Raw genomic sequence first — 72,089 nt, forward strand, 5'->3', positions numbered from 1 at the left:
AGCAGAACAGAAAAAGAGCTGTTAGTTGTGATCCTAGTCAAAAAAATGAGATGAAGAAAAATAGAATGACAAACACAATGAAACAATGTTCTTGGACAATATTTGGCTAAAAAGGAGAACTGATCCAATGCCCCTTACCACTAACACGTGGACTCTACAACATGTCTCCATGTTGCAGTGTGGATATGCTGTGGTATGCTGTGTACATGTTCATAATGCTCCAGTCAGCATGGTTTCTGCACAGCTTTTGCAGGTGCATTTCCAGCATGACAATTTGGTATTTGTTTTGGGAGAAGCTTTTTGATGCTTTGTGTGATGCTCTTTTCATTCTGGAGGTGTCAACAACAGTATGGAGTGCACGACTGTGTTTCCCAGATGTCAAATCAAGATTCAAGAGAAATAGCACACTATAAAATTGTGAACACTGTTACTACCTTTGAAAAAAGAAGACTTGTATCTTCAGAAGCAGGCAGATATTTAGGATCACAGATTGGTTTGGGTTTTTTTGACCTTTAAAGATCATCTACCCAACCCTCCTGTCATGGGCAGGGATATCTTTCACCCCATCAGATTGTTCAAAGACCCTTCAACCAGATTGTGAAGATTTGCAGTGATGAGACATCCACAGCTTCTCTAGACAACTTGTTCCAGTGCCTCATCACTCTCACAGTAAAGAATTTCTTTCTTATGTCCAACCTCAGCCTTGCTTCTTTCAGCTTAAAACTGTTATTCCTTGTCCTATCACTAAAGGGCCTAGCAACAAGTCTTTCCCTGTACTTCTTGCAAGAAATAATTCCATAAGATACATATGAGAAAGAAGGCTCCCTTGGAGCCTTCTCTTTTCCAGGCTGAACAACCCCAGCTGTCTCAGCCTTTTTTCACAGGAGAGGTGTTCCAGCCCTCTGATCACTCCTGTAGGCCTCCTCTCAATGTGCTCTAACAGGTCCATGTCTTCTTGTGCTGGGGATGCCAGAACTGGATGCAGTACTCCATATGGGGTCTCACCAGAGCAGAGCAGAGGTGGAGAATCACCTCTCTTGACCTGCTAGCCCAACTTCTTCTATGGAACCCAGGATACAACTGGTTTTCAGGGCTGCAAGTATGCATTCCTGATTCATATCACCTTGTGTATGGCCTTGTTGAACTTCATGAGGTTCACATTGGTTCAGTCCTCAAATCAGTTAAGGTCCCTTCCCTCAAGCATATCTGCTGTACCACTCAGTTTGGTGTTATCTGCAGACTTCCTAAGGGTGCACTCAATTTGACTGTCTATGTCATTGATGAAGATAGTGAGCAGCACTGGTGCCAGTACAGACCCCTGAAGGACACCACTTGTTACTGACCTCTGTTTGGACACTGAGGCATTGATTGCAACTTTTTGGATACAGTCATCCAGCCAGTTCCTTACCCATCCAATAGTCCATCCATAAAACATATATCTGACTAATTTAGTGACAAGAATGTTGTGTGGGATGATGTCCTTAATGGCTTAAGAATCCCACCTTACTGGTGTGATTCAAAGGGATAGAGGTTTGATTTGATGCTATCTGATGTGGTTCTAGGATCATAAACAGAAGTTGTGTTTATGAGCAACAGAGTTCATCCTAGTTGCTGGTCTTTAGTATGTCCCGTGTGTCCACACCTAGTAAGTGATTGCCAGATGGATATGTTTGTAGCTGATAAGTGAAACCAGATTTCTGTAGAAACATCCTGGACTGCCTAGTTTTTATTGACAGAAAGCTGTGCATGTGAAAAAAGCAAACTACTGAAGGAGCTTACAGAAACTTTGCAGGCAAAGACCTCTATGTGGCTTCCTACATGCAATGTCATCATGGGTTTCCTTCGACCAAGAGAGAAACCATGCCAAGCACACAAGTGGTGCAAACAAGTGGACAGTGCATAACTCTAAATGTAGACACAAGGCAATTTTGCACCAAAAAACCATTAAAAATCCTGTCTAGGAAATTTGCATGTCGAGCAAAGTAAATTGGTATCATAAATATATTTACTGGGTGTCAATATGGCATGCACATGTAATACTTTGAAATTATAACACTGAGTGCTTCAAAGTCAGCAAACAAGATAAAATAGTAATTTATGACGAAGACTCATACTGTTGAAAACCCTCTGGAAAACACAAACAAAATGTAGACAAAAACTAGGACTAAGAAAATGGATATAGGAAAAGTTATGGCCCATCAATATCTGTTCTTTTGCAGCCCAAGGAAATCATATTTTTTGACATGTCCCATGGTCCCTACAGAGGATATTGACAAGTACTTCAGGTTATAGGGCTTCTTAGCCAGCAGGCAGCATCCCATAAAAGCCCATAATGGAAAGGGGTGAGGTTGGGAAGCGTTTGTGAAACAATGAATATTTTGATCAACCTAAACATTCCCTTTTTCCCACTTGTCTTTGCCTTTTTGGCAGATAAGGGGGCTTTTATCAAATTCTCAGATTGAACCTGGGTAAATAATACTGACATACACATCTATGTAATATTTATTGATAACTTCCTTCCTTTCTCCCCCTCCTTCCTCCTTCCCTCTCTTCCCTCCCCCTCTTCTTCTCTAAGAGGAATTATTGGGAAGCTGAAAATGCTGTATGCTCCAAATAGGACACTGCCACTTTTAGAAGGCTTAGAAATCCTGGTTTGGATAGAAAGAGGAAACTTCTTGTCAACAGATCTTAGAAATAAATTCCTTTTCAATTCCAGATCTGGTAATCCATAAAAATATGTAACTGTGAATAAATAAGCTAGTTAATTAATTTAATGCACACCAGTATTAATCTTGTTTGATTTTGGCTTTTTTTTTTTTTAATTCTCATGGTATATACATGTTTATGTTTTAGTGTCTTCTGGAACAAAGTGAGGAAATAATAATATTGTGATATTATTTTTGTATTTCTAGTAGAGTTCCTCCAACCTGATGACAAAACCTTTCACAATGATTTTACTATTTAACTGGACACTAGCACACATGAATAGGTCCTGCATACAGCTTAGAAATGCTACTGCTTGTTAATACATTGCAATTAGTAAGCTATTTTAATGTAGTAGGTTTGGATACACGCATTATTAATTATGTTTGTAAGTGAGATTACTCATCATGGTTCAGAGTTGACAAATCACTCAAGAACAAAATGAATTCCAGTTTAAGTGGAAGCACATTGGACAACTGAGCTCACCAGGACCATCCATCACCACCATCAGGCAAGGCTAAAGGAGGAAAAAGGACCCATTTTTTCCTCTTTAAAGCAGTAAAGGTCTTCATGTGTGTACAGTTTTAAAGAGGAAATCAATAGCAACTGCTCACTTCAACGCCTTATGACAGTTTATTTTTGTCTGCATGTCTTGAGGGTTTTATCTTCTGCTAGCAATGCAAAATTAGATAAATGTCTAGTCATTGATAATATACAGGTTTTAGGAATGAAAAAAAGATTAGCAAGACAATTTTTAAAAATGGTTATGTACAGTGTTTTATGATGACATCATGACTAGAAATGCTGTTTTATTACTAGGATAGAATAGACTATTTCAGTTGGAAGGGACCTACAGTGATCATCTGATCCAACTGACTGAGCAATTCAGGGTAGATTAAAAATTAAAACAAATTGTTAAAGACAATGTCCAAATGCCTCTTAAAAAACTGAAAAAGTTGGGGCAACAACCACCTCTTTAGGAAGCCTGTTCTAGTGTTTGACTATACTCTCAGTAAAGAAATGCTTCCTAATGTCCAGTGTGAATCTTCCCCAATGCAGCTTTGAATCATTCCCATGTGTCCTATCACTGGATCCTGGGGAGAAGAGCTCAGAATCTCCCTTTCCACTTCCCCTCAGGAAGCTGTAGAGAGCCATGAGGTCACCCCTCAGCCTCCTTCTCTCCAAACTAGAAAAATCCAGAGTCCACAGCTACTCCTCATAGGACATTCCTTTCAGCCCCTTCACCAGCTTCGTTGCTCTCCTCTGGAGACATTCAAGGACCTGAACATCCTTCTTGAACTGTGGGGCCCAGAGCTGCACACAGTACTCAAGATGAGGCCATAGAAATGCTGAACACAGTGGAATAATCCCCTCTTTTGACCGGCTGGTTGTGCTGTGTTAGATGTACCCCAGGATGTGGTTTCCTCTCTTGGCTGCCAGGGCACACTGCTGACTCTCATTGAGCTTAACGGCAACCAGCACCCCCAGATCCCTTTCTGCAGCCCTTTCTCCCTTTCTCCAGCCATTCCTTTCCCAATTTAGACTTCTGCCCAGCATTACTCTGTCCTAGGTGGAGAATCCAACATCTGGACCCCCATTTATCACAGCCCAGTGCACCAACCTGTCTAGATCCCTCTGCAAGGCCTCTTGTACCTCAAAAGCCTTGGGAATCAAAGGCTGCAAGCTCTGTCCAAGACCTGCAGAGTGAATGCCCATGGCAGTAAATGAAATAGACCTTGTATGTACGGTCATTGCTTCTTCCCCTTTTCGGGCGCAGTAATTTTCAGTTTGAGATGAAGTTTAAACAATAAAGTCGATGTTGATTATACAAAGGTTTCAGGGAAAATTAGGTGGTTGAAGTAGCCTGTGCTGAATTAACCCTAGCTCCCAACTTAATTTCACACTTAAGAATAAATATGCTTCACTTTCTTTCTTTTTCTGTATAATCCCAAGTGTTTGCTGCATTCTCATCTCTTTCTTTTAGAGACAAAAATCACTCAATAGTAGATAAATCAATTATATTTTGTTTCTCCATTAACTTAGTTGCTATGTTACAAATTACATACAGGGTACATTTTGACCATAAAATGCAATAAGAACATTCACTTCTATAGCAGATAATTATCGTACTCTGATGCTCAGGCTCCACAGACAGTTACCTCAGCACAACCCTGATGATGGGAGCTTCTGTTCGGCAGCATGCACCCCATCAACTATTTTTTGAAAGCAGGGAGAGGCACAAGTTCCTTTTTCTGATACTTCTCAGGTGTTGCGGGATCAGCTTAGGTGTTCTGAAACTTTGAAACAAGGCCCCGAATTCTTGCTTTGTATAGAGTGCTAAGTGAAACAAAAGATCAGAAAGCAGAAGTGTTAATGAGGATGAAGACAATCTAATCCTGCTAAAATCTGTCCCTGTACGTTGACAGATTTTTCTTCTAGTTCTGAAGTTGTTTGGCTTCAGGACTCAGCCTAAAGACTCATTATTATAATTGACCAGAAGACAATTATTTAGAAGACAAAGAGAGTCTGAAAAGCTGCTGAATGGTGAGACAGACTTTTTTTTTAACAGCAGTAGATCAAAGTACAGTAATTATGCGATTTAATGCAAATGTGTTAATACAGGTATGAAGATTTCAAGGAGTTTCTAAAGCTGAGATTTATTTTAAAATGTGTTTCAAACAAAATCTTGTGTAATTTGTAAGAAGCTAAATCTCTCTCCTCAAACATTTTGCAAAAAAGAGCAAGTTAGTTCAATTACTTTTAAAGTACATTAGTATATAACAGTCACAACAGAGCATTACATTTCTATCCAACGAGCTAAAGTGCCTAGCCCACGGCATACCTGCAAAATTAAACGTAGATCAGGACAATCCTCTTGTAATGTCTTGGAAGAATGACTCATTTTTTCACAGCTGGCCAAGGTCTCATCTTGAGCCATATCAATATCTGGGGCATGCATGTGTAACTTGCAAACTAGTAACAAGAAAAAGTCTGGGAAGAGGGAAGGGTGCTAACAATTCTTCAACCAGCCCTCATCAGGGGCTTCCATGCTCTCCCACATGGCAGCTGGAAAAAGCAGAAGAGATCCCTAGTTCTTTTAAAAGTGAAGTCATAAAACTTCGGAGTGCTTGGATCCCAGTTATGGCAATAGTGCTTGCTATTGACGTTTCTCCCTAAAAGTGCCTTTAGCAGAAACTGTCAGTGTTTTTGGTTTTCTTCTCAGGCGTAAATCCTGGCTGGATTAAATCTCGCTGAAACCAGTGAACTACATACCATTCTTTATGTAAGGTAGCTGGAGGAAATCCCTGAGATTTTTCACGAAACACGGGGCTGAAGCAGTCTCAGATTCTCGGGAGCAGCCCACATGCCCACCAAATGCAACCGAAGCGTTTCTCAGGAACAGTGAGCTCTACTGTGTGTAGCTTTGGACAGCAGTGTACGTGTGTCTGGGTAGCAGCCAGCATAAGAGCTCAGGATTGGAAGCCAAAGGCTGCGTGTAGCCTGATGAGAGTTAAGTGAAGTGCCCATAGGTACCCAGGGCAGCAGACTGGAGGGCAGCACGCCAGCTAGCTGCTGCCACAGGGGCAGAGGTGAGTTGTATGGAGCAGTAGCTACTGCTGGGAAAAGCTGTTTTCACTCTTCTGTTCAAAGGAGGAGCAAGTGAGCTGACCTCTGCAGGGCTGGGTCTAAGTTCACCCTCAGCTCTACTCCCTCTTTTGTTATTCAGCGGCAAAACCAGCCTCTCTCACTCCTTATCCCTCATAGAGCCAAAGACAATTTTCTTTGCTTGGGGTCACAGCTTGGAATACAGCTCATTCCAGCTGCAGCTCTAATAAGCACAGCAGCATCACCCTCAGAAACATCTTTGTAAGAGGGCTTTGGCAAGTGCTAATTTAAAAGACTTTTGGTGCTGGTTTTCTAAATTTATTACTCTGCTGTTCAAGGAAGCAGGAAGTACTACAGTGTTGTAAGCCAACTGAATTGTCTGAGAGATTCTCATGCCAGTTTCTTCTCCAAACTAGATTAACCTGCAAGACCAATTTGTGTTTTGTTTTGTTTGCTAGCTTCTCATATCAAAGAGATTAGAAATACAATAAAAACCCATGTCATCTCATTGGGAGTCACCTTAAACGACAAGACCTCTCACAAGAAATTACCAATATCCGCTTGTAAGAGTCACTTTCACATGTCCATTTTATTTTGGATGCTCTTTATGGCCTGACAAAGCTGATAGGAAAGTCAAGGTAAGATGGAGTCAGTAAGTTCACTATTTTTTTAAACTTGCTTCACAGTAACCTAAAGCATTTGTATGCAAAGAAGGCAAGAAAAAGGCTGGTGACGTGCCCATCGCAGACCAAAATTAAATCCACTCTCTGCTTTCCCACTGTGTTTTTCTCTCCTCCCACCATTTATCTGGAGAGTTTGTAGGAAAGATAATCTGCTATGCATTTGTATAGTGTCAGCACAGTGGGAAGTGCAAAGGTCTTTTAATGATCAACTGTGTAACGACAAACTTTGCAATCCAGCTTTGAGAATGGCAATGTCAGTGCCCTTGGTGCCAAATTCATTCATCGCTTAACAACCTGATGAAGACAGGTGTCTTCAAGCGGGAATTCAGAGGACACTCATTGTGTTATCCTTGGTTTTATACAGCCCCATGAAGTCTTATCCCAATATTCTCAACAGCAATCCTCTTAGCATGTGTTTTCTTGACATACTTTGACTTAGGTTGTTGGAGCAGAATATGTTTCTGGAAGTGCAGCTCTTTGGGTTAAAAAATTTAATTTTTCTCCACCTTTCATCTTCCTAAGGCTCTTTTCTTTCTTTTTTTTTTTTTTTTGGTAAACATTCCTATCTCAAAATAGCTAGTATGAGATTTTAATTACACTTTTGAAAGAGTCCTATTTTCTCCTCTGCCTCTAGAACGACAGCGCGGTAAAGAGAGCACAGGGAGTTGGGATTTTTTTTTTTTTTTGGTAGACCATCTCCACTGAACAAGGCATTTGGCTGCCTACTTCTGGTATTTCTGGAACCTCAGCTGGCTTCTGTTTTCTACTCCTATACCCTACAAACATGCGGTACAGTGGCCAAGGACCGAGGAGACAGTCTGAGGGATTAATATTGGAGCACTGAGTACAACAAGAGTAGGTGAAACAAAGCAGTAACTGCCGCCTCAAAATAGATGCTTAAAGTTTGTAATATTTTAAAATTTGGTCTGTTCTTTTTGAAAACGTCGAATAAACTTCCCAGCGCTCCAGGCACAGAGCAACAAGTTACGAGATGCTGCAGCTTGTGGCAGAGGAAGCTTACAGAATCACAGAATCACAGAATCTTCTAGGTTGGAAGGGACCTTAAAGATCATTTTGTCCAACTGTCAACCTAACTGACAGAAATAGACACCCACACAACAAACAAGGAGCATCATCACTAAACCATACCTCCCAGCACTACATCAACCCGTCTTTTGAACACCTCCAGGGATGGTGCCTCAACCACCTCCCTGGGCAGCCCATTCCAATGGCTGATAACCCTTTCAGTGAAAAAATTTTTCCTAATATCCAGCCTGAACCTCCCCTGGCGCAACTTGAGGCTGTTTCCTCTCGTCCTGTCACCTGTGACTTGAGAGAAGAGGCCAACACCCACCTCTCTACACCCTCCTTTCAGGGAGTTGTAGAGAGCAATAAGGTCTCCCCTCAGCCTCCTCTTCTCCAGGCTGAATAACCCCAGTTCCCTCAGCCTCTCCTCATAAGACTTATTCTCCGGACTCAACCTTTTGAAGGGGAAGCTTTCGAAAGTGGTTACAGCCTTCAGGTTGGTTCCAAAAGTTGATCGCTGGACACTAGTGACGAGGGACGCCTTGTCCGAAGTGACTGGGACCCCCAAAACCCACCGGGCGTTGCTCCAAGCACACGGCGGAGCACCCATCCCCGCCGAGGGTCGGGGGGGCGTCCGGGTTTGAGGTGGAAGAGGGGGTGTCAACCCCCGCACCCCCCGCCACCTCCCGCCCGGCAGCGCCCGGGGAAGGGGAAGGCGAACGGGGCGGCCCGGCCTGCCGCCCTCCCTCCGCCGAAACCACTCCCCGAAGAGAAAGTCACCAGGGGGTGGGGAAATGGTGACAGCTCTCCAGGAAGCCGCCGCCGGCACCGGGAGACACCGAGGGGCGGCAGCCTGCTGGGTGGCAGCTTCCAGCCGCCTCCGCCACGGCGAAGCCAGCCCCGTCGGAGGCCTCCATGGGCTCCCCGCAGCGCCCGCCGCTCGCCCACGTCTTCAGGGGGACCTTCGTGCACTCCAGCGCCTCTGCGCCCATGGAGATCCTCCACGGACACCTGCTGGGGGTGGACGAGAGCGGGACGGTGAGCGCGGGGGGTGAGGGAAGGGGCGTTGCGGGGGCGGCCGGTGTGGGCGGCCGGGGGAGGCGCGGGACCCCGCCCCGCCGGGGCGGTGGTTCTCCAGAGGTGTCCCGCTCTCACCTGGCCTCCCCCTCTCACCTGGCCTCCCCCTGCCTTGGGGTGAGAATGCCCCTTTTTGGGTCCCGAGTGCCTTTCCGGGGGTGGTGAGGGTGAGGGCCGTCTCCGCCCGTCGGTGGGGAGAAAGTGGAAAATTTTGGCGCTGGGAGTCGTCGGGCGTCTGTCGGAGGGAGCCGCGGAGAAGGGGTTTCGTGCCCGCGGGAGCTGGAGATCACCGGGGTGGTGGGTGACCTCCTCGGCAGGGGTCTGCAGGTAGACGAAATCTGTCCCTGAAGTGTGCTCAGTGTCTCCACAGCAGCAGTGCGCCCGGACCAGGCTTTCTGCCAGATTATCGCGGTTTTCTTTCAGTTTCGCAAGCCGGTTTGTCATTCTCTCAGTAGCAAATAACGATCGTGAGTAATTTCACTGTACCCCCGGTACTCATGCACAGCCTCCTAAGTGAGGCTTATTTTTTTTTTTCTTCTTTTTCTTTTTCTTTTTTCTTTTTTCTTTTTCTTTTTCTTTTTCTTTTTCTTTTTCTTTTTCTTTTTCTTTTTCTTTTTTCTTTTTTCTTTTTTCTTTTTTCTTTTTCTTCTTTTTCTTTTTTTTTCTTGTCACAAGAGAAAAACACGGCATATACCCACAAAGAGTTAGGAAGATATTGACGTTGGGCATGTCAGTGGTACAAGCCAAGTTTCAAACAAGCGTTACACTTACTGATAATGCGAGATCGATTCTGGCAGGAAAGCTGTATCATCCTCTTAACAATATCACAGGTGACACTCATCTGCACAGTGCGTGTTGTGTAGATACAGTGCTATTTTCTTATAAACTCCATAATATATTTAGGTACTTTATCTATCATTAAAAAAAAAAAAAGTCATTTTCTTTTTGCTGCTACATAACAGACTTCAGTGTGTCAGGCTTCAGTAGCCTTTAAAATCTGTGCAAAACACACTTTGAGCCCTTATAGTGTTTATTTTTTCTGTTCATACAGGTCCATGAGGGCCTATTTAAAGACAGCCCTCTTACACTCTTGAGGAGTGTCCTGCAAGGCATAGCAGAGTCTATGAGAGGTACAGGAGGAAAATAAAAATTTGTATAACTATGTATTGGCTGGTGTCAACTAAAAACAATAGAGATGAATAAAAAAAAGTCTTGGTTTGTGTAACTCAGGTGCAGGAGGGAGAAACTCATACCCCATCCTGCTCTCTCTGCTGGTGGTTTCTGGGAAAGGGTCCCTGCTCACCATCCTTAGGAAATCAAGACCTCTAAGTGATTTTCTTGAAAAACAGATGCATTAGTAAGCTATACCTAGGGATCTATGCTCCTCCCTTCTCCTAGTGGACAAGAATTCACTGAATGTTGTTTTCCTTGCATAAACTGGCACATTCCCATGCAGTTGTTCTAAAAAAAAAAAATTTCCAGTAAAACACTGTTGTCCAAAAATAAAATACCCATCAGAATACAGTAACAAGGACTTCAATTTTCTTATCTTTTAAATACAAATTCTTGGCATTTTATTATTCTAGGATCCGATACAAAGAGTTTTAGTACCCTTTAGCCTATTACTCATAATTTAACCTCCTGCAGAACTTCCGCTGGAATCATGGAAGAGTTGGCTTTTCAAGGACATGGTGGTTAAAACATTGCTTACCTTTGTTGTCCAATTTACACCAAAACTGTTTCATTATTACTCCCAAAGAAGTAAGTTTAACTAAATAGGCGTCATTCTTCTGCCTCATGTTGCTGACTCTGTTGTGGAAGGATCTTGCATGGTCTCTGATGGGGTGAACAGATCAGCTTTTGTGAACAGCAGGTCCTGTTCTCCAGAATGAGTCCTTGCCTGTCTCCTGAGGGACAGGAGCATACAACCAGTGTGACAGAAGCACTGTCCAAACCCCCCCACTGCATGTGGAGTTATTTGGCTGCTAAAGCCCACAGATGAAATGTCAGTTCTGTGTGCTTTGCCTGTAGAGGAAAAGGGAGCTTTAGCAAGGAAAATGCTGTTAGGTTTGATGTCCCAAGTTATCTTTAAGTTAGCAAAATAAGGTCTGTGTTTAACTGACTGCTTTGCAGAGCAGTGTGGTGCCAGTCTTGAGGAATGGCAAATAGAAAGAGTAGTATTCCTCAGGGTAAAGAAAATAGTGGTACAAAATGTGACTTAAAATGTTGGTGTAATTAGCTTAGCTGAGTAGAATATTAAGTAAATAGAACAAGTATTAAGCTAAAAGCTCCTGTTGAAGGCATGAAAAGAGCAAGAGTTGTGAAATAAGAATTAATATTATTAAGTGCTGCCAAACATAAATGTTTGATTTTAGCCAGCTGGGATAGGAATTGACATGTGTTAAGCTGTACAAGGAGGAAGGTACCAAGGCACCAACATCCATCTAGAATTCGTTGCTTAGACTTTCTCAGTAGGCTGGGCAGTTAGTTCAGGACCTGTCTGGTAAGTGCTCCTGCCTCTCATCTAGAGGCTCACATTCCGGTTTTGGCAACTAGGCAAACAATTGGCATCATGCCTTTTAACTGCAAAAGTCAGATAATCATTGTGGGAACAAGGAGGGGAGAGAAGCATTTGGGAGGAGAAAGAAGGATGGACTGCTTAATCATGTTCATCTATGAATGTCATAGTCAGAAAAGAAGTAACACAGGCGTTGTTGGATCAAAAAAAGCCCTGAGTTTCTTCAGCCAGTGCCGCTCACTTTCCATTCTTTTGGTAGCAAAGTTATTTGTGCTGTAGCGCTTGGAGGCAGTCAGGGTTTACTGTGTCTGGGTTGATGCATAGTGTAGTGGACCAACTATGCATTGATGGAGGAGCTTTGGGCATCTCTCAGAATAACAAAAGGCCTCAGCCAGGCATTAGAGTAGGGAGGTGTCAGTTTCTCATCTTTGGATCCTTTAGCCTCATCATACGGGTGACACATCAGAACTGATCAAAGTGTCTGGGCACTGGTGTTCACAACCTTTGATCTGCCCTTTTGTGGTACATGTCTCCCAAACTCCTGGTTATCTTCCTTGACTTCTTTCTTTACAAGCTGAAGGTCTTTGTCTTGCCTGTGCACTTCTTTTGACTCTGTAGTGACTCTTCCATAGAGTTTTTTCTTGCTTTTACAGTGTTAAGGTCCAGAACTAATTTAATGGACCAGTGCAGGTGAATGTCCAAGCTTGGGACCTCAAAAACCTTAAACATTCAGTGTTAGAAAGGTGGCCAGAGCAAATGCATCCTGAAGCAACAGGAAACATCTCTTAGGTTACCAAGGAGTTCTGCTGGGAAGTTTGAAAAGAGTATAGATGTCTTGCTGATTCATCCATAGCTGCATTCAAAAATAATTAGAGTCATAGAATCATAGAGTCACAGAATGTGTTTGGTTGGAAGGGACTTTTAAAGGTCATCTAGTCCAACCCCCTTGCGGGTAAGCAGGGACATCTTTAACTAGATCAGATTGACCAGGTAAGATATGAGGTATAGGGTTGATTTCATGTGTCCAGTTCCCTTGAAATATATTTTCTTCATTCTTCCATGATTTAAGTGTTTTATTTATCTACACCCTAACAGTATATAATAGCCACTCCTTTTCCATGGCAACGCCTGTTTCCAGAATTTGCCATCTGGTATTTCATGTTTTTCTCTCTTCCCTTTCCTTTTTTTTTTTTTTTTTCCAGCAGCTCTAACATTACTCATTCTGCACCATTTTGACTTCAGCATCTGAGTGACATTTTCTTTATTGCTCATCAGAAATTTCAGTAGGTCTGTACTCTAAGCCTTCTGCAGATATACAGCTAATTAAGCTGGCTATATTCCTCTTTAGAAGGAGAGAGATGCTGCTTCATGTGCAGTATTAATGGACTGCAATATTCTTGCAGCTTTTGCTAGAGTGGTATTTATTTAGATGGTATGATTTTAATAGATTTTTTTTCTGACTAAAACTTTTAAACATCTGCTCTTTAGACAAAGTAAATGCCGTATGTGCATTTGAAAGACTAGGGAGCCAAAAACTTTTTCTGTAATTTAGCAGCCTTTGCTTATTTTCTCTATAGAAAAACCAGAAAATGCAAAAGTAATGTCATACACATAAAAAAAGGAGTGTGCAAGTGATTGCTAAACAGCGCTCTTTTGGTCCTCTTAATCTTTCTCTTAAGTTCCTTCCTATTGTCTTTTTACAGCTATTTGATCTTGCCTTTGCGTGTTTTTTTAATTGCTACCTGGGAAACTGCTGTCATGAGGGTGATACAGGCCCTCAGTGTGCAGAAGGATGCCGCTAGCAGTAAGATTGCTCCCTTGAACTTAGAGGAACAAGCTCTTATGCCAAGGAAGTTAGAATACCATGAGATGATTTCTGGCAGAACCTGTGTTTCGGCAAGAATTCCTGAAAGCCCTGGATGGCCAGTCTTTGGCCAGTGAAGGCAGCAGTGTCCTCTGCTCTGTCAAGTGTTGCGGAAACCCAGATCCCGTCTGGAGGCTGTAGTGGGCACTGCAGTTCCTGGACTTCCCCACTTTTTGTTTCATAGGGAGTTGTCATGCCTATTATTGTCAGACCAGAGAATTAAAGACCTAAACATTCAGCTGCCAAGAGTCATGTTGTAGATTAAAATACCATACAATTCAAAGATGAACAGAAAGCGTGCTGAAATTCTGACTTGGCAACAGTCACTCAGCAGCAGTAGAATTGATGTCCTCTAGGAGTCAAGTGGGTCTGAGTTAGGGTCCAGATTGTAGTTTTTTTTAAATAAGCAAAGATCTTAGACATGCTTTTAGTCTGTTCTGGAAAATGAAAACATTATCCACATTTTCCCCTCAATTTCTTTCTCTTCCTCAGCACTTAAAAAAAATTTAAAAAAACCAACATTAATGACAAGAGCAGAAAATTAGAAAATGCTTAGCTCAGTGCCAGTCAGTCCTAGGCAAAGCAATTAATTTGACCCCTCTGGTTTTGAACACTGTAATTACATTCCCATCAGGCTCTCACACACCTCCACAATGAACGAAATGACTAACTGTATTGCTAGCATGCTGGTACATTACAGGAATGCCAGTGGACACTGAAGTCTCTGCAGCTCTGCCTGTGTGTTACTTGAGTAAGAATTAATTATTTTCTTACAACTTACAAAAAGGGTGTGGTTATTCACTGGATTGTGAGTAGGTATTTCAAAATCACACTTGATAGTCAGGAAGAGCAAGTATTTCAATGCAAACCTATCACCTTTGCAGTAAGTGTGTAAAATCCGTTTTAAGGTATGCCTCATATTGCCTTCATGTAAAGCATGTAAAAATTACAGGTTTAAAGTATCTAACTATGTTTTCTTTCTTTTAGATTGTGTTTTTGGAAAAAACTGATCAGCAAGAGCAGCTGGCTAAGAAGTGGGGTTTCAAAGCGTCTGACATAAGAGAACTGAGTAACCAGTATGTGCTTTGTTTAGATTAATTTCAGCAAATACAGTTTATGCTCTGAACAAAGTAATGTGATCTCTGTGAATACGTTTTGGCAGGGAACACATTAAACCCAACCTCATGGGCAAAAGTCCCTTTTAGCTCTGTGAGAGCTCTTAACCCAAGAGCTGTCTGCATCCTGGATGGGACTTCGAGGGTTGGAAGGTCTATGTGCTTTTTGCATCCTTGGTTTGGGACTGAAGCCATGGCTGAATTGTGCTGGCAGATTTACATTGTACAGAACAAAATGCCATATTTAGCTTTCATACATGACCTCTTCTGGGTTTACAGAAGTAAATGGCATTCTTTCTTGAGATTACATTTTCTATTCATTTTGTTAGCAGTAGGCTATGCCTAACTAGCTCGAAAATCTACACTTAGTAAATGTAAGTAACACTAACACTGCAGATGAAAAGCTCAGTTGTTTGGGCTTTGACACTCTCCTTAATAAAACATAATAAAATTAGAAGATTTAAATCTTCTAAACACAGGGCCTTGGATTTCTAACCGTATGGCATTTCTTTTTTCTTCAGCCAATGAAATCTTCCACCTTTCTGGTGAAGAGAAATAGTTTTTGGATTTCACCTACTATTCTTTGCATGTAGCAGCACAACTATAAATGACTTTTGGCTTAGAATCTAGAGCTGGAGTGTCATTTTAGTGTTTAGTTGTTAAAAAAATCTGTATGGTTTGTTGGATGGATAATCATACAGAATATATGAGTCATCAGATGTTTTCTTCACTTGAAATAGCCTGAGGAAAATGGAAGGTGCTGGGAATATGGATCAGATTGAGAAAGATCTTTCAGCGTTTCTAGCATGCAAGAAAACAGGAAGAAGGGGAGCTACAAAGAGATGAAATCACTGTTCATTCAGTAGTCAGGGAGAAGGGCAGAGGAGTGAGAGAAATTTTAAACTGTATGGAGTTCCAGCACAAAATAAAATAATTATAGCAACTTCCTGGTAATGTTGATACAGTCATCCCTGTTATTGCAGAAACACGACATGACAAGAAACAGTATTACAGTTCCATTGTAAATATGCCTTTCCTGTGAATATATTGAGCAGAGATTTTCTTCAGCAGTATTTGTGTCTGCATTTGTAGACACAGTTCTTCCATTAAACCTTGAAATTCATTGATCGAATATATACATATAGACACATATACAATGTAGAGGAAAACTGGAATATAGAAAGTTAGAGTCTTCTGACTATAATGTCCTGGCAGCTAGAGGCATTCCAAATATATCCATACTAGGAAGCAAGACTGTGCTTAACCCTTCCCTTTTTCAGGTAGATTCTACAGTCGAATTGTTTTAGTTATTGTTAAGTCAGTTTGGCTTTATTTGTTGGTATTTAGCCTGGGTAAATATTACAGATAACTGGATTCATCATGCTCTTTTTCTCTCAGTTAGCTATGTATAAGGCCGTGTAAAAGTTATTGTTCAACTGCTTCATACCATAACAGGAGTATGGATAGAAGTACAGTAGGAGTTCATAGGCTGATCCTGAAAGGGGAAGGTTAATCTGTAATTGCCATTTGCTCTGGTGGATTTTGCTCAAATATACTGTTTAAAGCAAAACTACTTACTGTAGAAAATTTTTGACATTTTGGACTATTATAATTATCTTTTCTTTCCCTAGTGAATTCTTCATGCCAGGAATGGTTGATACACACATTCATGCCCCTCAGTATTCATTTACTGGCACAAGAGTAGATCTACCTCTTATGCAGTGGTTGACTACCTACACATTCCCAACAGAAGCCAAATACAAAGACAGCGATTTTGCAGAGGAAGTGTACACCAGGGTTGTTGTAAGTACTGCAAATGTCATTTTATTACTGTGAAATATATGCACGTTTTCAGAAGGTCAGCAGAAATAGTGGAGCTTGTTTCAATGTTGTGAAAACCAGATAAAACCAGCAGCATAACCACAGTTCTAATTGCCATCCAAGATTGTCCCCTACCAGTTCCAGTCTTATTCTGGACTTCTGGACTTATCAGTTTTTGCTGATAAGACAGGTCATTTAATCATATGGTTAACAATGAACTTGTTTATCGTCTTTTCTGGTATCTGAGTACAATGGCCAACATTTAAGAGTACTCTCAGAGCCAGGATAGCCAGCAGAAGCTGACAACCTCAATGCAGAAATAACCAAATATGGTAAAAAAAATTCAGAGGATGTTTCCTTTTTCTTCTGCAAATACTGTGAAAGAGAAGAATGCTTCTCAGTGACAACAAGTCTGGGGTGTTTTGGACTAATTAAGGATGATGTTTCTACAGCTGAGGTCCTTGTAGCAGGAATATCTTTCACTGCAGGGGCCTTAGATGAAGTCTGTCAATGGTATTGTGGCACAAAGAGGGAGACTGTGTTTGAGCTAGACTGGTTCTGAGCAATATAAAGGCTTTTGGGTCAAATTCCACTTGATAAGCAATAAGCAGCTAGGTCACATTGCAGAATACTGATTCTGTCCTATAACTGAAATGTATCAATGAAAGGAAAATATGTGGACTTCAGTGTCTTCAACAGATTAAATGATTTGGACAGCGTAAGTTGCCTTGCATTTGTCTAATACTGTGACAACCTGTTGTGAAAATAATAGCATAGTGAATCTGAAATAAATAGTTATACTGTCCTTGCCACTCAAATTTAACAAAAAAAAAAAAACCAAACAAAACTTTCTTCCAACCGCCATAATAAAAATATATAGGAACAGCTTGGTCATAAACTCTAATGACTTACATGCGCCTTCAGCTACTTAAAACATAGAGATGATCTCACCTTCCAGCTGTGTACCTTGACGTACTGTTACTGTCTTCACGAGTTCAGACAGGGTGACTTCTGCACAGCTACAGCACTCACGATGCAGGGTGTTTGGGAAAGAACTGCCAGTGAGAGGTGGAAGTTAGTTGTAGGAGCTCCAGCACAATGGCTAGGCTCTCCCCATGTGTATCAGAGAGGACAAGGTCAGGAAAATGTCTTCACCCCCAAACGCTGCAGAATACCAGTTGCTCTGCAAAGTTTGATGGGGCTGATAATAACCTTCAACTGTTAGAACAGGACTAAACCTACAGGGAGCAGATACTGTTTCATAGGTATCTTCGAACTTTTGGAGTTGTAATGAAAGTATAGTGAATTTTTTCAAATCAGAATTATGTTTCCAACAATCACTTTCTAGACCTGGTAAAAGAAACAAATTAGGTGTAATTTATCAGATTTTAGCTGGAACCTTCTCTGGCCCCTCAAATTTTAGGAAAGTCAATTCTTCATGGTGATGTTTTGGAAACTGAATGTTTTTAGATTTCATTAAACAATGATGTTAAGAAACCACAAGTAGAGAATTCTGGGGTTTAGAAGCTAAGAAAGACAAAGCTAGTTTGTCTCAGTAATGACATTGTTATTTGTGAGACTCATTTTAGGAATCCTTAAAGACATATTTTTAATTATTATCTTTGCTTTTAATATTGTATGGAAAAGACAGAGCTTGGTTTCATGTTTGTCAAATAATTAGCTCTAGCCATTCTCAAAAGTTCCATTGGATGTAGTGCCTTCTATCTCATTAAAAAAAAATAATAAAATTCTCAAATTATATTGTATCCAGAATCCAAAAATGTAATGTAAACTTGTATGTTGGATTGGTAGTCAATATAGTATGCATTAGTCCAAAGATCAAGTGAAGCTGTAAATTTCACTGTGACTTAATGCAACTTTAAATGATTCTTCATTTACTGTTATGTCCTCCAAATGTAGTATGAACAGGTATTAACCACTTTCTCTTTTCAAATGGTACAATTAAATAAATAATTAAATTATACTCTGAGCAGTTGGTCTTGGCTTACTTTTACCTTGAAGTTTGTTACTGTGTACTGAGGGATAACAAAGGGGGTTTTATACATTAAAGCCTGGCTATTTTTCCCAGCCACAACAGGTGGCCAAATGAAAACCACTACTTTTTCCCAAAAGCCTTGCTTTGCTAATGTTAGGTAAACAGTGCTTCACTGTGAAAATTGGAGAGCCTTTCAAAACTAGGAAATGACACATTGCTTGTATAAATTGGTTGCTTGTATTCTAAATACAGTCAGAATTTATTTCTAGTTTGAGTGAAGGAAATATAGACTAGTTTCTATGTGGTTATCCATTGTTAAAATCCTGTATGGATTTAGAAGGGATTTTTTTATGTATTAACACTCAGACTTAAAAAAGCTATTATGAAATTAAAAATCTATATTTTACCTTCCCACTTCACTGCACAATTTCACAATAACTAAATGTTCTCGCAGTTTGAAATCAGACTGCCTGTTCTACATTTTGGCAGCTTGACTATTTTTTTTTCCAGACAGTTGAAACTGATTTCTTTTTATAGAGACGAACTCTAAAGAATGGAACGACTACAGCTTGCTACTTTGCAACAATTTACACAGACACTTCTCTTCTTCTTGCTGAAATTATAGGTAAGATTAACTGAGTTTTGAAGGATGTTGTGCAGATGCTGTTAGTTGAAGGAAACAGAGCTTAGGAGGTTTAGGCTAGCTCGGGCTCTGTCTTTCTACTAATTTGTTTTTCATTCGTTGTATCTGTCATACTGTGTCCCCAAAATCCACCCTAGTTACCCATGTTCACTAACTGCCTCTCTTCTAGTGTTGTTTCTGCCAGTGTCTTCATTCCCAAATCAGCTGCCGGTTGAGCTTGAATTTGGTCTGCTGGAGGTGCTCTTCAGCTGCACTTCTCTGCTCTTTCTGTCCTTTTTCTATTTGAGGACTAAAGGGCTGAGTGACAAGAGGTGCAGTTAGTGCATTCATTTCCTGATACTCTGGAGTTTCAGTTAAGAATCAACATCAAAAATCTTCACACGCCCTCCAAAACCAGAACAGTGGGAGTTGTGTCAGGATCTCATCCCTCCCTTCTGTTCACCATTGCAAATGCCTGATGTTTGAAAGTGTTATGATTCTTGCAGGATTTCAAGGCTCAGCCAGCTCCCAAAGCAGAGAAATTTAATGAGAATCTCAGCTTCCATAAAAAAATTCCCTAGTCTTTCTGATTTTGTGGGAAAACCTGAAGCTTCGAAGCTGTTGTGTTCAACAACTCAGTAAAAGTGGGCAAAAGAGATCTAATTTAGAAACACATTTAAAAGCTTAGAAGCTTAGAATTTAATCTTATATGCTTTCAAGTCTTACAGGAGTTCTGAGTCCTAGCATGGATAAATCTCAAGAAAGAGGCTAGAAATAGCTCTGGTAATTTTCTTCTTCCAACTGCACTTGGGAAGTGTGTTAGGAACCCGATTCCTTTCTCTTAAGGAGTCAGCTTTGTGGCTTTTCTCCACTCAGGGTGATCATCCACTACAGCTACCATACTTTGAAGCTTATGTTTCTTAACCTCTACTTCACAGTGGTCTTCTACATATATTACCATTATAGATTCTGGTTGTGGCTAAACTATAGTAATCTAGTCCTCCATTACAGCATTTATAAAGTTGGCTACTAATGTGGAAGAGGACAACTCCTATTTAAATGAGTTTTTTTCTCTTTCATTTTTAGCCTTAAAAGTCACACGGATTGTCTCAAAGATAAGAGCATAGATTCTGTCCATCTTAAATGAAGCTGACTGGGGTGGAATTTGCTATTTTGATTTCAGTACAGGCTTTGGTAGCAGTTTTTGAGAACCAGTGATTCTGAGTTTTATACTCTTATGCATCTCAACAGATAAATTTGGTCAACGAGCATTTGTTGGAAAAGTCTGCATGGATATGAATGACAGCGTGCCACGATACAAAGAGATTACTGCTGACTCTGTCCAAGAGACAGAAAGGTAAGGTGATTAAACTGATGGCGCAACCTTTAGAAATAAGACTCTTTCATACATCTGAAAGGTGAATGTGAAGCTGACTAATAACTTACAAGTGTAAGTATATTAGGAACAGTTTTTTTCTTCTGACAGTATTGTTTCCTACAGTTCTGGCAATTCCTGCATACTCAGTTGCTGCACAGCCCAAGCGGTTTCTCTCTAGCTCTTCTAAAGAAAGGGAGAAGCTATGGCTCTAGGGTGTGGAGAGAATATGTGTGTGTTGTTTATTTTCTGCCTCCTCTTTTCCCTTCGCAGCTCTGTGGAGGGGATGTGACCTGACATGGGTTGGTGGGGTGGCAATCGGTTCCTTTGCCCTCATTAACTTCTGAGCTGTTTCGTTCCCCTGTTTAGGATAAAGCTTTATTCAAGTTTCAGGAGTCAGTTCATATGCCCCATTTTAAACATGCTGCGGTTCTCCTCTCCAGCACAGCACCAGTAAAAAATTACTCTAACTCGCAGTGGAGAGAATGAGGGGGAATCAAATCAGAGCAATGTACATGGCAGAGGGGACCCAAGACTGGAATCTTATGTTTACCTTGCCTTTTGCATCCATGCTCAGAAGGTACTTAAGCAGACATACAGCTTTTCTTATGGGACTATTTATTTACCTTCACAAATATTTCAAATATCATGCTGAAAGAAAAAATCCTAACCGTAATACAAACATCTTACAGCACTTGTGTGAAGTTGCTGTCTTATTTTTGCAAGTCATGCTAGAAGAATGCCAGTAAAAGTTAGAAATGGTCATGCCTTTCTAGTTGTGTTTGTATTTAAAGACATTTTTAAAACATGTAGCGCTGTACTAACAGCATGAGTCCTGCTGAATGGGACTGAAAGTGGCAGAACTTCCAGTTCTGATATTTTTTAAAGCTTCAGAATAATCTGAATAGCTTTCCTTTAAATACCTATCTTGTGCCTCTAACTCACTTCTCATGTGATTGTGCTAATAACAAGTGTTTCTCAGCCTCGGATGAGAGTGTGCCACAGGTACTCCAGAGCTGTCTAGAGAAGAGAGCTGTGTGCTTGTCAGCGTGAATCAGGAGTACTTGCCTCATCAGGTCTGAGCCACAGCAATACAATTGCAGAAGGGCAACCTTTTTTTTTTTTCTTTTTTTTTTTTTCTTGTTTTGTTGTTTTTTTTTAAACCTAAGAATGATCTGTCACACTGCCAGAAAATGTTTTACACTTATTTCAGTTCTTTACAGTTTACCTCCAGATGTATTTGTATTGTATGCATGGAAATAATATACAATTCCAACTGCTTCATACATTAAACCTGAATTCAAGCCAAGAATTTGAATCTACCTTCTCCTGTAAAGAGGGTTGAATAAAAAGTTAGGGAACTGAAATATAGAATATGTTATATGCTACTAATAGTAGTAGTCATCTGGAAAGAGGAGGCCACATTCAAATCTGTTCTGCTACAGAAGACAGTGGTTGGAACCTGAGCTTCTTTCCTCATAGAGAATTACATAACCCAACAAAGTATAGGGTATTTTAGTTTTGAAAAAATGCTGACACTCTTCAAAGAATGTGAAAAAGAATGAAAACAGCGACCCAGAGGGTTTGGATTATCACCCGAGCGTTATACTTGAGTTGCAGTTTCTACTCTAGTGAATATTTTCATTATTATATCAGGTGAATCAATAAGAGGAAAGTCAAACAGCCAACACCTAATTCACATTGCATTTTGGTTCTCAGAGTTAGACAATGGTGGTCTCAAACTCCTTTGGTCATTGCAGAAGTTTGGCTTAGATCTCTCACTTCCAGCAGGTGATCTAGCACCAGCTTCAGTGTTGTGAATCTAGCCTCCAGAGTTGTTTTCTTTTTCATCTGGAGATAATTGACAAATTTCATTCAGTTTTTGTTGTGACCAAAATTACATGTTTTTCTGAACATAAACCATGACATAAAAATTCAGAGAGATCCTGTCCAGAACCTATCTCAAACTGGCTTTGGAAATTATTTGCATACACTGTGCATATGAGTTCTCAAAGAATTGCTTTCCTGAAAAGTCAGAGGATGTTTTGTTTGCTGATCTGCATTATCCATATTGATTGCTTGGGGTTTTTTTTGTAGAAGTGCCTGAGGTGGCTTCTTTTATTTAACAAAGTAGGTAAATCTATACTGTGTTTTCCATAAGGTAGATAGTCTACACGCTAACATTAATATAAGCATTTTCCAGAAAATCAAGGGTCCTTTAAGTGAATGGGGACGTATGCGACTACTGTAAGTGAGGTATGAAATGTTGCAGCATCTTTTGAAAGCAGGATTTTAAATAATAGAATATATTTAATGCTGTAATTTAAATTAATGGAAAATTTAAGTGTTTTTTTTTTCTCTAGTGTTGCAGTTGTAGCTCATAATTATGTTTTCAATGAATTTAATGTAACATGTACTTGGTTTTCAGTGAGACCTCAGAGTAATTACCACATGTCTAATGTTAATTATTGCAGATGAAAAAAATTCTGCATATTCAGGGTCCAATTCACAACTAGCATAATTTGGTGTAGCTATCCTGACTTCATTGTGTACCTTCTTTTTATTTCATCTGAGAATCTGGCCCAACTTTCTTTCAAAAATTAATCCATGTCTGAAATACTTAATAGGTTATCTAAGTAAATATTTTCTATATTTTTCATAATTCATAACATAGATGATAGATTTATAACAGATTTTTTTTCCTACCCTTTTTCAGGTTTGTTAAAGAACTACTGGAAAGGAAAGTAAGTAGAGTTCTCCTTTGTATTCACTTCTGTATTCAGAAGATGCTGTGTGAATATATGAAATAGTTAATCCCGCTGACAAACTGCTGGCTTATTGACAAATCAATAAATACACATCTTTCTGTGCATTGTAAAGATATCGTCAGTCTAAAAAATGTTCTGCTAGTGATGTTGAGAAAGGGACTCAGTGTAATTTCAGTTTCACATGGTCAGAGCACAGCAGAGTAATGTTCTGTGCATGTTCTCTATTGACTTAAAAATACTTGGCTTCCTAGAAAGGACAATTTTATGTTAAAGAAGAGTGGAAGTCAGTTGATCACTCTGTAGTATATGAATAGACTAAAAAGAAGTTCTCACCAGCAGAACTCAGTGTTTTTACAATACATTTACTAATCCATTACCAAATTAGTATTTCGGGACAGCACATGTCTTCCAGTGTGTTTGTAAATAAATTAGGTTTATACTCCTGAGGTAAAGACAGAGGTTTACACTCCAGTATTACAAGCAGGTATACTTTTCTTATCAGCATTTTGTTTTCAATGGCTTAATTTGTTGACATTTGTATCTCAAAATACTCAAGAACAGATGCCTAGAGTTTAATGCCTGAATCATATGTAGTAGAGTAAGTTGGCTAATCTGCAGAAGTCCTGAGCTTTGTGTATCTGGGAGATGGTATAAGAAACTGCAAACCAAGTTAATCACATGCTGTCTTCCAATGATGCCCTATACACAACTATTGCCTGTGACGGAAGGCAGAGTTGTAATGCCATTGTCTTTTTTTAATGACAATTTTAATCGAGATGTGCAAGGTGTAAAGTAAACATCAATATCCCTAGTCTTGGTGTCTTCTCCACTGCTTCCTACCATGTAGTGTATCTGGTACTACCACTAATCTTCCTGTCTGGGGGGTGTATGGACCGTTCATTTCTGTCATGACTGGAGAAGACTGAACAAGAAAAAGGCTTTGGTTTTACAGAACTCTACAGTTTTGCATGGTTATGTCTTTGTCAGTCATAGAAGTGGTACTCAGAAAAACATCTGGTCATTCCTCTGACTTATTTCTCATAATGCATACTGGACTGTCAGCAAATAGGAAAAACAACCAGTGCTTCTCCTGAAGTCTGGTAAAATCTCAGTGACTTGATGAAGGACTTCTAATGAAAGTAACTTCTTTCCTAAGGTTCATTAAAACTGCTTTCAGAAGAAAAAAATGATTCTCTATTTTTGTGGTTAAATTTCTAATAAAAATTAGGAAATTACTATATAGTTTAATTTGAGTTGGCAAGGATGCAGTAAGCAGTAAGTGATGGAGACAAAATGTAATTGCTGTGTAAATGTTTGTCATAATTATGGTTAGTGATATATAGATGTAGAATCCCAAGCATGTCTTTTTAATATTTTCAGTATCCAAGGGTACAGCCTGTAATAACCCCCCGCTTTGGCCCTTCCTGCACAGAGGATTTGCTGTCTGCACTTGGAGATTTAGCACAGGCTCGTGATCTCCATGTACAGGTAAGGTCTGAGAGCTCTGCACAGAATTTAAATAGTCTGGATAGATAGCATACAGCCCAGGGATTTTTCATAATTTCAGCAAAGCACTTAAACCGCATTCTTACCTTGGAGCCTGTCTTTTAAATTCCTCTGAAATTATCAGTGGTACTCTGAAAGAACACTGTAACCTGCACAGGAAATGAGAAGGCTCGTAGCTGGAAGGATGCACAATTTAGCAAGTCCCAGCCCATGGTCAGTAGGAGAGCAGCAGCCAGTATGGTAGGTTAGAGCAACCCTTGGGTTGATAAAGGTTGCTTTCCCTGGTTCAAGGTTGTTACGTCAACAATTACTCATCATTGTATCTTATTTAACATTCTTAGCATAGCTGTAGGATTTCCAGTGTCATGAAGTTTCTGTATTTAAAAAAGACATATTTTAAAGCTTACAGGACTGTTGGAACTTTGAGGTGTTCTTTTTTTGGTTACACAGTTCTAAGCAAATACTGTTTTAAGGCTGTGCTACATTAGGATTTTTCTGCCATTGCAAAATAGGCATTTTGAAAATATGTGCTCCAGTGGGAATATTGGAGGATCAGATTTTTATCTGAGACTGGGAATTATTCAGCCTATCTGAAGATACAAGGAGCAGCTATATAGCTGTTGCCCTGATCCCAGGGTCCCCTGTGTGGTATCCTTGTTCTCTCTTCTACCTCCCAGTCATATGTATTATTTTGTTTATTATTTTAACATTTGCCAAATACCAAGTGTGCCATTGTCACCAAACTCCTGGGATGGACTGTCCAGGCATACCATCTCATATAACTTCTAAAGGAACAAATGGAACTCTTTTGAGTTCCAGGGACCTCTCCAATGAAAAGAGAATCCCAAGGACTAGATCTAACTGTAGGCTTTACAACACTAGTTCCTATCATTATATCTTTAGCAGCACTGGGTTGCTCAGAAAGTTGTAATGTCAGGTTTAATGCTGTTTAAAGCACTCATTGCTCTGTATTTTCTTATTGCAGAGTCACATAAGTGAGAATGAAGAAGAACTCAAACTTGTGGAAAACATGTTTCCTGCCTACCAGAATTACACTGAATTGTATGACAAAAACAAGCTGCTTACCAGCAAGGTAGCTGCATGAAAACTCCCACAGCATAGCCTAGATTTATCCCCATAGAGAATATGATGGTTAACTGTAGTTACCTGAAAAGTTTGTATGTTTTTGTCAAGGTTAGTGACATCTTGGGGAAAGTAAATTTGTTTTATGTTCTCTGTTACACAGGTGTTGGTCAAGATTCTGGAACTTTAGACAAGCCCACACTATTCCTAAGAATTTTAGGGGAAATGAGCAATAAAGGCATTTTGTGCTCCCTGATTGATTTTCCAAGGGCTCCAAAAAGAACTGGGGCAGTGGGATCAGAAGGAGATTGAGTAGAGCTGGCATTGTAGGAGGTGGTAGTTCTTGGGCAGTACCCAATCACCCTTATATTACAATGTTCTTGCACATTGCTTTTGCCTGAAGATTTATTCTATGATGTTATGGTAGGACCAACTTCATTTTTTTGGCAGTTTCCTACAGAAAATCAGCTTGTCCTGTTGTGTTCTGTGTGTGAACCTCACATACAGGCAGGTACACTCTACTGTTCCGACTGCCCAAAAGCACTCTCATCTCATTACCTGATTATAGCAAGTATTGAGAGGCACACCAGCTTTATGCTGGTGAGATAAGTGCAAGCAGATCAGATACCAGCCCACACCAATTACAGGTTGGAGTGCCACGGCTCATCTTATCAGACAGTGGAGAGCCCATGCAAGAGTGAATATGAACAGCAGGGCGCTTAAGCATCAGTCAAATCGATTTAAAATTTTAAGAGAGAATTTTCAGAGTTACAAAGGACAGCTGGGAACTTCTTGGGATTTGGCTACTGAACTCGCATTTCTGTCTTCAAAAACGTACCCTAGTAAATAATTTATTTATTTACAGTCCTTTTTACCTGAGAAATCAATATGGACTACTTAAGTATGTACACAGTATTAACTTTTGTTCTCTTGCATAGTCCTATGCACACTGATTTGTTGCTTCAGTGTACCAAAGAGGATATTGGTGCTGCAAAAACAGGTCTTAATTCTGTCAGACTTTGATATGCACAGCACTGAAAATGGGCACTGAAAATGCTTTCTGGTACCAGGCTTCTGATTGTTTGGGGAAGCATTCAATGAAACACAAACATAACAAAACCGCAGATCTTCGCCCCTCCCAAACCACCAAAAGTAAGACACCATATATTTTTTTTAATGTTTCAAAAATAAGTTTTTCAGAGCTGTGGCTGAAATATTTCCTTCTTTTTTAAAAAGAAGTGCAAATCAGCAGAGATATGGTCCAGCAGCTACCATATGTGTGTCCTTAACTTAAAACGTGTCTATTGTCATTACATTTTCAGTTACATTTGAGCTTGATGAGTAAAGACAGCAAGGGTACAGTGCTATTAGGAGATGCTCAGTGGAAGCAGTCCCTGTGCTGCTCTTATTTTTATCAACAGATGGCAAGGCCTAACAGAGGTCTTGCTCTTCTCTTTGACTGGGCATTTGGCATATAAGGTAATTCCAAGTAGATTTGTCTGGTAATAATTGGTTTATGTGCTATTAAATGATACTATCCTATACTTCTGTGTTTTGTGTATGCTGATTGTGAATTTATTTTTAAAATCAGGTTGGAAGGCCAAGAAAGACATGTCATTAATCAGTTCCATAACAAATTAGATTATTTTAATTAACAGATAATTCATATCTATGTCTCTACCTGGTCCAAACCTTTAAAGAGACAATGGGAAACATGCTAAGAGTACATACATCTTCCGTTTTATCTGACAGTATTTAATCTCTGTGTTCTTATTGTATCTCCCAGTACTTAATCTCTCTGTTAGCTACAAAATATAAGTCATGAGGTTACTATAGTGCTAGGGCAACTGGGGAATTCTTGCTTTTGTTCCTGGAAGCTCTTTGGTCACAGCTGTCACTGCAAGAGTCAACAGCACCCTATCTACTTACATTAATAAATGAAAAAGAGCTTAGAGAGTGATATGTCAGGCATACTGAAGTTAATGAGTTTCTTCCTTGTTGATTTCAAGGGTGTCATTCGAGAAGCGCTTTAATTTTCCTTGATGTAACAGTTGTCCTTTTGGCTATTAAAAGCAGTGCAGCAAAAATCACAGGCACTGAAATAAATGCAATGTTGAGTTAATTGCTGATTCTGTTTCTCTTTAGACAGTGATGGCTCATGCCTGTTATCTTTCCGAAGAAGAGCTGAAACTTTTTAGTCTTCGTGGAGCTGCAATTTCACATTGTCCCAATTCTAATTTTTCGTAAGTTAAAAAAAAAAAAAAAAAGGTGTACAATTTATTAAAGCTGTTGTAGCTGTTGTTCATATAGTACCCTGAGTCTAGCCATTACAAGGTTATGTATATGATACCCCGTTCCACAGAAGTGACATATTGGATTAAGAGTGACAACTATTGCTCCACTTCTGTGTGGTAAACTCTGGACTGACTTGTGATCGTCCAGTATAGTCATCTCTCTCTCATTCTCTCTCTCTCTCTCTAGATATATGTGTAAAATGTTCTTTTTTGTTAAACTTTATTTCTTCTGACTGCTTTACCAATGGCAGATTCAGGCCATCTCCCATCCCCTCAAAGTATACATATGTTTTGGGGAAATGGGAATGGCTATATAGTTATCTTTTTGTTAAGCAGAAATAAGATACTGTATGGTATCCAGACAAGATACTGTACTGAAAGTTTCCAGTCATTTTGCCTTTAACATAATCAATATCTTGTTTGTGGTGACTTACTGCTACTCATGAAATGACCTCCTGTCTTCTGCAATATACTTTATATCATATTTGGATTTTTTCACAGTTATATTGAGAGCTCATTTTCAGGACATAACTATACAACTATGGGAGTTTTTAACTGAGAAAAAAAGGCCTTAATTTTTAGCGATTAAACTGCATCTTTCATGTGTCTGAATGCAAATGTTCTATCCCAGTTTAATAAACCCAATCTATTGCATGTGTTCTGAGAGCCTTTGTCATGAAGCAGCTCTGAAGCCCCACTCTTCCTGTACTTTCTCTGCACGTCACACAGAACCCATTTCTTTTTCCACTCCAGGTTGCGCAGCGGTGTCTTGAACGTGCAAAAGGTTCTGAAACACAATGTAAAGCTTGGACTTGGCACAGGTTAGTAGTGTTCTGTAAAAACGGTTACTTCTGCAAACCATTGAGATACACAAAAGCATGCCTACTTGTTTGTATCAAAAGCCACCATGTCTTCAGCTCATGGACCTGCTTTTTTTCCTTACTGCTTCTAGAGTAATGAAGTCTACAGTACTGAAACCTAGAGCAGGCCCAAAACTATTTAAAAAGAAAGCTGAAAATGAATCAAGAGAATTTTGTTCCTGTCATGAGAGTGAACAGGGCTTGAATAACAGCTTTTAAGGTTTCTGTTATTCTGTGTTATGTTCTATTTACCTGACTTTGTACGTGAGAGCACCTTTATTAGTAATTATACATTCAGAGACAGTGTTTGGCAGTGAAACTTTTTGTGTTTATGACATCTGCCACATTGTAACATTTAATTAAAGCTCATAGAAACTTAACCTAGAGAATTGTTCCCAAATCTTGTTTCTAAGAGCCTCATCTCTTCTAGATGTTGCAGGTGGATATTCGGCTTCTATGCTTGATGCCATCAGGAAAACAATGATGGCATCCAATAGCCTCCAGATCAACAAAGTGAATGAAACAGGACTAACTCTTGAAGAAGCTTTTCAACTAGCCACTCTAGGAGGAAGCCAAGGTAAGAAGAAATTTCTTTAGGATGTACACAGAGAACTCCAACTCTTTTTGATGTTATCTCTCCCTGTCTTTAAATGGTGGCTGAATTCACAGATTTTCTGGTGCCAGAGTGAAGTCTGAAATGTCCGCTGGGCTAAGATATCCTTTGGTCTCTCATACCCATACCAGGCTCATTACAGAAGAGTATTCCTATTGATATTGAGAGTTTAATAATAGAATCTTAATGATTTTTCAGGGTTGTACATTTTCTTTGCAAAGTTCCTCAGACTTCTTAGTCATTAGTACTTGTATGTTTGTCATGCCAATTGGAAAGACTTTATTTTCTCAGCACCCAGCATTTAGAGAAAAAGCTGTGCAATTACTATAAAATCATGCATCCTGTTTGTCATCAGTTTCTAATTTGGTTCTGCTTTTTGAACTCTCAGTGAAGCAGTTTGTCACTACCTTTCTAGCAAATCAGAACATCATAAAAATCACTCCTCAGAGAAAAACAAAGCATTTAAACAGGTTATGCACCATGGTTGTTTAAGGCACAGTTACATCTGCAAAATATACTGATGTGGTATATTGGTTATTTTGGTTCACTAGCATGTTTTGTCATGAACAGTATGCACACGCTGATTTATACAATTAACAAAGTTTTCTTGGAACTTTTATGATTTAGCAGAGAGCGAATCCACACATAAGTAAAAATTTATTACTATTTCAGTTAGCAGAATTGAGCTCACTACCTGCTGAAGATGTGGCAGTGTAACATTTTTGTAGTTGTCAGAAAGACCCATTGGGAACTATAAATGGAAGTTTGAAAGATGTAATGAAAATATCATCAAACAGGTCTTCTCAGGAATGTATTTGAATTTCTGGAGGGAAATGGGGAATGAATGGGGAATTTCTGGTGGGAAATGGGAAATGAGCGGGGAAATAGAGAAGGCAGAAAATGGGGAGGGGACCAAAAAGGAGAGGTCTTTTCTGCCACAGTGTGTACTCTTCCCATAAAAGTTTAGAATAATTTGCTGAAATACAGACATGAAAGCTTATAAAAATCCTAAACTTATGTTTGGTTTCTCTTCCTGGCTACTCTTTTGCTTTTTTTGCCTGAGTTCTTAGGCTTACTTAGTAATGTCGTTATTGTATATATTGATTTGGAACTGTTTTATCCTTACTGAATCAGTTTCAAGGATAGAATCTAAATTACCATAACAACCTGCAGTAACCTGGACAAATACAATTTGCAGAAATTTAAGTGAGTGGTGCTTCGTTGCAGTAATTTGCTTTGCTGAGACTCCTAATCGCTTGTCACCCTCTTGTGTTCAATCTAAAAATTGCATTCTACTCATCAACCCGAAGGAGTATGTGATCTTTTAGTTGAAACTGATAGGTAGCCAAACTATTTCACCATTTGGAGGAGTTTAAACATCTTTAAGGTATTGTGAAATTCCTGCCATACGCAAACATTACTGAAGGCTGAGGTTCCTTTGTCATACAGGAGCAATCTGAAAACAAGTGAACAAATTAATTGCAGATATTATCCCCTTTGATAACTTAGTTCAACTCCAGAGTATTGGAAAAGTCGATTTAATATACAGATACTTTGTGCAACTTAGAACTATCTTAAATAATTTCCAAGGAGACACAAAGGCCTCTCACCAAAATACACATTTTTAACTGAGAAGTTGCTTAAGAACTCAGATGCTATAATACTCACTGTTGAATTTCCTTTCATATTATGTAATTATCTAAATCCTTGTAGTTTTTCTTATGAACATCTCAAGTAAGTTGCCATGTGCTTCCACATGGTGGATAGTGGCTTGCTTTGAAGAGATGTTTGTGAGTTTCTTTTCTTCCTCAGCTCTAGGATTAGACGACGTGATTGGAAACTTTGAGGTCGGCAAAGAATTCGATGCACTGCTAATCAACACGAAGGCTTCAGACAGCCCCTTTGACTTATTCTCTGCTGATAATTTTGAGGTAATTGGAACAGGATTGGAACACAAAAAATTACTGGAAATGATATGGGGAAGGTCCATGACACAGCCAGAATAAGTCTTTTGAAAGTTATTCCAGTAGCAGGAATTGGGGGTGCTACACCACTGCTGTCTCTGTTTCAGCCCAAGAGGTTTGGTGGTTGGGTTTTTGTAGAATCTTGCTGTCCTTAGCAACTGGCCCATATCCCCATGAGCAAAAATGCATGTGACATCTTTAATGCATGTTTTTTTAGCCCAAGCTGACAATTAGAGTTAGCTATTTGCAGTGACAAATGGCAGGCAAGAAAAAGCAATTCAGTTTTCGTTAACACTTTGACTTCAAACTCAAAAATGGCAATGGGTTCCCAGATAAAGGCTAGGTTGCCTTAACTGCGCTGCTATTGTAAACACAAGACAGCTAATTTGAGTTGAAAGCACAGTTTTCATGCTCACGTGTAAGCAATATTGGTGTTATGCAATGGGCACACCTTCTCATACAAAAAACTTTCATGAGTAAAAAAGGTAATGAGCAATAGTTACTTGAATTGACTGCTGTTGCCAGCCTGTCTGTCACCATCTCTATTCTGAATGTCACCATTTACTTAGAAATGTGGTTATAAGTGGTGAAGTAATTTTTCCTTAATCTGTTTCAAACACAATAATCTGGATTAGATGAAATTCTTTAATTTTTAAATATTCTTCCTAATTTAAATAATTCTGGAAATAAATATTTTCCAGTTTAAGTCTAAATCTTTTTAGCTAATTTAGCCGTTCTTAGGACTTTAAAAATGCTTACAATTTTGTCTGATTTTTCAATAAGTAAATGAATTGAGCACTCTAAAAATGCGGAAGGGGAAGTATTGTGTTTTAGGTATATATTTGTTTGTACTTGTGCAGTTTTCTCGCTGAGACATAAAGCCTCCTTACTGAAAATTATTTATGAGAAAACATGCAAATTAAGTTTTGAATTTGCTGTTGGTAGGAATATTTGGGAAACCTATTTTTATCAAGTCTTTCACTCTTCAAATAATTATGATCTGAATTGCGATAATTATTAATATTCAAATAATTAAGATACTGCTTTCTAAATTTTATTTTCTCCCATTTTTTATAGGACACTCTGCAGAAGTTCCTGTATCTAGGTATGTTCTGATTCTCAGCATACATGAAATTCTCTAGCTGATTCATACATCAAAAGTTGCGTAAATTTATGTGGAGGTTAATAATAAATTTATTTATACATAATTAAATATACATTTGTTTACAGTAATTAAATATATTTATTTACATTATTTATAAACATGAGTATGTCACCATTTATTAATGGTAATATTTATTTACATTCATTAATTATACCTTTACTTGCATTTATTAATATTTGTTTATAAATGCTGACTAATATTCTAGCAACTTAACTTTTATGCTGTAGGACATAGTTATAGAGTCAGTTTAACACAGAACCACAGAATTGTCTAGGTTGGAAGGGACCTTTCAGATCATCTAGTCCAAGCATCAACCTAACACTGACAAAAACCATCACTAAACCCTACCTCTAAGTGCTATGTCTACAGACTTTTAAATATTGCCCACTTCCCTGGGCAGCCCATTCCAATGTTTAATAACTCTTTCAGTGTAAAAACGTTTCCTAATATCCAACCTGAACCTCCCCTGGCACAGCTTAAGGCCATTTCCTCTTGTCCCATTGCCTGTTACTTGGAAGAAGAGGCCGACCCCCGCCTCGCTACGACCTCCCTTCAGGCAGCTGTAGACAGCGATGATTAGATGCACCAAGTTTGTCAGATTTATCACCACACCTATCTTTATTTACAATATGAGTTAAATCATATTTCACAGTAAGGTGACACTGACATGCTAATCACCATTTCAGAACCAGTTTGGCTCAGAGGGACTTCTGCAGAGCAGTTGCCACTGTGCTTTTTTCACTCCCACACAAAAAGCACAGCGTTTAAAAAAACCCACAAAACTAAAGCCCAACCCAAAGCATGCTACCCCAATAAGAGAACAGATACTCTTTATACGGCATCGTCTGGACCAGGAGATATTTAAAAGACTTGTAGACGCGGTGCTGAGGGACGTGATTTAGTGGTGGTTTTGGCAGTGTTAGGTTAACGATTGGACTCGATGATCTTAAAGGTCCCTTCCAACGTAGACGACTCTAAGAGCTGTGCTGCCTCTTGTGTTGTTGTGCAGAGGTAACTGGTGTTAGTTCTGGCTATGTTTGTGTCGTTCTCTAATTAGGCTTTTGCCTTTTTGAGATGCTGGCTGAGGCAAACAAGCTTCACTGCTGCTTGATACCCGAGTTAGTTCAGGCAAAAATGTGTTTTCTGTACAGAAATATAGTATTTTCAGGGTTTGCACCTACTAAGTGTATAGAGAACCCATGACACCATTGCAGCAGCTGAATGCTAGGTTTATTTCTTAAAAAAAAAACAAAACAACATGGGTAGTTTAAGCATTGTTCTTTGTTGTAGCCGTGACTATTTCTCTCCAAATAAACTTTCTCAGTCCTAGGAAATGGTCACTGCAAATCATGTATTCCAAAAATGATTTTGTGGATTGCATAATTTTCACTAATTAAATCAATGCATAGATTTATGTGCAAATCTCTGGTTTTGACCATGTTATTTCAGGTGATGATCGGAATATTTCTGAAGTGTATGTGGCTGGAAAGCAAGTGGTACCTTTTTCAAGTTCAGTATAAATCGATTTCCCTTTTGCAAAATGCTCTGCTAATCATTCTGCATCTGATTTGGAAGATTGATTGAACACAGTGCCTGATCATCAGGAATGACACCTCATTTTTGTTCAATGTTTTAAAACTTGCAAACATTAGAGATTTTGTTAGACCTGTCAAGAATTACTTTACCAAAATTGTCACAGTTCTAGAGCAATGAGATATTTTCCTCTGTAAAAATAGCATGTGTGCATTGATAAGGGATTAATTAAAAAGGACACCTGCGGTTCCTTTTAATAATACTATAGGAAGCATTATGAAAGCTATGAGACTCTCATTGTCTATAATGCATCTGAATTTTTAAAAAGGCCAGTGCTAGTAAATTGATTTTGCAGATAATGGGTATCACAAAAGAATGCAATTTTCCATAATATTATCATCAAATGTGGAAAAATCAGTGATGTTTTAGGGCACGTAGAACCTTTTCCAGTTTTCTTTTGGAGCTTATTTTTTTAAAGTTATTATTTCATTTAAAGCATTATTTTTCTTAAGATAAATTAGATAAGAAGTGTGTATTTATAAATAAATAAGGGTCCTTATTATCAAAGAGTTCGGATTTGTCGTTTGAGGTCAGACAAAAGTGAACCGGTGGAAGAACGGAGTAAGAAATGGGGCGTGAGGCTGGGAGAGCAGGCGGGCTGCATTGCTCTGCCATGCTGTCAGCTGAAACTGCCTTTCCACAGGTTTTTGTTCTCAGATCTAGAAGTGGTCTGCCTCGTCTTCCACCGATTCCATTTAATTACCTCCAGCTGAGCAACAGCTGAATTAAAGTTGTGTTAAATTAGAAGCAGGCACTAAAATACCTGAGCAGACTACTCCGTGACAAACTAATGAAGGAGGTTTTTCTGGGCTAGAGGGAGTGCTTCATCTAGCTCAGCCTCCAGCAGACCCTTCCCAAGCTCATTTGCTCCTGACTCTTCAGGCAGGATGATAGGATGTCACTTCTCCCTTCTGTAAGGGATGTGAGTGGGTTTAAAAAAAATCCAAAAGAAATGGGCCATCTGTGTCGATTGCCACCTTTGACTTGAGGTGGAAATCATCACTGGAAAAAGCAGCTCCGCTTTAACGTGGTCTTTTGCATCTTTCAACGTGGCAACCAAAATTGCAGCCCTGTACAATTCCAGGTAAAAAAATGTGCCCTTTTTGTTTTGGACATCTGTGTGACTTCCTTTCCTAAAAAATTAATTCCCTTACTTTTGATTAGAGACCATTCTTTTTTGTGTGTGTGTGTGAGATTAGTTTGAGGAAGAGGTTTTATCTTGTTACTTTATTACATTTTTGCAACACAAAGGATGTAAGCTTTAATTTCAGTGTCAGTAGAGACAATATTGTATTGAGTTACTATAAACATGTGTTGAGTAGGGTTTTAAGACCTGCTTCAAACTCCTTTGACTTCACTGAGCGTTGTTCCACACCCTCATCTTGCTGCTTGGTGATACAAAGGCAGAGGACTTCCCTCTGGTCGCAAAACAAGGGAGGTCACTGCACCAAAGTCTCACTTCATGTCTACTTCTGAGAAGGTGCGCAGCCCAACGTCACTGATAACTTTCTGCTTTTAAAAGCATTTTTAGATCTTATGTACCCTTATGGTTGCACGTACATGAGACAGCATAGTATTAAGTGGAAGTGTAAAAGCTAGCTTAGGCACTTAAAGCAGTACAGTGTTTTCAGTGGTTTTTTTTTATTTTTATTTTTTTTTCTGAAGCTGAGTAGACCTTCTGAGCAGCAGGGGATATTGGCTCGCACTTGAGTGCAGCTACGTGGCTTGCTCATGGAGAGCTAGCTCAGGTATCTTCACAGGCCACCACACTGTGCCTTCTGCTTGCAGAGGTACAGCCTTCCTATCCATTATGTTCAGTGATTCCTAAGGCTTTAGGAGTCAATATTTAAGGATTAAGATTTCCACATTCCATCAGGGTGTTTTCTTAACCGTTCTGTTTTTCCTGTGTCCCAGTCACCTACACAGTAGCACACTTGCTTGGCAAATACAATCTTCAGCTCTTTAACTTGGTTTCCTGATTCAGGGAAAATTTTTCCTCATGAATTTTGACATGAATTAAATTGACCAAATTTCATGTTCCAAAACCAAAGATCTGTGAAACACCTGTTTTAACCCTCCCGTTACTGTTTGAAACTATTTTTAGGGAGTTGCATGATTTTCAGCTTTGGCTTTCCTGCAAGAATGTTTTCTGGAGTGGAGAAAGACTACGCAGCTTTGTGTACAATGTATGTGTTTGCCCTACTTCTCCACTTCCAGAGCTATGAATTAAATCAGTGCTTCTATTTTAGTGGTAGTCTTAACTGTCTCTGGCTTCATTGTTTTCCCACTATTTTGTAGTGTTGTTAAGAATGGGATTTAAGCATTCCTTCTTAAAAGATTTATGGGTTGCGTATTTGCAAACTGGGAATACAGAAAAACCTTAACGAGTTCAACATCATACTCCTGGCCCAGTTACGAAGGGACTCCCTAGGATAACTGCTGCCAGTGAGGATTGTATATGAACATTGGCTGCATCACGAGCAGTTTGATTCTTGCTAAATTCTGGCGCAACGCAGGAACTTGGCCTTTTGATTATAGCTTCGCTAGTGTCTAGTACTCAGCCACTACCCAGACTTAGAAGCAGAGAATCAACTTTTTAAGAATCTCTGCTGGAGGAGGAGCTCTGCCAGCGGGTAGTGCTGTGCACTGCCTGCACCACCCTGCCGTGCCCCAGACTGGGAGAGCAAAGACCAAGATGAGCAGCATCACACTAAATGCTGAGATGATTAGGGGTAAAGGAAAGAAGCCTGAATTTGATGTGAGAGGAAGTCTCATATAAATAAACTGGTAGGTACTTTCAACAGCAGCATCTTAAGTAGAATTGAATGGAAAAGGGCTGTAATGGCAGAAGAAAAAAAAAGTTGAAGTGTGGTCCTCTGAGGTAGTCCCAAAAGCCTGTTTTGCTGAAAGATGGCTTAAGCCCAAAAATTTTAAGGTTTTAGGATATACAGAGGATATAGTAGCCACAATTCACTGAAGCAACTTTGGGAAAGTCCCTGAGGATCCCATTGGGAAGTTTCAATCCTTGGGACTCTCTGGCTATGTGTAGATTGCCAAGATACTTGGTGTAGTAGGGGAGGATCAGTCAATGAAAGCTGAGACTCATACATCTACACTCTATGTGGTTTAAGACTACGTACAGTCTTTTTGCTTAGATAAGTGTTCCCACTGCATATGCAGTTTGAGGCAGGCCAAATAATTGGTTCAGACTCGTAATATCTCTTTTAGAGGCTGGAGTACATTTGTCATGCAGCTGGGCCTGCAGTGTGATTTCCTCCAAAATAAACTTAATCCTTTCGTATCAAAACCACCTCGCAAACTGAACCAAGGTTCAATAAGAGAGGATGATTGGGAATTCACTTTGGAACAGCACCAATGTCACAAACCAAAATGCTAATGAAGGCTAGGACTTGGACTATTCCCCCTCCATCCTCATTGTCATAGAACTTAGTGGCTGAAGACAAATTAAAGCAACCTCCATCCCTCTTTCTCTTGCTTCAAAAAAAAAAAAGGCAAAAAAATAAAAAAGCAAAAAAAAGTACAACAAACAGAAAGCAAACATAAAAGTTAGCCAGCCAGACACTAAGGGGAGATGAGTAAGTGGAAGAAAAGAAAGGGATAATTTTCAATCAGTATCAATTGACACAGTGCTACTGACCTAAGATAAAACCTCTGGAAAAATGTATGTGCAGTTCTTTCCAGATGTCACTCCCCATTAGTTCTTTTGCCAGAATGTGGATGGCATCTTTGTTTCTTAATGTGTCTTTCTGTTCAATGTTAGCACACCATTCAGACAAAGAAAAAAAAAAAGGGTAGTTTGTGGAAAGCTTGCTTGTTGGGATAATATGCTTAATGTGTTCTATGTTCAGATGAGCACTTATTTATTATAAATGGAATGTATTTGAATTACTGTTATTTGTTGATCTCATTGTGTCACTTTAGGTTTTGATTATTAATGAAATGCTAGTAAGTATCACTTATGCATTATGCAGCGTTATTTGAATTATTCATGTGTGGCAAGTGGAGTTCTGCACTTTAAATTGTTGCCTTGGCCTCATGTTTATATTTATTCTGTGGTTTTTGTGCAATCAGAAAGCTTTGTAGGAGAAAAAAAATGTGTATTTGTTCACTGAACTGAACATTTTCAGTATTGTAAGTGGACTTCCTGTTAGAAAAAGAAATGTTAAAATGACCCTGTTTAAAACTCTGCCTGATTATACACTCATGAAAGAAAAAATTATAATGGTTTTATAAAAGCTGACATGAATAGTAATGTTTTAATTTAAAAATATTTACAAAGAAATAGATATTTTTTTATTTTAATCATGATTATGCAATGCAAATTAGCAAAAGGTAATAGTTCTTGCTAAATACCTACTGTTCTACTGAGCAAAGGAGAATGTAACTATTCTTGAGTACACATTTGAAAAGAATACACGTCTTGAAAAATGAAAAGCCCAAGCTCTTTTAAAGAATATCTCAGTTTTAAAAAGAAAAGATATTGACAACATTGCTCAGACAAGCTGTTTAAAAATGTTTTAAGCATTTCCAGGAACAATCCATAACAGATGATAAGGCAGACAGCTTTTAAAATACTGGATTTATATGAATAAACAGACTGCCTTATCTGCAGTCCTGTATGTAGCAGTGGTCAACTCATGTCTAAAGTGATAGTGTACATGTAGAAGGTATTTTTAAAAAAACCCAAGGGATTTTGAAAATTTGAGAAAGGACTGGGGAAAAAAAGAATTTGAGAAGAGATTTGAAAAGGGTGATAGCAGAATACAAAATAATGCAAAGTAGAAAGAAGCTAGATCACAGGAACTCATAAAAGCAAGATCACATTAGTGAAGTTTTATGGGGAAAATGCTCAGATAAGAAGATACCTTTTCAGGCAATGTTCTGTTAAATCATGGATCTTGCTCCTTCTGATGGTCACTGAGGCTCAACAACTGAGCAGATTTACTTACATGCTTAATAATACAAGCCCAAATAATTGTAGTTAATTGTAGCATAATTATACAACACTTTTCAACCTCTCAACCTCTACTTCAAGTTTTAAATCAAAATTGCCTGTAACAACTCCAGAAGAAATGCAATGAAAGGGCATGTTATGCTTTACCTCCATGTGTGATTTGAAATATTTGGCATTGGCCAGGTCAGAGACTGAACTAGTCTGGTCCAAGGGAAGAATCTCTGCTCCTGCATGCCCCAAACATCATCCCCTGTCATGTGCCTGGTGGTGCAGTGATGACTGAGTCCAAGACAGGCAGACAGGCATCTGGTGTGACTAGAGTAAGTAAGAACAAGCTGTTTTAAAAATCAGATTGTTTTGAAGTTAAGCACATTGCGGAGAGCACAGCATGCTTTAAATTACACGAGGTTATACCTAGTCGTGAATTTCTAGGTACTAGGAACTTTGGCTTAAAGTTGGGGTGTTTTTTTAAGCACTTGTACTGTATGTGCAATAGCTCATGCTTTTCTCCACAGAGAAGCCAGCAAATGACATCTAGAAGGCTCTCTGTACCAAAACCAACAACAAAAACAATTCTTGAGAAGTCAAAGGGACATCAGCAACACCAACAACAGTCTGTTGTGTAAAGTTAATAGGACTGTTAGTTTTTCTCAAAAGGCTGAGCAATGTTTTTGGAGGGCAGTTTCCTGGAAATTTCAGTGGAAATTCTTTCTTGGAAAATGCCCTGAATCGGAGTGTGCTCCAACCAATGAGGTCCCCTGTGGCTTCTACGGAGGCAGTCAGTTCTGTGGACTGAATGCAATAATCATGCCTAGAGTCACACTTTCCTCCCCTGGTCAGGACTCAGACATGTGTATTCGCTTCAATTCTGGCTTTAGTTTGTGGTTTCTTGTACACTTGGGTTTAGTTTGAAAAGAACTATGCTGAATGAGTGGAGTTGAGAGAAGAATGAGCCCTAAAGGCAACCTTATACCCCCCCTCCTAATGTTTAATCTCAAAAGTTTTGTCCCGTCAGGTAGATATTGTTATATTTACACATCTCTTAGACTCAGTGGTTTGGCTTAGTGAGTTGAGTCAGCCGGTAACAATTAAACCCAGCCAAGACCAGGACGTAAACTGTGAGCAGCTGACAAAAACGTAAAAATGTTTTACCTTGATCTGCACTTAAGTCAGTCACCAAAGGCTTTGCTTAGCCAAGTGCTCCTAGGCGCAATTAGATACAAAAACTCCCTGGAGATAAGCCTTCAGTAGAAGGGGCCAGTGTTAGTGACAACTGAAGGTTTTGATCTCTGTGTCCCGTCTGGCCTTGTGGCTTCAGAGCTGGGTTGTGTTACTTTAACAGCTTTTGCTGATTAAGCTCCTAAAAAGCAGTTGCACAAACTCCTTAGCTGAGGAAGTTCGCAGACCTTGCTTCAAGATGAACCTTCTTTCCCCAAAGGAGAGTTCACATCTCACTGTAGCAAGCTTTTCTGATTCTGATCCTTGGTTTTGTCTGCTCATTGCCTGTTGTGCATAGGCTCTGGTTCTTTCGTTTGTGAAAAATGCCTAACTGGAGTTAATGTTGTTGAATTTATCTTTCCTGTTGTACTCGTATAGTTTCAAGAAAGAGCGATGTATTAGGAAAAATGGTATATGCGATTTCCACTGTTCTGCTTGGTTTTGATCAATGCTAAATGGGAAGTCATGTACTGTTGAAACAAAATAAAGAGGCCTTGTGTTTACACCAACCCTCATGTCTTTCTGTGTTTGACTTTGGAGGAGAGAGAGAAAGGCAAGCTGACTAATGAAGATTTACAGTGAAGATCATAATACGCAGCAAAGTGTTGGAGATGCACAGAACTTACCTGTTTCCTGGGAAACTCAGGCACACCCATCACAGGGGTTGGAAAACTCTTCTTAGTGTGCATAACTTTATTTTTGAGGATCTGTTTCCAGATTCAAAACTCTTACAGCTTTTGATGCATCTTTATTACCATATTTATTGGCTTGGTAAATCAAAGCCAGTGCTTCAGTATCCTTTTTATTATTTTGTGTATGAGTAGAATATCCTGAAATGCTTTCTTCTTGTACTTGGCAGCAAGTACACAGAGTTACATCTCCTTTAATGTGTTTTGCTTCACTTTCTTACTTTTCAAAGCTTAGGCATAAAAATATCCCCAGTCTAAGCAGCTCTGAAACTCACCAGAAGTGGATTTTCTTGAAACAAAAACTACCATAGAAGAATCAGCAATTACACACTGAGGAATTGTATGCTGAAATTTTGAAAACTATGTGCAAGTTATTACCAGTTTATGCAATATTATGTGCACAGGAAATAAAGCTGTTCTATATTTCCATCAACCAACTTATCAGGAGGTCAAGCACACTACAGAGAAAAGACAAATGAAAGAAATCTTCTTTATAGCCTACTTTCTTAATAGAAGGGCTTTCAACGTAGGAATTACAGAATCACACAACTACTGCTACTTAACAGTTTATTTTGGAAAACAGTAGTAAGAAATGGTTTTGTGACATTTTGCTAGAGCACTATGTTGAGACTTACCTGTTTAAAGCAATATAAAACCCAGATGTGAGCACAGTGGTTATGGTATAGAAGGTTTGTGAAAATTTGAGAGCCTTTGGGTATGTGGTCAGTAAATCTCAGGCTACAATTACATGTTTCACTGCAATGGGTTGATGCAGGCACAGTGTGCACAAGTGAACACAGAATTTGCGAGCTTAAAAAAGAGCCACTGAATAATCATGACCAGTTTCATTTTCATCAGTCTTCTCCAATGGCAATTAAGAAGAATGCAAAGACCATTCTTGATTTGGGATCAGTTGCTGGATCATTTATAACTGAGCTTAATAGGTTTATAGTTCATGAGTTAAGATGCAAAACGAAGGTTGTTTGCCCCATGCTTGTACTCTGTAATTAGCTGTCTTCCTTCCAAATTAATGAGCTTGTGTCTGCATTCTTGCATGAATTCTGATTAAAACTGTCCTTTAGGAGTTAACCTAAATAAGTGGCTAGAAATGCCATGAAATCCTGATGAAATACAAGCAGTGCCTCTTCCCTTTTCCTAGAGGTACCATCTACAAATATAAAAGGTATTTTGCTTTTTAGAACCTGGAAGTCTTAAAAAGGATGCTAAGGTTTAATCTCAGGCCCCACTTAAACAAATCTCAACCTCCCAGCACACTGGTGAACATTCATAGCTGTGAGAAACCAAACTCCTCTGATAATTCATACAGAATATCAATTCCGGTTAGCTGTGGGCACTGCTAGTGCTCGTTGTATTAACTCGGTAGAGTAAAAATTGGTCCTTGAGCTTTTACTTTTAAGGAGTCACCATTGTAGTTTTTTTATGGCTTGTGAAACAGCAAACAGATTTGCCAAATGAGAACAGTGCTGTCTTGCAGCGCTCTCCAGCCAGCACTGAGCAATCCTCCTTACACCAGCTGAGGGGCTGCATGTGTTGGGGGTATTTCCAGCATTGTTATATAAAGATTCACATGCTCTGAGGGATTATTGAGGGAAAAGAGAAGAGTTTTAATTGTGTACTGAAGATGCTGTTACAGAAAGAGAGATTCACAGATTTTTAAACCTAAAGTTTGCACTGGCAGCCCAGAAAGCCAACTGTATCCTGTGCTGCATCAAAAGAAGTGGCCAGCAGGTCCAGGGAGGTGATTCTTCCCCTCTACTCCACTCTGATGAGACCCCACCTGGAGTACTGTGTCCAGTTTTGGAGTCCTCAGCACAGGAAGGACATGGACCTGTTGGAATGGGTCCAGTGGAGGGCCACAAAGATGATCAGAGGCCTGGCACCCCTCTCCTATGAAGACAGGCTGAGAGAGTTGGGGTTGTTCAGCCTGGAGAAGAGAAGGCTCCGGGGAGAGCCTTCCAGTACCTAAAGGGGGCATACAGGAAAGAAGAGGAGGGACTCTTTGCCAAGGAGTGGAGCAATAGGATGAAGGGTAATGGTTTTAAACTGAAAGAGGGGAGATTTAGATTAGATATCAGGAAGAAATTCTTTAGCGTGAGGGTGTTGATGCACTGTAACAGGTTGACCAGGGACGCTGTGGCTGGCCCATCCCTGGAAGTGTTCAAGACCAGGCTGGATGGGGATTTGAGCAACCTGGTCTGGTGGGAGGTGTCCCTGCCCTGTAGCAGTGGGGCTGGAACGCCATGATCTTGAAGGTCGCTTCCAACACAAACCATTCTATGATTCTGTGATCTCTGAGCAACCAAGTGAGGTAAGTGAGAGCTGAGAGATCTCAGCTGAGAGGTCATGAGAGCAGTGGTTTTCTGTATCCCTGTGTAAGTCTGGAATAACTTTTCTGGGATGCTGAGAAACAGCTGCTCCTATAATTAGTTCTTGAAGTGTCACTTCTAGGGTATCCACTAAATCCATCTTAGGCTGTCATCAGCAGAAAGTTGCTGTGAGCTCATGATTGTTTACTGGCCTCTGCTAACTGAAATGCAATTGAACAAAAAGAAAAAACATATTAAAAAAAAATGAAAAGAAGAAAGCAAGTGAAATGTCACCCATTGTAAGTAGAATTGGTTTTCTCCTGACAAATGTTATCTGTAAAACCTGCTGGACACGTTAGGCTGTTGTGGGACTAACTAGACATTGAGACAACTTGAACAACTTTTGTTCCTAGGCAGTACCTCTTCTGTGAGGATCCACAGAGGATTTCAGCTGTCACACTAATGACCTTCCATCTTCAGACAAAAAAAAAAACAAACCACCCCTTCCTCATTTACTTAAAATAATCAATTTGGAAAAAAAAAACTGCAGCAAAGGGAAGTAGGTCAGGAATCCCAGAGCTGTTGACAGCATTACGTTTCTTCATGTGGAGAGCGGATCTGTCCTCAGTGGCACATCAGCCACTGCTCGCCCCATCTGTCCTTCTGCAGGGATAACTGCAGTCTCCCTTATTCAGAGATGCAAAAGGGACTGAGCTGGGTCAGACCAAAGGTTTATCTAGCACAGCTGTCCTGATTCTAGTAAGGTTGATAAATGTGAATGTGCAGGCAGACAGCAGGACACAGCACAAGCTTTCCTTCATAGCATCTCTCACTTTCAGCAAGTAAGTCCAAGAAATTTAAAGTCAGCAGGGAAATTTGGTTTTGCTCCTTAGTTTGTCTAATCCCTTTATGAAACATTTACATTTTTTGCTTTCTGTAACATCCAGTGATAGTGAGTTGCTCCTGTTCATTATGTGTTGAGTGGCACAATCATTTCTTCTGGTGGTCTTGTTTTTTTTCAAACTGGCTGTGTAAATACACCCCTACTTCCCAAACTAGAAGCTACAGTAAATAATATAATGTCACCTTTTCCATTAATTACCGTCCTTAAAATTAATTTCAAAGACAAGTAGGAATGTTTTGCGTTTCTTATAATTTTGACTTGGATTTATCAAAAGGGTGTTTTCATGTATTTATTTTGCAATTTGGTTTGACAGAGAAAGCTTAGGACTGGACTGCAAATTGCATGTGAAGAAGACTGGGCTGGTTTCACAAAAAACATGGAGCAGCAGCGAGTCTCACCCATCCCCCAGACAAAGCAGACCATTTCATAGACCTGGAAGCAGGAGAACATTTTGTACATGTTAAGCAAAGGCCTAACAGCCTGGGATTTGCCAGCCACCACAGCAGTGTCTGATCTCTCTGTTCCAAGGATCATAGGTATGTTGAGCTGGGCATTGCTGAAGGACAGTGTCAGATTCAGGGTTGGCCAGACTTTAGAAAAAATATTGTACAACTAACGTCTTTCTCTTGATCCAGACTGATTAACAGTATCAAGTGTCTATGGTTCTTTCCTCCCTGTACAAATCCAGTGTGTGGCATGACAGCTGCTACAAAGAAGAGAACAGTAACTGTGTGCCAGGGAAGAGGAAAGAGAGGCAAGAGGAAGGTACCTCCTTCCTCCCTACTGGTGCTCACTGATGTAAAACCTCATTCTTAAAAGAGGTCCTTTCTGACAGAAAAAGGACTACAATAAGAACACAGTTGTTTATCACTCCTAATAAGGACATAAGAGGAACAGGCACCACAGCTGGCAGCAGTATCACCTTTCACAACTCTTTTCAGAGATGTTTTATGAGTTCCTGCTGATGTGCAGTCTCTGAGCACTGCCAAAACATTATGTCCCGGGACAAGTTTAAAAAGCTGCATCAAACTACAGACAACTTGAGCTTTGACCCTAGCAAATTCAAAGTTAAAATAGCTTAACTGCAAATAGACGCACAAAGTGCAAAATATGCCTTTAAATCATTATTCATACTCACTTCACATGAGCACTCAGGACTATTACATTTTGTTTTCTAAATTTTCCTGTAAGTACAATTAGGTAAACATTCAGACACGGCAGTGAGAAATGTAGAATAGATGGATGAACTGCATATTATATTATATTATTATATGGCAAGGATGAGCCTTTGTAACTTGTTTTGCAAGCCCAAAATTGCCATATAGAGTTGGGGTTATTCAGCCTGGAGAAGAGAAAGCTCCGGGGAGACCTTATAGTGGCCTACCAGTATCTAGAGGACTACAAGAAAGCGGAAGCGAGACTTTTTACAAGGGCATGTGGTGATAAGACAAGGGGTAATGGCTTCAAACCAGGAGGGTGGATATAGATTAGATATTGGGAAGCAGGTTTTCACCTGGAGTACTGCGTCCAGCTTTGGAGTCCTCAACATAAGAAGGACATAACCTGTTGGAATGAGTCCATCGGAGTGCCACAAAGATTATCAGAGGGAAGACAGGCTGAAAGAGTTGGAGTTGTTCACCCTACAGAAGAGAAGACTCCAGGAACACCTTATAGTGGCCTTTCAGTACATAAAGGGGGCCTACAGGAAACCTGTTGGAATGAGTCCATCGGAGTGCCACAAAGATTATCAGAGGGAAGACAGGCTGAAAGAGTTGGAGTTGTTCACCCTACAGAAGAGAAGACTCCAGGAACACCTTATAGTGGCCTTTCAGTACATAAAGGGGGCCTACAGGAGGGACTCTTTGCCAAGAAGTAGAGCAATAGGACACTGGGGAATGGTTTTAAACTGAAAGAGGGGAGATTTAGATTAGATATCAGGAAAAAATTCTTTAGTGTGAGGGTGGTGAGGCACTGGTTGACCAGGGAAGCTGTGGCTGCCCCATCCCTGGAAGTGTTCAAGACCAGGCTGGGTGGTGGTTTGAGCAACCTGGTGACGTGTCCCTGGCCAGGGCAGCGGGCTTGGAACTCCATGATCTTTAAGGTCCCTTCCAACCCAAACCATTCTATGATTCTATGCAACATCAACATTCTCATAGGTGCAAAGACCATACAAATGTCAACTGTCCTTCTCATGTGGAAGAAGGTTACAAAAACAAGGTTGTAGAGATTACCAAGAATTACTTTGTAATAACCACGGCAGTCCTTTAATAAGACTAACTCATTCTTTTACACTAGAGCACAAGAAAATCAGCGTGGCCCCCCTTGCTTTTTCTGCCTTTGGCATAGCCCAGGAAAGACCAGCTGGACGCTGCTGCTTCTCTGCCAAGAGAGGAGTTACAGTGATGTGTGCTTCCCTTAGCCTTGAGGATTCACCTGCCAGCTCTGCCCCCGCTCTGGAGAAAAGAAAGCCTCCACCGACTGCTTGCAAAGGTCTAAGCAACCTGCTCTGATAGGCAGTGAAAGATTGCATCATATTGGTCCCCTCTCTAACGTTTGTGCTGCTTTTTGAGAGTTAAACCTCTCTATAGTCATAATTTTACCAGCTATTTCCAGCCTCAGCAGCATGGAAAGATAATTATAAAGAGGTCTGTTTCTGGTTCAGCAAAGCATGCTGCACCCTAGTTACTAATATCACCTCAATAATTGCTTTGGGTGGTTCTGCTATTTAGCCAGGCTTCTGAAGTGTTAATTGTGTATGTGATAGTAGTGCTAAATGCACTGAACTGCCTGTTGCATTTGCTGAGAGAGTGACTCACAGAGTTCACTAAATCTCTGCATGTTTAACTCCAAAATACAGGGGCTGACCTAATGGATTTCAGAGAGGTATTTAATAAGCAGATTCCTCCACTGCCCACAAAAATAAGTGCTAATAATCAGACAAAATTAAGTGTCAGCATGATTTGCGTGGTGTCTCTCACTGGCATAAATAGCTCCTGCACGCCCCTCTGCATTTCCCTTGGTCCATTTACAGTGCAGGTGGTGATCACTTTTAGGGAACTGTGGCCATTTCAATACTAAAATAACAGTTGAACATGACACCAGTTAAAATATTTGTACACTGTCCTTTGAGACTCCTATTTTAACATTTTGTCATATTATAATAAAAATACAAGTCTCTTATTTATTGTTGCTTGCATGTCAGATCACCTAAACATGACATGAAATTCCTTGTTGCAAACTTCTATAAAATCATAAAGCAGACAGGAAGATAAGTACTCAACCCTTTCCCTGCCAAGAAATAATTTCCTTTGTGTTTTCCCTTTTTTTTTTTTTTTTTTTTTTTTTTTTTTTTGTGTGGTGTTCCCCTTGCCATTTGCATGGGTGGCCAGGAAAACCTTCACTGTAAAACTCACAGGTCAGGTCAGATATGGGCAAAGTTCATGCGAAGACCTTATAGAGGACAATTGCATATTGCAGAAATTCTCTCTTCATTGCTTTTAACAGAAAAACATCACTGAAAATCAAAAAAGGGACCTGAGACACAACACTCCCTGGCTGGAGCGATCTACATGTCAGATTGCAAGGCTTTGGTGGCAGGTTTGTGCCCTGCCTCTGAGCACAGGTTAAAGTAAGGTCAGCATTCCTTGGGGAAATTCAGTCTTCCCTGGCACTTCGTAGGGGCATGAGGCAGCTTGTGCTGGAGCAATGCTGGTGGAGGGGATGCTGTCCTGCCCCCATGCAGTCTCAGCTCCACCTGGTCAACTTCAAGCATTTTCTCCAACCTGGGGACCAGCAAAGGCAGCACGATGGGTATAAATGCTCACTCCCTCCACGGTGCACCTGGCAGGGGCTGGGTTGGTCAGTCTAGGCAAGGCCTGGCACCTGGCCACGTCCACACACTGCTGAAACTCTACATCCACCATCTCAGTGGTGGTGTGGCACAGACCACCTGTGCCACACCAGAGGGTCCTCGTGGACAGTAAAATGACAATGAGCAAACAGTGTGCTCTTGTGGCCAGGAGGGCCAACGGAATCCTGGGCTGCATAGGGAAGAGTGTGGCCAGCAGGTCAAGGGAGGTCATTTTGGCCCTCTACTCTGCACTGGTGAGGCCACAACTGGAATACTGCGTCCAGTTCTGGGCTCCCCAGTTCAAGAGGGACAGGGAACTACTGGAAAGAGTACAGCGAAGGGCTACAAAGATGATTCAAGGATTAGAGCATCTCCCTTATGAGGAGAGACTGAGAGAGCTGGGACTCTTTAGTCTGGAGAAGAGAAGGCTGAGGGGAGACCTTATTAATGCCTACAAGTATCTCAAGGGCAGGCTGAGGGAGGAGGGTACCAGACTCTTTTCAGTAGTTGCCAGTGAGAGGACAAGGGGCAATGGGCACAAGTTGGAACATAAAGGGTTCCACTTGAATATGAGGAAGAACTTCTTCACAGTGAGGGTGATGGAGCCCTGGAACAGGCTGCCCAGGGAGGTTGTGGAGTCCCCTTCTTTGGAGATTTTCAAGACCCGCCTGGATGCAGTCCTGAGTGACATGCTCTGACAAGCTCTGGGTGGTCCTGCTTTAGCAGGGGAGTTGGACTAGATGATCTCTATGGTCCCTTCCAACTCTAAAAATTCAGTGAAATTCAGTGAAATTCAGACAGCCCCTGGGGCACTGTGAAGAACCCTGCCCTTTGGGTAGCCTTTTGGGCTACTCAAAGTCCCTCTGAGCTCTGGTGCTCAGAAGCATATGATTCAAGCAGACTGATTTCACAGTGCTAGACCTCAGCACTACCAACACAGATGAAATAAACACACCTGCCCAAAATAATTACTTTGCCCTGAAACCCTTTTTTAGGACTAGCTGGTGTGCCTGGTGATTTTTTTAACTAAACAAATGGGGTAGCTTTGTATTTTGTTTGTTGCCTTGGGAAAAAGGAACCTTAAGATGCCTTATATCAAAATTCCTTGTACATACACAAGGGGGAGGAAAGAAAAAGCTATTATTCAGATGCTGAGTCACTGGAGGGAGAGGCTTGCTGTGGCTGGAGGAAGGACAGGATGGGCTGGGGGTGGTGTATGGCTAGGACTGCCACAGCCCTGCCAGCCAGCCTGGGACTGCTGGAGGAGCATGGGCAGCCCCAGCAGGGCTGTGGAGAAGAATGGCAGCCAGGACTCCTGCTTGCGTGGGGATGGCAGTGTCCCCAGAAGAATGGCAGCCAGGACTCCTGCTCGCGTGGGGATGGCAGTGTCAGGGCTCAATGGGCAGCAGGTAGACTCTGCTGGGCTGTCCTGACTGCCCTTTCTCTCCAGCAGATTTTGTGAAGTAACTGGGACCTCTGGGCATCAATTCCTCAGCGGCGAGGCAAGGCATGGGGAAGGCTGTGGTTAGCCACAGATTATTTTAAGTTGAATCAGACTCCTGAGCTGGTTCTGTTACTGCCTTTGTGGGCTGAGAACGGCTCTTCCCTTAAAGTAGGAAGCAAAAAAGCTACACGCTATGCTTGTGCCTGTAATCACGCAGACACGGAAGGTTTTACAAAAGCAAAAGCGTGCATCGCATGAAAAACACAGGGCTTCACTTGTCTAAATGCAGCACTCAGACAACCCATGCGGGAGAGCAAGGGGCAGGGATTTTCAGACCCAGAGCTCATCTAGAACAGAGCTGTGCACCAATGAGGTGTGTTTGAACAACAGACTTTAAAAAACCCACAATGACCAGGTTTGGGAAAACACATGGATTTGATACAATCCCTTTCGACTGTACTCCACCTAACTAAATTATAGTTGGTTAAAAAAATAAACAGAAGTCAGCAAGTTAACTGATGCTAGTAAAAGATGCCTTAAAAAAAGGCACTTTTAGCAGAAAAGAAGTGGAAGTTACCCTCTCTGCTCAGGACTTGCAGTCAATAGTGACATTCTTGTTTCAGCTTTTTTTAAAAAGCGGCCCAAACCAGCATACTTATATTCAGAAGTAGGTTGTGCATATATTAACTTTCTCCAGTACTCCACAAAGTTCCACTCCAAAAGCTCCACAAAGATATGTTCTTGGCAAAATCTTTTACTGTGATTAGTTAAAAAATAACATCCCCCCTCTCCTCCTCAACCACCAGCAGCTTTTCAAATTATGTGAACTGCTTTAAGAAAATCACAGACAGCTTTGCTTCAAACTTAAAGTGCTGCCAGGAGGAGAGGAGGATGACATGAAAGAGGAAAGCAAAGGCCAGCAGAAGCTGCTGTAGGAGTTAGTTACAGAGTAAGGGTGTTTCTGAGGTCTGGGAGCAGAAGTGTAACAGAGTAAGGGTATTCTTGCCTATGGCTGCCTTTATTGTTTGGTGTGGGTGTGACACAGTTGTTTCCTGACCTGAAGTGCCAGCAATCGAAAACTTTTAATAGCCTGATCCAGGACAAAGTGTAGTGGTGGGTGGATTTTAGCGTCCATAGCAGCATACGCCAGTACATAGATACTTTGTGTTAGCGTTTGCTGTAAGGTAAAAACAGGAATGGTTACCTCTAGGCTTCAGCTGCTTTTGCCTGCCGGCACAACGTGATGAGATGGATGTGTGGCTTGTGTAACACCTGCTCCGGCCCCATCCAAAGGGCTGCTGCACCACTTCCTGCCCTCAGGGAGAGGGAGAAGCTGCTGCCACCCCAGAGCCTGGGTATGGAAGCAGGGATGTGGCAGAGGAACCCTTGAAGAAGCCACGAGAGCTGGACCTGGAACTTGGCACTGTCACTGCTGCCTTACACAGCCAGGGACAGTTTAGGACATGGATGATGTACTCCTCTTGCTGAAAGATGGGTTTGGTCTGCACTTGGGGGACCCCCAGATGTTCTGCCTCTGCTCCTGGCAGTGTAACTTAGACAAAAACACATCAGGAAGCAATGGCATATGTGAAGGTGGAGGGGGTGAAAAACAAGGGCCATAGGAGAGTCAAGCAGCTGGTGGCAGTAGCCTGGTGATATGACTCAGCTGGATCCAGGACCACAGGGCTGTGTCCTCGCTGGCACCTTCCGCACTTCATCCTCCCCTCTGTGCAATGGGGACAGCAACTCATACCCACCATTGTGAAGGGCTCTGAGAAACAAAAAGTAAGAGGGATGTAAAAATTCTAATGTTATTATTCACTGGTATAACCTTTGGTCTCTAGCAGCTATTTGCAGACAAGTGTTAAATGCTTCTGTTTACCGAAGGCTGGTCAACACTGAGGAATGACTCTCTGCTGACCTGTGATTCACCCTCACCATATGACAAACTGTTAAACACAACAACCTCTGCTTACGTGAAATGCTGAGTAAATTAACTTGTACCTCGAGGCCATTTCCTAACATAATATGATTTCTAAACTCTGGCTTAGAAAATCTTGCTGAGGAGCCAGTGAACTATTCCCACCGTTAGCCCTGTATTTCCAGGTGCTTACCTGTAAGAGAATAAGTTACTAATATCAGTAAAAATATCACCTTAAATCAAATGCAAACTCATTTCTGCAACCTGCAGTTTAAGGGCTCGGACTCAGCTAGCAAATCTTGAGGCCATGATGGCAAATGCCAACCTTTGCATCACTGCTAAATGCCTGAAGCTACCTGCCAATTTGTCTCAGCGCCAAGACTAGACACTGCAATTCCTCAGCAGCCTGTACAAGTCCATGTGTGGTTGTCTCACCTCTTTTGCTTGTCCCTGCCTCCACCTTGCTGAACTTTCCATGAGCTGTTGAGGTGACTGAACTGGCAACAAAACATCCAAGTTTTTGGTTCTGCAAAGTCAGTCAGAGGTTAGCTTCTAGTAGGAATGCACAAATTGGTATGGGTATTATCCATCAGAGGTGTCCAGTGTAGCAATCAAAGGAACCAGCTCAGTCTCACTCTGAAGACTGTATCCAGACTGAAAGGGATCAAGATTTTTCCAGGGTCATAAACCTACTTTCCCCTCACAAATCCCATGCTACTTAAAACACAGCTAAGGAAAATCTACTTTAGCCTAATCCTGTTTAAATCTACTCTGACCTGGTCTCCCAGAAGCATTATCAAAGTCAAATGGTCCTGTGCACAAACGGTTTCACAGGCTCCCTTGGGAACTCACAGAATATTCATCATGTGCCCAACTTCTTTCTGACCTACTAAAGTAAACTTCAATCAAATCTACAGTAAAAAGGCTGTCTGCTCAAGGAAAATCCTCATCAGCAAATGAGACAGGCTGTGTGGGTTTTAAACAATATCAATCTAAACGTGCACTATGGTAAAGAGTAGATACAACAGGAATGAGGAACATTGAATTAAATTGCTTTTCTTTTTCTCAGATCTGTACCACAATCTTGGCGATACTACAAGTGAAGATTCACAGTGGAACTTCATCCTGTCTTGCAAAATCACCCATCAGGCAAAAATATTAGAGGGGGGCACTGTAGGTTTCTGAAGATGAAAGGTCTGAGCTGGAGGGAGGATTTCTCCACCTACATGTTTGCCATGCAGTAGCTTGTCAGACACATTGTGCTTCTAACACCTTTCTCACAAGAAAGTACACCGACAAGCAGATAAACATCACAAAAAAAATGCTTTCAGCAAACAAAATACATTAACAACATGTAAAGACTACTGTCAATGAAATCTGAGAATAATACCAATAAAGAGAAGTTCAAGTACACATCTCTAAATATTCCCAGATAGCATTTTATGACACCTTTCAGATACTGGATAAAGGGACTGAGATACCCATGGTTGCAGTGGGGAAATGAAGCTGAAAGAAAAGCTCTGCTGTGAGCAGGGCCCCATACTGAACCATGGCTTCAGTTTATCCTTTAGGTCGCATTGCCTCCATTTACATTGATTTCATTATTGTACCATCAGAAGATGCTACAGGAAGAATCTAGAAACACATGAACGAGCAGGTTAAAAGTGAATTACTGCCAATGGTGCTCACAGGCCCATCAAAACAACCTCAAAAACCTAACAAAACGTCCCGAGCAAAGCATTCTAAAACTTGATTTTTCCCTAACAGCAAACCACATCATGGTGAGGCTGGCTGGCTGTGGGTCTGGAGGAAAGTAAAACCAATTCAGATGCAGCTGCATTTTAAAGTAGCTTAGCAAGGAAGTGGTGGGTAGCGAAGGTGTCTTCAGTCCTGCTAGGTAAGTACATTTGGCTGTTATGCAGTGACTCTTAACTCTTTCCCTGGATTTAAACATCTTTTTGTGAGCAACACAGCTTTGGTGGTTCATTCAGCAAAAGCGACTCTGGTCTATCATTAGGAAAGGTTGTCTTACACTGATATTTGAGATGGTCTTACAAGAGATGGTGACTTTATAACTAAAGTATATGACATTGCAAAAATCAGGCTCGTGTTCAGTTGAATCCTTTGAGATATGGAATGCTAACTGGAAGAAAAATGAAAAAGGTTCAGGCACTTCATATTTCAAATATAAAATTCCTTGACACACACACAACCTCCTATATGTATTTTAAAAATAATACATGCACAATTGAAAAAGGAAAAGCAAGTAAGAATTTGCTTCACAGTCACAGCAACATAATTGAGATGTCGTCGCCTGTGTATGGATTAAAGATGGCATCACACTGCAGTGTTAGTTATTTAGCATTAGAGGCAACCCATTGGGAACTCAGGAGGAGGAGGGGGGCTCTGGAAATGCCCTCATTTGGCACAAGCTGTGGGTGAACTTCCTGTGAAACACCTGCAGAGAGGAAGGCACTTCACCCTCCAACCCAGCCAGGTGCCCAGAGGGTCAGTAAAGTGCAAGACTTCACCTGTCTTGGGTCAGGACTAATGACACATGCATGCTTGTACTCAGGGGCAAGAGTAGATAAAATGGTCATATTTATTTATTTTCTCTCCAAAAGAAACAAACCTCAGTTTGTGATAACCAGGCTTACTGCTACTTGAGAGTAAATGCTGTTAGCTGGTTGTAGATACGGGGAGAAAAAAGCTAGGACCGCAAGGAGATTTAGTAAAGGTACAGGTGTCTTAGGGGGTTTGACCCAAAGTAACATCCACATGAGAGACCCAGCTTCCAACATTCTTACAGTACTGGCCATGGAGAGAAACACACACTGAAATGAAATTAGCAATAAAAAAAGAATCTGTCATCTACATCTTACCATTTAGTACAAAATCAAGAGCGAGACACAGCTTCTTCAGGCATCTGTGACTAGTCATTTCAATAATCAACGCTTTTTTTTTTTTTTAATGCTACAGATTTGTATCTACACAAATAAGCAGTCAAGCCACAGTGTTTCGGGTTGCCACAGTGGGTGTTGATTCCTGCATTTATTTCAGTACTGCCATCTTTAACAGTTTTACGCCTCTATTTTCATTTCATTTAAATCACAGGCTGCTGATACTCTGCTATTTTGCATCCCACATGCTGAGACTTGCTTCTTCTGCTGAATTATACGAGTCAGAAATCTGGTCCTTGGTTTGACTTCATTGTGCTGATGAAAGGGTTTCTGTATCTTCTGCAGTCTAGTAAAAAAACCCCAACAACCCAATCCTGTTTTTTCTTTGGCCATCACTAAATTACTATTCCAATAGGCAATTTAAAGACTGAAGCTGAACACTTCTGTTGAAGTGTTTACAGTAGATTAAGGAGTAACTCAGGACTGTGAAATGGCATTTGAAACTCTGTTCTGTTAGATACTGACCTGACTGTGGTTGTAACTAATGCGCACTGCACTCACAAAAAGAACTGTCCTCCTGGACTATGTTTTAACATTTCCACAGGTAGCTACTGTCATTATTTTTCCAGCTCAGATTTTCTAACTGTTCCCCCAGTTTGGATGTAATTTATTAGTTCCAGCAGCATCCAGGTACTTTCAGGGGTACTACCAGAGCCCTTTGCATCTCCTGAATCAGACAATAGTACATCAAGTTTCCTGGGTGTTTCATTATGACAAAGACCAAAGCAGTCAACAATAGGTCATTTGTGAGAAAATGCATTTTCATTGTTTGGCTGGCTGAGAAACTAATAAAACAAACACAAAAATTACACACCTATACAGAGTGCATAGTTCCTTTTCTTACTGAATCATTGCTACTTAACAGACCTGGATAGCAAAACCAAAGGGATTTCCATTTGCTGTGCATTTCCTCCTTCAAGCATACCCATCAGGTGATGCCGTAGAACTGCCTAGGAACACCAAGAAACTGACATACATTTTGACTCATTATACACAAGTTAAATCCTTATTAAGGATCCTTTGAGTGACTGAGAGGCAACAAACACAAGCAAGTGTCCAAGACGTGCCCTTGCACTTGTGAATAATGACCTTCCAAAATACATTGCAGAGTAACCGATTATCAGAAGCACCTTTTCAAAGGGCTGAGTACCAGGAAGAGAGTCAGGGCTTCTGGACCCCACGGCATCCTTATGCACCATAATCAACCATGTCACATGGCAGCTCATCAGCCTTACAGCAACAGGTTGGACACACCACAGGAAGCTCATCACTATACTCCAAATTTCAGCTTTAACAGTAACAGCTGTGAGTTTGTACAGGATGCTCTGGAACATAACACTGTGCAGCCATAGCACCAGCGAGGCAAGTATTTCACAGATTGAAGATTACCTGACAGTTTTTTGTCACCAGCTGCTGTTATTTACTCATTTGTTTGTCTGTTCCTTTTTGTCCCCTAACTAAAAAAAAAGTCCTCATCATCTGGTAAGCTTGTTTGGGACAGAGGAAGACTTCCTAGAATTGTGTGTTTATGCATAAGTTAAGCACATCTCAGTCTAACAGCCGAATGTTAAATGAGGATCAGGGTCATGTGAAGTGATCACGTTTCTTTCTTGGAAAGAAGGGTATACTATTCATAGCTGTTTGTCACTTTAAACTGACACGAGCAGCTTTATGAATGGCTTGTGTTTAGATATTGGAGAGGACGGACTCTTTTTCTTAAAGCATTTTAATACCACTGTATTAAAACTGACTGTCTGACAGTGCTGTGGGAATTAACCATTGACTTTAGGACTTCTCCAAGTTGGGTGGTGGGGAGCAGGATCTCAAAGACGCCGCACCTACATTATTACTCTTTGCCAAGGAAGATGCCACCGCATTTGCACCCAAGTTTAAATCACTGCTTCTCCACACACTTTGTTAATACCCGCTCCTTTTAAACCACCTTCCCCTTCTTTAAGTTTTTAGCGAGCCTGAACAGAATTAGGGCTCCTGGATGATTACAGACACTTATAAATTATTAAAGGGGAGCTTCTAGACTTACTTTTGAGTATAGGCTAATAGCCGACTTGTGCACAATTGACATATGACACAGTTCATGATTTCACAGGACAATGAGGAATTTTTCCACTCCGTATTTTCCTCCACAGATCTACTGAGATAAATTATTTCCACAAGTCTTAAGTAAAGCCTTTTTTTCAGATGAAAAAGCAGACAGTAAGATTGCAATCATCATAATCATAAAATACCAGTATCAGTACTATTACCTGTCCTAAAACACTCTAGCCACAACAGTATCAAAAATGACAATTCTCCCTAAATATCCAGTTGCAGGGTGTTCCCAGGTTCAAAAGAAAAAAAAGAGGAAAAAAAGAGAAAAGCATTTTCTGCTGCAGTGGAATAGCTGATTTTGCTTTAACACAGAAGTTAGAAGAATGATAATTTTGGTGTTTTAGAGTAGTTCCATGATTAAGTCATAAAATCCATCCTGGAAAATGAAGTCCCAGAGTATGCCTTTGTTCCCTTATTGGAAACATATACAGTGGCTGCAGCAGTAACTTATCACGCGAGTATCAGCTGACTGGTGGGATGCACATTATCCATTTCTGATACAAGCAATTTTTATGCATTATCCAGCAGTGAAGACGTCTTCCTCCAAAGCAATCTTTGCTGTGTATTCTGTCCTTGTCCTTTGCACCAGGAAGGATAAATCTGGCATATTTAACATCTGTATTTGGATGCTGACCCTGACAGTAACTTTGTCCAGGTCTCCTGGTGAAGGTGTGGACAGAATGGCATAGTCAGTGTACTGGCTCTATCAGAAAAGACACACTGGAAAGAAGTTTTGTAAGCAAAACAAACAAAAAAATCCAAACCAAAAAAGCAAACCAACTTTGAAGTTGACTGTTAATGCCTTCCTTTGCTCCATTTAAGCACATTGTTGTTTGCCGACATTTCTGTTGAGCCATCAAGTAGTTATCTGCATTCCAGCTGCTTATGGAAATTGTCTTAGAAGAAGCTGGTATATCCAAATAAGAAATAAGGACATAGGCAGGCTTAAGGATAAAGATGACATCAATAAGAACTTAGTACTATCTTTGCACCTCAACCTCTAGAAGGTCACCTTCTGTTTACAGTAATAACTAAACCCAATGAACTATCACAAAAGGAAGTATTTCCTTCTGTACATGATTTTTATTATTTACATAATACAATACAGCATAGATGCTGGGTAGCATGATTATGTGCAATACATAAATATGAACTATCTGTACATGTTTGCATATCTAATAACTCAGAAAAACAAAGTTAGAAGCAAAAACCTGATACTTTTAATAGTGAAGTATAAACTAAGACTGAACACTGCAATAAAAATTGGAAGTTCAGGAGTAGCGCCTTGTGTACAATACGTAACTATTTACAGATGAGAACAGGCATTACCACAACACTAGTCTAAACTGTACTTGTTTATATAAAAAAACACAAGTTTCATACATCACAAAACCCCTTCCATTATAACACAGAAGTGATATTACCAGACAAGCATCAGTGAAGTATACTGCCTTTTCTAGAGTTGTTATTGTACAATGCTGTAGATAATGCAGCCCATGCAATACACCCAAGAACACTAGTCCTACACCCAAGTACAATTAAAAATGATAAAGCAGCCCTCCAAGAGTGGTTCCAGCTACCAGTTAAGTCTACAGCAGCCATGTTGGGTATGGTTTTCCATGCAGAACAGTGCAATTGTTACATTTAAAACTAGAAAAAATTAACTCCTAATATTCTTTTGAACTCAGAACACACAGAACTTAAGTAGTATATGAATAATAAACTGTTCTAATACTTCAGCAACTTACCCATCAGACGTATTGCTTGATAGAGCTGATGTGGTATGTCTAAAAACATATGTAACTTTTTTTTGGTAAACCAATCTTACAATATTGTGCTACACGACATTTTTAGCTATGCAAGGAAAAGCAGACAACTCTGTTGCAGGTCAGTTCGTAAGTTCCTAGCAGGACATTTCCTTCAGGAACCGATTTTACAGAATCACACAGAAAGTTAGGGATTGGAAGGGACCTCCAGAGATCACCAAGTCCAACCCCCTTGCCCAAGCAGGTTCACCTAGAGCAGGATGGACAGGAATGCATCCAGGTGGGTTTTGAATGTCTCCTGAGAAAGAGACTCCACCACCTCCCTGGGCAGCCTGTTCCAGTCCTCTGCCACCCTCAAAGTAAAGAAATTTTTTCGCATTTTCATGATTCTAAAGCTAATGTAATCTTTTCCAAAACAGTCTTCTTCTCATACGTATCTGATTTTTTCCACTTTTCTCAGTGCAATTGATAAGTAACTTTCTTAAATATGGCACCAACATTCATTTTACTGGGATGGTGGACCCCTCTACGTAACATACACTCTGCTGGAAAACAATGGAGTGTGGAAACTAAAATTAGAATGACATTTAAAATGATAGACTGCCAACCTTTTCGATGTATCCTTCTCCAAAACAGGCACATAACACTAACCAAAGATTATATATCTCAAACATATCTGAAAAGTCAGATCTGCTGCAAACATGCAGATAGCATACATCTGTTTGGCACACGTGAACTAGAGAGTCTGTCCTCTGTGCATGTGAATTCCTATGCAGGTTTCTGATCATCCAATTATATTCTGGGGAGGGCATATATATTTTCAAGGGCTGTATCTATCCGATTCTGCCTGTAACAAACACCCAAACATTCTGAAATATCATTATAAGACAGACAAGACTAAAAGTAAAACTTTGGAGAACAGAGGAAAACGGCCATGCACCTGCTCTTTTGTGTTTTCCTAGGATATATTAAAAACAAAGAGTCAGTCAGTCTGTTCACAAGCAGGTTAACCTATATTCTCTGGATTTTTTCAGCCACCACAACTGGATTCTCTTTCCTGATTTTTGCTGCAGCTTCTGCTTTGTAATCATACGGGCAGTTATGCTTGTCAGAGTATCGGTGAAGTCCACAAAATAAGTTTCCACATCGGCAGTCAAATCCTGTACATAGAAAAAGAAGCAACATCATTAGGAAGCTTCGTATTTAATCAAGCTGTAAATTAAGGGATTAGTCACTACAAAGGCGGTACGCTCGCCTACTCTGACATACAGAGTAAAAAAAATGAACAGCTGTATTAAGTTGTTTGGATTCTGAAGAAGCAACTAAGTTTAATGGTACAGATATTTCATCAAGTTTAATTTAGCAAGAGGCAACTAATCATACAGATGTGTTGAAAACTGATTAAGTGTTCTCATACCTGTAAGGCCAACCTTCTTTCTGCACATGAAACATCTGTTCTTCTTTGGTTTGGGCAGCTCAGGAGTCCTCTCTTCACTCTGCGACGTACTAGGCTGAGAAACCGATGGGCTTGGTTGAGTAACAACTGCCAAAGCAAGCAAAGGAAATAAAGGTTAAATGTCCTTTTCTTGATTTCACTAGCATGCGTGTATTCCTTAAGGACTAATTCCCATATTAAGATCCTCATGTTTGATGTCTATAGTACTACACAGACTACTGTACAAAAATGCAAATCAGGAATAGGGATTTTTAGGTACTCTATTCTTCCCTTTTGGGTCTACACAAGACAATCAGATTTTCCCCACAGTTCCACCAGCCAGAAAATATAAAGTACTTATTTGTTACACCTATACAGAAGTATACAGGTATTAAGGGCTTGGAATGCAGTCCAGAAGTTCCATGCACACATTTAATGTTTTCAAAAGTCATATGATCAAGTAACATTTAATCTAAAAAATAACATTATTGTCATGGCTAAAGTTGCTGAACAGATGGGATATCTGTGCAGAATATAACTAATAGGTACGTATTTTAGAAACAAATGAAATTCAGTCATGTGTTACTATTATCATACTATGTTACGTTGCTACTACACTTGTGAAGTCAGATGCCTGAAACAGGTCACCAAGACAGCAGCTAGCAAGCCACTGATTCTGTGACAGATCCAGAGCACAGCTACAAAACACACAAACTTCAAAAGAGCCCTCACATTTTCAACACTTTCAGTTAAGAACAAAGTGCAGATTTACACTGGATATCTGTATTTTTGCATTGTATTCAGCTTTAGCGTTCAAGTAGGTATAGTCAAAATGAGTCATTTTTTAATTGCCTCTGTCATGAACACCTTCAGACAAACTTCAGTTACAATTAACTTTAGTTATCTGAAGGATAAAAATTTGTCCTTTTTTGAACTTCTGTGAATCTGTTCATTTTGTTTAAAAAAGTATTTTTTTTTTTCCAGTCAGCCAAACAACCGTTGTTTGGGGTTTTTTGTTTGCTTGGTTTTTTATATCCTCTTTATTTCCAAACTAAAAGGGAGGAAAGCTGAGAGGTGTGTTTTTACACAGCTTTAACTCCTGCCCCTGGTACAGTTTTCCTGAACTCTCCCAGCTGTATGATGACATCTATTGTAAAACAGAACAAACTACAAAATGCATTCCAGAATAAATGCTTAGAACTTATTGGTAATCAACTTTATGCAGAAAAATAAGATTTGTTAGTTGAGATTCTTTTGGATCAGTAAGTGTTGTATCCGGTGAAAAGTGCATTTTTTCCCAGACATGAAGAAACAGTTATGTTGGTTGTTTTTCTCCTTACTGTTCATACTTGTTTTTTAAAATTATGTTTGCATTGACCTGTTCACAGGTATTTTAAAAACCAGTTCAAAATTGCCACTAATACCTAGAAAGCCTCAGAATTCACTGTAAAACAAGACAGCCCCCAGTCAGGACTTCATAAACTAAACAAGATTTAAAAGTGACAAGCTCTCAGAGGTAACAAGGAACCTTCAGTTCTCATCACCAAAAAATTTCATGCAGTGAAACAAAGGTTGCTAAAATTTTCTTATACTTTACTTACACATTATAGCAACAGTTGTAATAGCAATAGGCCTAACTAAGGCACTTACTGCCTTTAATTTTTGTTACCTTGGATAGACCTTTTCCTAAAAAATTTGGGAAGTTCAATGTCAATGCTATTTTGCCAAATCTGAGGTATGAGTAAATTATTACAGCACTAGTACCACAATCACTACTTCTGTTGGAACTCTTTGGGGTCATTTCTGCTGCTGCTTGTTTTTTTGAGAAAACAATTCCTTTGTCTTGATGATTAACGTTTTCTAGATGAACAGATATGATCCTCTATATTTGTCTTTAAATCCAAGGAAACCAGTGTTTGCTATCCCTTAATCTATTTGAGAGCCTGTGACCAAAAACCACATTAAAAACCAGTGTTATCACAGGGTAAACCTGTTGGATACTATGCACCTTGGCTAACAGCCATCAACTACGGCCTTAAAAAAAAAGACCTCCCCAAAAGCATGGTCAAACCCTTTTTGCATTTCTTAGATTGCTCATTTCTTTAAAAGTGAAATACTAATTGTATGCCATGGCAGACAAGAAAGGTACCAGAAATGCTCACGCACTTTGCAATTTGGTGTATAGCTAGCCAGGAGGAAGCTTCATCAGCATCAGAACCAACTTATACGTACAAGCCCTGGGAGCACCCATGCTGTTTCAATCAGATGCAAAAGAAAATGCAGAAGGGGCAAATAAACAGTGACCTCAATAGTTAAAGTTACTCACAACATGCACTAAGAGAAAACGAAAGCAGTAAGAGAAGCAACCTTTATCACTGCCAACAAGGAAGAAACTGTGGCAACAGCAACTTCCGAGGAATCACCAAGGCAAATAGATAGCCTAGTAGATCAATCTACCACAAAACAAATCCATCTAAGGGAAAGTGCTCCCAACTACTACAGGTGTACTTCCTTCTTTGCATGAATAAACTGTGAAAACTGGCAGCTCGGGAACTGGAAAATTATGAGAGTCATCCTAAGAAACTATGGAGGCACATGCTGAACAGGATCCTTCCACCACAACTAAAACAACATGCAGTAATGGGCACTAAAAGGTCCCAAGACAAGATGGGACACAGGCCCCTAAATCCAAATTAAAATGTGTCATTTATAACTTCCCACGAATAAAAGCTTTTCCTATTCTTTTATGCCAGCAGAGTTAAGTCTGATGATGAGTTTTTATCACGTTAAACCTTCATAAATGTGCTTCTGAGTAATGGCTAAGACAGAAGTAAAGCTAAAGCTGCCTACCCTGCCCCTTACTTAAAGCTCAGACTAAAAATGCTTTTTCATCACCCTGTGGCTTGGATGAAAAATACTGTAAATTGTAGTAATTGCACTGTAATTGTACTGCCATGATATCAGGAGCAAATATAAATTAATCAAATGCTGTCCTGACAACCGCTTGTCACAAAAGGCTTCCTTTAGCACAGAAGCTAAATCCAGCCAGGCAAGTAAAATTCCAGTCTCCAATATATTAAATTCATGTTATGCTAGAAATTACCGTGTTAAACAAAGTGCTCTAAATGATTACTGTATGATTCCCATGGAATGAATAACTGAAGAAATGCTGAGTGGTTATTGGTACCTGTACAGGTTTTATCACTTAACCAAGTTTCTGTTCTCCCTCCATCACCTTGGTCGCTTCCCTTTTCAACCTTGGGCTCAAAAAGTTATCTGATTGGGTTTACTTCACTTGAATTTTAGCGGATCAGTTCTCCTACTACAAGGCCAAAAAACTTAGGAGCAACAGATTTTCAGAACTGGGCAGGCCTTTATTAACTATCATTTTGGACTGAAATTATTATCTGTAGGCACTGTAAAATGCATTACCATCATCCACAAGGAAGACTATTGCTGATCTAAGATGATAAAGACTAACATAATTCTAGTATTGGAGAAGTACCTGAAAAACCCCCCCACAAATACAGGCATTGCATTCTGAATTTGGGAAATCTTCCTTCACATGTAGTCTGAAGAGAAGACACATCCTTACAAAAGGTATGTCGGAACAGCAAGGCCACTGATGAGAGAAGTTAGCCACACCATGACAGCTACTCAAGCTATACACAGAAACGTCCTACAAACTGGAGAACTAAGCTCTTCTCAGACCCAAAAGTATTATTCCGCAGTGACTATGTGGGACTGCCACTCAGAATTAAAAACTGCTCTAAGAACAGGATTTTCAGAACTGACAGTAGTTTTCCCTATATAAACCAGTATTGCTGCTACAAAAGAGCCTGCCTACCGTAGGTGTTTTCCCACTGAGATTTCACAATGGAAAGGAATGGTTCCAGTGTTTCAGTTGAACAAAACCTGATCAAAATACAGCAGTATTACTTTTTAACCCTTTCCATAACAAGAGGAACCAGAAAAGGCTACTGAAATAACACCAAGAAGTTTTTAGAAGCTTCTCTGACTAAACAAAAATTAACCAAAATAAGATCCAAACAGCATGACTTTCACAGTACTAGTCAGTGGTAAACATATCAGTGGAGCAAAGTCTTGAAAGCATAAAAAAAAAATAACGTTGATTTAAGCATTCTGACTTGATGAAGATAACACTCAACCCTCACCATGGAAGAACTGGAAAAAATTAAAACAAGAAAAAAAGACAAACTCAAAAGTAATCAGAAAGACCTAAGACTGCACTTCTGCAGTACCAGAACAGAAAGATTGTACTAGAGACCCTGCAGTGCTTATACGGCAGATTAAAGCAATGGACTTGTATGTAAAATTTTAGTTGCAAAAGATGGACAGTTCTTATTATGCTTTATAAAGCTTCCTGAGCCTAAATACTTTATTCTTCAGGAACTGCAATTGCTATGCCAACCCAGATGTCCATGATGAAAGTCTACAGAATAAACTTCTATCGTGTTTAATTTAATGCCAAAGACAGGGAACAGGAATGTTCTGCAGCATGCAACTCATCTCCCACACGCCCAGCTCCTAACAGGCATATTGAATACCTTCACTGGTTCATTAATACAATGTAAAGATACCTGTTTCAGTATCACACAGAAATATGGCTTAATTTGGTCACTATGAAGACTTGACACCTGTGACATACCACTATTAAAACAAAACAACAGTGTTAAAGGAGAAGGTGCTGCCTGACACACCATTCAAGGAGTCGCACACACACCACTCAAGTCTTCCACTGCTCAGACCAGGATCCCTTTGCAGCAGGTGACCCCAGTGAGCCAACGGCTGCCACTTGCGACTCCTCACACTCCTGGGTGTGCTCCCTCCTTCAAGCTCAACCCTAGGTTTTCCACAGCAGAGTCTCAGATGTCAGGTTTTATAAAAATAAGTAAATTATTTGAAAGGTACATCAGCAGGGTCAGCCCAAGCTGGGTGCCTCCAAAAAGGGAGGAATCTCAAACAAAGCAGGTACATCAGCAGGGTCAGCCCAAGCTGGGTGCCTCCAAAAAGGGAGGAATCTCAAACAAAGCAATCTGTGGGCAGTTAGACCCTTGCGATCTGTACAGCCACCCCTCACATGCTGTTTGCGCATCTTTTAGTCCAATGGTAATTTTTCATCTGGGATCTTCTAAAACCGTACTGGATTTTTTTTTCCTGTGTCCATGCAGATTAGACTGCTCTGATCTTGTTGATTTGCAGTCTCTGCTGAAGGTTGTAGCCTCTTTATCTTCTGGTTTACCCTTCTTGTGTGCCTGCGCTCTTGCTGGCAGAACATCAGGAACTGAACCAGACTTGGGGAAAACACCACCAAAACATCAGCACATTGACATTTTGCTCATACTAAAAGACTGAACACAGCATCGCACTCCACAGTGGCCTGAAGGCTTCTGCAAATCTAGTTACTCGTGCTAAGAAAAGCTAAGCAACCAGCATAAATCCCACCATATGATAATCCTAAGTAATTTAGTCTAATTAAAACTTACTAAAGCTAAACAACTAATATCTCCTGACAACAGTTGGGTCCCCAGTCTTATTTTCCAAAGTGAACAGCTCCAGGGCTTAGAAGAGACTACTGGTTCCATTTCAGAATTGTTTCAATTAGGGGCATCTACTGAAGCTACAGCAGACATGGGAAACATGAAGATGAGCTAATTATTTTCAACACAAGACAGTTCTTAGACAATTTTACCAACTAGCCACAAAAGAACTGTCTACAGATAGACACATAGTTAAAATATTATAGCCATGTGTGAAAAAAACCACCAGAATTAACAAGACACTCTTTAGAAGAAGGTCTAAGGAATATCACGTAGTTACCATCTTGAGACTACCATATCTCATAAACTAGCTGTCTATTTGTCATCTTCCTCACAATATTACCTGCAACACACTGTACACATCACAGATAAAACACACCGGTTCTATCTACAATGTAAGTGAGGAGAATCCGTAACAGGTCTTGAACTGAATGAAGGAGAACTGTCAAAAAACCCTAATCATAGTGGCTTAGTAGAAAGCCAACAGACAAGTGAGCCAGCCACAATTACCTGCTGTCTTCTGAAGCTCATTAAGGAACAGAAAGGGTGAGCTACTATGCACATGGAATTATGCAGCAAGTTAACAGTATTTGGGGTATTTTTAAAAATAAGTAATTTACACAAGACCACAATCAGTTCAATTTTTCGTTCACTTTCTTTATAAACACTGCTTCTCTGTAGCTGTGTCTTCACAAAATGATAGCTAAGCAGACTACTCCCTAAAACAGAGCTATTACTGGGTAAAAAAAAAAAAACAAAACCAAAAACCAAACCCAAAACAGCCACACCCAACCAACAACAACAACAAAACAACAACGCACCAATCCAAGCCTCTGATATACCTGCTGATACTAACTATGTCTGGAAACACTGACAGACCTGACTGGAGACTCATCATTCAGCAAGGTAATGACCTACAAAAGTGGAACAAAATACTAAACATATGCTGTAATATGAGTAAATGAATTTGTTTTCTAAGCAGTTTACTTTTAGTGGTTACTATGTAACTCAATTCTCTTTCTTGCATGGCTCTTTTATTTCCATTCAAATACTTGCTAAGAACACCCCCACATTTGTTAAGGAAGGGCTCCACTCACCAACTTGGTAGATGTGTTACTCTATCAGAGCAACCTCAGGAAACAAAAGGAGCTCACTAGGTTTTGCATTTAATTCCTGCAACTCAGCACAGCAAACAAAGCAACTATGAGTTGTATTACTAGAATGTTTTGGGTATAGTCTGACTTTGGTGAAGACTGTATTAGAATTCAATACTTAAAAAGAAGCATAAAAGCTTATAAAAATTCTATTAAAAGTATTTTGTAAGTGGCACCCGCTAATAAATTTGAGTTTGGACATAAAAGCCTTTAGATTTCTCTGACTTATGACCAGTTCAGATACATAACTGAACACATGCCACTGCTCAATTATGAAATTGCAACAAACAACTAAGAACTAAGAAATTACAAATCACAAGAAAACACAAGTACTTTAGACATCAAAATTACACCCAACTACGTCAGTTACATCCATCATGCCTTTCTTCCTTCAAAGTTAAGATAAAATTGTCTTCGCACTAGATTTGTTCTGAATGAGAATCCAGGCTGCAACTCAACCTGTGCAAAGGAAAAAAAAATAACCACACCCCAAACCCAAGAAAAATAAGCCTGTTAAGCTACGTTCTCAACTTCACCATCTTCCCCAATCAGCTCCTTCAATTCCAATAGCAAACAAGTACAATTTTATACTACAGCCTGCTAAAAAAAAATATTAAAAAAATCAGTTGACCAGACGTAATTCTATTTTTAACTGTCTGGCTTCTAAGGGAAATATCCGAAGTTTCATTTGCTAATGAAAATCTGGCAGAAAAGAATGTGACTTCATACTGTTAAAGACAGTAAAAGGAGAGCAAGCTACTTTGCTTGAAGGCTATATTGTTTGTTCATTACCTGCTCATAACCATCTGACAGATGGTTACGAAATTCAGTTGCTAGGGTCAGACTGTGCTTACAACTAGGCTGTGTTTTCACTAACAACTCCATGAGTGTGGCATTATCTCATAGAAAGTATTAGCTTTGTTGTTATGAGGCAATGTGAATTATTTACTATTATTGCAGTTGCTCCTTGAGAGGACAGACCAGCACATATAGGATGCTGCTGGAAAAAGGAAGAGAAGAAAAATGCAACTAGTCCAGACACAACAGGCATTTTTATGCCTGTTTAGGCCAGCTTCTCTTGCCTGTAAGACAGAGATCAATGTACCACTGAAGACTGCCAATGCACTGAGTATTTCATACGTCCAACAAACCCCAAGAACAGTATAAAAGGACACTATACTATGTTGTCTACAATCTGTGCCAAACCATAATGCTTAAAAGGGAACTTGGGCATTACAGCTGAGGCTGTCTCATGAATTTACAGATAAGTACTTAGGAAGGCAGTTTTGTTCCACAAGTTCTTTCCAGAGACATTTAAGCTCTCTGGCAGTTTTTCCAGTGATCTTTACAGAAGCTTGTGACAGCTTTTACTGGTTTCAACCTGCGAGATTATTTACAACAACATATAAGTATCTTGAGCTGCTTTTGGATTTTTTCCCCTATTCCAATCAATAAAATGCTATGTGACACTATTTATACAGTTAACCCACATTACCTCTTTTTCAGGTACTATGTCAACAGTAACTGAAGATCATCCTTTACACCTTGCAAAACGACAAACTCATACCGGCAATTCTAACAAGAGTAAAATCACCTATGACTTCACCACTGCTACCATTTTGCGTATTCCTCTTTCCTGCTTGCCACATTTCAGGTAGGCATTCATACCAAGGCAAGATGGGTTTCTAAATACTGTAGCAAAGTCTAAATTATTTCTTAGCTACATACAGAAAGCCTCTTCAGATGAAAACAGTTACAAAGAAGTTAATACTTGCAAAAATCTCCTCTGAGTCCACACATTAAAAAAGCCCCAATATACTTTATAACTGTACTTTAGTTCATGTCACATAATCTTGACTTGCATGACCTACTGCAAATAGCAAAACCCTCTGTACAAATACTGGGCAATTAAATACTAGGCCTTAGAGCAGTCTTTGCTGGCAAAGATATACCTAGATAAAAATCACTTTTATATACTACTGAGTAGCATGTTCTTGAATTCTGCAACTGACTTCAAAACTGAAAACATGAATTTTATCTTCAACTTGAGTAAACAGGCTTCCTACTAAACATCAGCTTTTAGTGTTTTAAGACTGTTTCAGAACTGTTAAATTTATTTTTAAAAGTGTGAATATGCTTAAGTACAGAATAAGGGTGTTAAGATATCCATTTGAACAAATTAATATGAATTCAATCACTCACTAGTTGTATGTAAGAAAGTTGCCCTTCCCGGTCTCTCTCCAAGTAGTAGTTTATTACTCAATTAGTTCAAGAATGCTAAACAACTTTTGTTAGTATTTTTAAACAACAAATTTCCTCCCCCCGCAGCCTCACTCCTCTGCAGGATGGAATTTATTAGGAACTCCATTCTCCAAATGCAACAAAGCCATTTCAACTGCCATGAGTCAGCAGGAATTGTATTGCTAGATAATAGACAGAAATCTCAACAGTTTGACTGCAAAACTGAACACCTTGCCCACATGCAATTTTAGTGTACCTTACTTTTAAAAATGAAGGTTTGGGAGGCAAAACCACCCTCAGGGGTGTCAACTTTCTTACTAACATTGAACATGCATCTTAGAACTGCATTGTGGTACTAGTGCTTTTTCTTGATTCTGACAAGAGATTACTCAAAAAGCACCCTTGGCAGTCATCTTACTGGTTCCTCAAGACCAGCACCACAACACAAGATGCCTACTTAAAAGTAACCCAACTGTCAGCTTCCATTAAGTCACTAGTTGTACCCAGTGTTACTCTGCCAACATACCTGGCTCAGTCTCTGTTTTCGGCGTTACTTTTTCGTCTCTTGAAATGCTCATTTCTGTCATTTGCTGCGTTACAGGCAAAGCGGCAACAGGCACATTTCTGTTTAAGTACAGTGAAACACATAATTTGCTTTAGTTTTGCATTCATAATAAAAGCTTAAACTGTCCAGAGCTATTAATAAACTGCCTATTTAGTCACTACTGATACACATTGCTGACCTCTGCTTCTACTACCTTCAAAACACATTTTTTTTCACTCTTATTTTAGTTTCCCTTGAAGAAAACAGGCAAACCTGAAGCAAATATTTCTCCAGATAAATGAAAACCATCCCTTTAAGCGTAGGAGTCCAGGAGCAAATATTTTAATCAGATTCATAAAGGACTGTCAGGCAGACTGCCCCTTTTTCCTGTGCAGAAACTTACTGCAACAGGGCAGGCTTGCTGCAGGCCTTCAATTCGCTGCACGTTCACAGCTCATTCAGACCCCAATGTAATACCTTCACCTTACCTTGATTTTTCAGATGTGCTGCCAGCAGCACCTTCACAGTTGTTTAAGCTAGTGTCTGCTCTCTGTACAGATGCAGAGTCTGAGGTAGGACTGTTTGAACCACTGGCTGTTCCTATATAGCAAGAATTTCACAAGTTAGTTATGAACAAATTGTAGAATATATGCTAGTCAAATAGTCTTGTATACAGCTATGAACTGTCTGCACACAATCTTCACTCCTACTGCTTATTAAATCCTACTTAAAGACAGGCCATACTGTTAATAAGCAAAGTAAGAGATTGTATAAGAACATGCTAACAGAGGAGGCTAAGTGGGAAAGCAAGTTATGGCTGAATGCCAAGCAAGCCAGAACACATTACACAGAAATGTATTTTTATCTTTACTGTGATTTAAAGTAGCATCCTCTTTGATATTGTTTTAGTACAGGGCTTTCAGAAGTTCTCCTGAAAAATCTTCTAGGATTCCTTGTCATCTTTAGTATGTTTTATTTTTAAAAAAATAATAAAAAAAAACCAAACCAAAACAATCACACACCCTTACCCATTGGGCTTATTCTACCACTATTCTGCTGTCGCTGAAGATGCTCTTTGTAGCAAACAGAACACATCCCATTTGTCCTAGGATTTCCATAAAATCCACATCCTGTACTACACAGCATGGGCCCTGGGGTCTGGTTTGTCTCCTGAGTCATCTCAATGCTGTAAATAAAACCAAGAACTGCATTAGGAACTGGCATGTCACCAAAATCAATTACGGGGTTATAAAATTAACGTATGTCTGCTCACCCTACCCCCCCAAAAGTGATGTCAGCATTCTTAAAGAGGCTTATATGGATGTTAATATACCATTCAATACTGCAATTGTATTGCTAAGTAACATCATTATGAACCTTTAGGAGAATAAAAAGTATCATCATATAAATACTGAGAAGTGACGTCACTGGAACCAAGCTGAACGTGAAGGCAATGACCAAATTCAATCTGACAGCCAAAAAAGGCCCTTATTACCAACCTCTGAGCACTAACAGGGATCTGGCAAAATAAGCAAGATCAAGTTCATCTCTACCAAACAGTTCTGGCAAACAACATAGCTTATTTTTTCCCCAACTCCAACAGAATAGCCCCACTTTTCCGGTAATGCTGATCTTGCATCATTTTACTGCTAATTCCACTACTAGCAGTTCCTACTCTCACAATACATTTGTCAAACAAACAATAAAATTCCCCGAAGCACTGGCTGCAGCCATCTGAAGTCTGTACTCCTATCTTTAGAAGGAGTTTCTAAAACAAGGCCTTGATCAGGGCTTAAATCTTGTATGAAACCTGACACTAACTGGCAACAACGTGTGTGTAATGGACCCTTCAACAGAGAAGCAAAAGAATATCTCTGAAATAAGTTTAGACTAGATCTTACTCTTCCAAAAGAAATAAAATTAACAACTTCAAACTCTTGAATACGTTCTATTACACACCCTACCCATGACAAAAAAACCAAACAACAACAACACTAAAACCAAACACTTAAATCCTTTTAAATCCTTTGTCTTAATAAAGTTATACCAAGACCTCTGAGACTCCAGCAGACAATGCTAACTCTCTGCCATGAACTACAGAAGTTAGGAATAAAAATACTTCACCTTCACTGCTAGTTAACCTCTGCAAAGCAAGGTCAGTAGGAAAACTGAACAGCAACCAAATCCTTGATTCCCAAAGGCAGTAAAAGTGGAACAGAGTAATCAAGCAATCTACTACAAATTGAGGACACGCAAGAATATTGCATTTGTCCTCCCAAAATTTAAGTTTAGTAGAAGCACTGTACGTGGCACCTGGAGACATTTCAGTATAATCTCTACATTGCTGTCTTCCTATTCCAGAACATTTAGAAGTCAAAAACACCACTGACATTGAGAAGTCAAAAACGCCAAAAGTGAATTAATTACCGTGTACAGAGAAATGCTTCCTTTAATTAAGAAATCCCACACTGCAAGTAGTAAACTTACGTTCCACTAGTATGACGACTGCAACTGACAGCTGCCTTTGTCTAGTTAAACAGAATTGCTGGGATCAAAGTAAGCCAAGAGCAGGAGAAAGTAAACAAGCAAAACTCATGTGCTTGCTGGCTGGTGGTCATGGGATCTAATTTTCCGGTTATAAACAGCTATATTATTTATGCCTTATTTATATAATCCAGGTGCAAACAGTCTCCTTTGGGGCCTGCAAAACAGCTTCACCCTTACTGCAATACACACACA

At 40.0% G+C, this 72,089-nt stretch overlaps 2 protein-coding genes across 3 annotated transcripts in view; one reads left to right on the plus strand and one right to left on the minus strand.

Annotated features, from left to right (window-relative positions):
• The first annotated feature begins 8,798 nt into the window (after nt 1-8,798).
• On the plus strand, nt 8,799-40,954 carry GDA (guanine deaminase). The gene is made up of 14 exons (XM_014958487.1): nt 8,799-9,056; nt 14,465-14,553; nt 16,224-16,395; nt 18,947-19,034; nt 20,283-20,388; nt 23,123-23,150; nt 24,555-24,662; nt 25,666-25,773; nt 27,909-28,006; nt 28,811-28,878; nt 29,348-29,494; nt 31,343-31,461; nt 32,572-32,599; nt 34,109-40,954. Exons 1-14 carry the CDS (start codon nt 8,934-8,936, stop codon nt 34,177-34,179), a joined length of 1,353 nt encoding a protein of 450 aa, XP_014813973.1. The 5' UTR covers nt 8,799-8,933; the 3' UTR covers nt 34,180-40,954.
• Nucleotides 40,955-57,710: 16,756 nt separating this feature from the next.
• The window catches only part of ZFAND5 (zinc finger, AN1-type domain 5), a 14,719-nt gene continuing 340 nt past the window's right edge, over nt 57,711-72,089 (minus strand). The window contains exons 2-6 of one of the 2 annotated variants that reach the window (XM_014958494.1): nt 70,379-70,536; nt 69,839-69,950; nt 69,333-69,430; nt 59,833-59,958; nt 57,711-59,575 (exon numbers count right to left, since the gene is read on the minus strand). In XM_014958494.1, the coding sequence (XP_014813980.1) occupies nt 59,427-59,575; nt 59,833-59,958; nt 69,333-69,430; nt 69,839-69,950; nt 70,379-70,529 (636 nt within the window). In that variant the 5' untranslated portion in view covers nt 70,530-70,536 and the 3' untranslated portion in view covers nt 57,711-59,426. Of the gene's footprint in view, nt 59,576-59,832; nt 59,959-69,332; nt 69,431-69,838; nt 69,951-70,372; nt 70,537-72,089 lie in introns of both variants that reach the window. The other variant, XM_014958493.1, reaches the window with a different exon arrangement.

Source organism: Calidris pugnax, unplaced genomic scaffold (assembly GCF_001431845.1).
Source record: "Calidris pugnax isolate Ruff unplaced genomic scaffold, ASM143184v1 scaffold360, whole genome shotgun sequence".
Taxonomy (NCBI): Eukaryota; Metazoa; Chordata; class Aves; order Charadriiformes; family Scolopacidae; genus Calidris; species Calidris pugnax.

Bases quoted from the DNA above. Each gene is read 5' to 3' on its own strand.
- GDA (XM_014958487.1), top strand. From the start codon at position 8,934: ATGGGCTCCCCGCAGCGCCCGCCGCTCGCCCACGTCTTCAGGGGGACC. The intron at 19,035-20,282 runs GTAAGATTAACT...GCATCTCAACAG, and splicing joins TCTTCTTGCTGAAATTATAG to ATAAATTTGGTCAACGAGCA. The intron at 28,007-28,810 runs GTAAGTTAAAAA...TTTCCACTCCAG, and splicing joins TGTCCCAATTCTAATTTTTC to GTTGCGCAGCGGTGTCTTGA.